At 44.1% G+C, this 72,089-nt stretch overlaps 2 protein-coding genes across 3 annotated transcripts; one reads left to right on the top strand and one right to left on the bottom strand.

Annotated features, from left to right (window-relative positions):
- The first annotated feature begins 19,758 nt into the window (after nt 1-19,758).
- LOC127328596 (uncharacterized) lies at nt 19,759-22,382 on the top strand. Its single transcript, XM_051355189.1, has 6 exons — nt 19,759-20,548; nt 20,644-20,767; nt 20,892-21,079; nt 21,162-21,520; nt 21,627-21,848; nt 22,000-22,382. The coding sequence occupies exons 1-6, from the start codon at nt 19,759-19,761 to the stop codon at nt 22,003-22,005; spliced, it is 1,689 nt and encodes a 562-aa protein (XP_051211149.1). The 3' UTR covers nt 22,006-22,382.
- A 9,581-nt stretch (nt 22,383-31,963) lies between these two features.
- On the bottom strand, nt 31,964-36,595 carry LOC127342818 (uncharacterized). 2 transcript variants are annotated; one of them, XM_051368840.2, is made up of 7 exons: nt 36,574-36,595; nt 34,399-34,508; nt 33,560-33,599; nt 33,335-33,430; nt 33,015-33,217; nt 32,812-32,901; nt 31,964-32,716 (listed from the first exon to the last, which is right to left on the bottom strand). In XM_051368840.2, exons 2-7 carry the CDS (start codon nt 34,503-34,505, stop codon nt 32,218-32,220), a joined length of 1,035 nt encoding a protein of 344 aa, XP_051224800.1. In that variant the 5' UTR covers nt 34,506-34,508; nt 36,574-36,595; the 3' UTR covers nt 31,964-32,217. The 2 variants fall into 2 exon arrangements, with proteins under 2 accessions (XP_051224800.1, XP_051224793.1); XM_051368833.1 differs by lacking the exon at nt 36,574-36,595 and adding an exon at nt 33,700-33,802 and having other exon boundaries at nt 34,399-34,514.
- Between the last annotated feature and the right edge of the window lie 35,494 nt (nt 36,596-72,089).

Below are 72,089 nucleotides of genomic sequence, written 5' to 3'. Positions count from 1 at the left end.
ACTATGGGTCCATAGCAGTAGCTAGATGGTCGTCTTCTCCCCATTGTGCTTCATTGTCGGATCTTGTGAGCTGCCTAACATGATCAAGATCATCTATATGTAATGCTATATGTTGTGTTTGTTGGGATCCGATGGATAGAGAATACTATGTTATGTTGATTATCAATCTATTACCTATGTGTTGTTTATGATCTTGCATGCTCTCCGTTATTAGTAGAGGCTCTGGCCAAGTTTTTACTCTTAACTCCAAGAGGGAGTATTTATGCTCGATAGTGGGTTCATGCCTCCATTAAATCTGGGACGATGTGAAAGTTCTAAGGTTGTGGATGTGTTGTTGCCACTAGGGATAAAACATTGATGCTATGTCCGAGGATGTAGTTATTGATTACATTACGCACCATACTTAATGCAATTGTCTGTTGTTTGCAACTTAATACTGGAAGGGGTTCGGATGATAACCTGAAAGTGGACTTTTTAGGCATAGATGCATGCTGGATAGCGGTCTATGTACTTTGTCGTAATGCCCAATTAAATCTCATAATACTCATCATGTCATGTATGTGCATTGTCATGCCCTCTCTATTTGTCAATTGCCCAACTGTAATTTGTTCACCCAACATGCTATTTATCTTATGGGAGAGACACCTCTAGTGAACTGTGGACCCCGGTCCATTCTTTTACATCGAATACAATCTACTGCAATACTTGTTTTACTGTTCTCTGCAAACAATCATCATCCACACTATACATCTAATCCTTTGTTACAGCAAACCGGTGAGATTGACAACCTCACTGTTTCGTTGGGGCAAAGTACTTTGGTTGTGTTGTGCAGGTTCCACGTTGGCGCCGGAATCCCTGGTGTTGCGCCGCACTACATCTCGCCGCCATCAACCTTCAACGTGCTTCTTGGCTCCTACTGGTTCGATAAACCTTGGTTTCTTACTGAGGGAAAACTTGCTGCTGTACACATCATACCTTCCTCTTGGGTTCCCAACATCACAAGGAAGCTACTACGCCCACATCAACTGTGCGCAAGCAGGGAGCACAAAGGGGAAGAGGTAGCTGCCCAAGGAGGAAGAAAAGACCCCCTCCCATCGAAATATGACCGTTTGGGTCAGCTCAGGCCGAATTTTCCGGGCCGGATATTTGCAAAACATCCAGGCCCTGAAAATCGGCTAAGGACTTGAGAAAACTGCTCGCTGTAAGGGGGCCGGACATTTGGCCGGATTTTCCCAAAAACCGGATTTTTCGGGGGGGGGGGGGGGGATTATCCGCCCCAAACTTGGGCCGGAATATCCGCCCCCCTGAAAACTAGCAGAAACATCAAACTGAAACGGGCATAACTTTAGCATCCGGACTCCGATTTTGATGATCTTGGGCTTGTTTTAAAGCTAGGAACAAGCTCTACAAGATCATGCAGGAAAACATCATAGTACAACAATGGAGGATAGAAACAAATGATGAAAGGTTTGACCTATCTAAAAAAGACATACCGGTGAAACCTCCAATCTTGAAAATGCAACAAGTTGCCCATGCAAAAACCATTTACGATGAACTAGAGCTTGTCATGAGAGTAAGCACAAGCTCTAAAACATAACGTGGATAAGATCCAAATAAAACCAAGAAAGATGATGAACCAAACTCGAAAACGGAACAAGTGATCTATGCGAAATCCGTTTTCGATGAACTAGAGCTTGTAATGAGAATGAGCACAAGCTCTAAAACATCACATGGATAAGGTCCAAATAACAACCAAGAAAGATGATGCAAGGATGCAAAGGTTTGAGCTCTCTCCGAACGATACGATCGAGTTACTCACTCGAGAGCCCTCTTGATAGTACGGCAACTAAACTATAAACCGGTCTCCAACTACACTATGAGACCGGTGAGAAAGAAACCCTATCAAGAGCAAACCTTATACTTGCGCATTCCACTTGAGCTCGATGAAGACGATCTTGACCTCAACAAGATGGAACGCCTTTCTTGCTTGTGCTTTCTTGACGAAGTCTTGTGGATTGCTCCCCCATAATCCACCATGGGAGAGCTTCTTCTTCGGCGCATCTTCACATAACCATGACCACCATGTGGATTGCTCCCCCATAATCCACCATGGGAGAGCTTCTTCTTCGGCGCATCTTCACGTATCCATGATCACCATATGGATGGCAAGACTCAAGCAAAGGATCTCTTCGAGATGGCTCATCTTGAACTTGCACTTCATTTCTCCATGGCAAGCTTCAAGCTTATGAACTCTTCGAGTTGGCTCATCTTGAACTTGCACTTCATTTCTTCATTCTTCATCATGTTGATGTCTTGAAGTAACTTGAGGGCTCGCTTCATCTTCATCTTCAAGACATACTTGACACTTGATATCCTTCATCAATTTCTTCTTATTGCAACCTAATACAAACATGTTGATGTCTTAAAGTAACTTGATGGCTCACTTCATCTTCATCTTCAAGACATACTTGACACTTGATATCCTTCATCAAATTCTTCTTATTGCAACCTTGAAGCCAACATATGGTTCAAGAATTGCCTATGGACAACTCCTACAAATATAACTCAATGCAAACATTAGTCCATAGGGATTGTCATTAATTACCAAAACCACACATGGGGGCTCCATGCACTTTCAGCTAGTCCGTGGAATACTAGATAGGTATAGAAACTTCAATTGGATGAAGTGAGTATCGCGGAGTTGGAATCTTCACCGGATGAAATAGTCAAAGAGTTTTTGATTTCATCAAGAAACGATGAAGATGCTTGCATTTGCAAGACATTAAGTGGGAGCGCTGAGACATTGTTATAATATTATATTTGAATGACATATCATTCATTATAAATGATGTAATTATATACTTGATTAAAAAGGTTTCATTGAGAATTAACTTCAATAAAAGGATATGAACTGAAACATATTTAGTGTCAAGATCTATGAAGATAGATTGAAACACATAATAAGTTTAAGTTATAGTACATAGAATGAATATTGAAGTAGTTCAATTTATAAATATTAAGAAGGTGTTCTTTTCATGTGAAGGTTTAACAAGACTTGAGTGTATCTGACACTCAATGAGTAAAAACACATGAGTGATTTTAGATCACGTATAATATGTACAAAATTAGATGTCCTGTGCTCTAAAGTGTTAAAAGCATATACCATAATGATTCATGTAATGATCATTGGACAACAGTAAGAATATTCCTGAGTTCTTTAGAAGAACCAATGATATATATATATATATATATATAGTTTTGTATGGGTAATGACAAACAAATCGCTGTAAGGTGTTGCACGGATATTAGTTTGGTCACATATAAAAATAAAATTTCAATCTCAACTAGGCTAAGTGTTGTTTTAAAGGTAGCACAATGAGCTGGAAGAAGTCTATGCTAGATTTAGATGAGTTCTAAATATTGTGACGGATTCTACAAACGAAGGCAGAGTATGTCATTGTTTTGACAATGACTGAGGATATTTAAGTCGGGAAGTTCTTTGAGAACTTGGTGTAGTTCCGATAGTGTCAGAATTTTGAAGCTATATTGTGTGTGAAAATATTAGTGACATATTTTAGACCGCGGAATTAAGTTTCCACCAGAATACTGAACATATATGATTAATGCCGACTCATTTGGAAAATGAGTGATGCGTTGAGACGCAAATGAATTGCAAAATACATACGTTTTCTGAGACTGTCAGATCTGTTGACTGAAACCTCTCCCGTGAGCAAAACATGATAATTACCAGAAGGCCAAGGTGTTATATCTTTACATATGTAAACTAGATTATTGACTCTAGTGCAAGTGGGAGACTGTTGGAGTTATGCCCAAGAGGCAATAATAAAGTGGTTATTATATATCTTTGTGTTTATGATAAATGTTTGCATACCATGCTATAATTGTATTAACCGAAACATTGATACATGTGTGTTATGTAAACAACAAGGAGTCCCTAGTAAGCCTCTTGTATAACTAGCTTGATCATGAACATTGGATGTTATTAATAACAAGGTTATGTCATTGGATGAATGATATAATGGACACACACCCATTTAAGCGTAGCATAAGATCACGTCATTAAGTTCAATTTGCTATTAGCTTCCGATACATAGTTACCTAGTCCTTCGACCATGAGATCGTGTAAATCACTTATACCGGAAGGGTACTTTGATTACATCAAACGCCACTGCGTAAATGGGTGGTTATAAAGATGGGATTAAGTATTCGGAAAGTATGAGTTGAGGTATATGGATCAAGAGTGGGATTTGTCCATCCCGATGACGGATAGATATACCCTGGGCCCTCTCGGTGGAATGTCGTCTGATTAGCTTGCAAGCATGTGAATAGTTCACAAGAGATGATATACCACGTTACGAGTAAAGAGTACTTGTCGGTGACGAGGTTGAACAAGGTATGGAGATACCGATGATCAAACCTCGGATAAGTAAAATATCGCATGACAAAGGGAATCGGTATCGTATGTAAATGGTTCAATCGATCACTAAGTTATCGTTGAATATGTGGGAGCCATTATGGATCTCCAGATCCCGCTATTGGTTATTGGTCGGAGAGGAGTCTCGACCATGTCTACATAGTTCACGAACCGTAGGGTGACACACTTAAGGTTTGATGTTGTTTTAAGTAGATATGGAATATGGAATGGAGTTCAAATATTTGTTCGGAGTCTCAGATGGGATCCAGGACATCACGAGGAGGTCCGGAATGGTCCGGAGAATAAGATTCATATATAGGAAGTCACTTTCCAAGTTTGGAAATGATCCGGTGCATTTATGGAAGGCGCTAGAATGTTCTAGAACTTTCCGGAAGAAATCACCATGGAAGGTGGAGTCCCGGTTGGACTCCACCAACCCTAACCAGCCAACCAAGTGGGAGGGTGGAGTCCATGGTGGACTCCACCTCCTTGGCCGGCCAAGCAAGGGGGGAAGGGGAGAGTCCCTGACCCCCTAGGTTTCGTCCATATGGCAGTTTTTGAATTGGGGTCTTATTCAGATCTTTGGGCAAACCCTTAGGGATTCCACCAATATAATGAGGAGGAGAGGGAGGGGGCAGCCCTACACCTAGCCGCACCACCTAGGCCCCCCAAGGCCGGCGCCCAAGAGAGCCCCCTCTCCCCAAACCCTAGCCTCTCCTCTCCTCCATCTTCTCCCATGGTGCTTAGGCGAAGCCCTGCCGGAGATCTCCACCACCACCGACACCACACCGTCGTGCTGTCGGGATTCCGAGGAGGATCTAATACTTCCGCTGCCCGCTGGAACAGGGAGAAGGACGTCGTCATCAACACCGAACGTGTGACCGAGTACGGAGGTGCTGCTCGACTGTGGCACCGTCAAGATCTTCTACGCGCTTTTGAAAGCGGAAAGTGATCGACTACAGCAACAACGAGATCTAATCTCGTAGGCTTTGGAAATCTTCGAGGGTTAGTCTCATGATCTTCTCGTTGCTACCATCTACTAGATTGGATCTTGGCTTGTTATTCGTTCTTGCGGTAGGAAATTTTTTGTTTTCTATGCTACGAATCCCATCAATATATTGAGGCGAAACCCTTGTTTTGCAGGCACCCATCCATTGTGACAAAAATCCTCCTCCTTGGCAGCCGCCAAGGAGGGGGAAACCTCCTCCACACCAACACCAAGTCCGAATAAGAAGAAGAAGGGGTAAGGGGCCGCTGCCCCCAAGGGCAGCCACCTACCTCCAAGCGGCGCGTCGCCGGACGCCGCTGCCTCCTGTGGCCACCGCCACGGGGATCTTCACCGTCATCTCCTCCGGTGAAGGCATCAGCACTATCTTCATCATCATCTACATCAACACCGTCTTCATCTACCCATTGTAATCTCTTGGCAAATGTGATGTGTGTGAGGCAATATATCATTTTTCCATGATATATTGTACATCTCTATATTTGTTTGAGTATTGACCTGTTCATGGAAATTTTAAAATACTTTGTGATGGTTGCATATAAGTATTTTTTATGTTCTATGACGATCTTTTTTACTGATATATGAGTGCACACATATGTCGGGAGATGCATAAGGTTGTCACTGTTGCATGTTGATAGGGAGAGGGACAGTAGGAGCTGACAAAAACCTTGTCCTAATTCGTAGATGCATGTTGAGTTAATCATGATTAATCAAAAAGGGGTTTTCATTATGGGGACTTTTAAACTTACAGCGGTGGTTGGACTTTATGTCTTAATAATTCTCTTATTTGCTCTTAACTAGCCTTGGGATCAATCACTAGGGGTGTATTTGCGCATATCCATGTCTACACCTATTTATGGCTCCTCTTTAGAAGAAACAATAAAAAAACTATCCTTGTGCTTCACTAATTATGACAACCATACAAATGAAGTAGAAATTTTCTAGAACACTTACTCCCTTGAGTTACTACACTTCACTCCAATTCATCTCATTTTACTTTATTGCACTTTATATGTCTTGCATTTTACTCTTTGCATTTTAATTTCAGCACTTGTAGTTTCATAGTAAAAACCTCTTCTCACACACACACACCCCATATCTCCTAGCTTTGCATATAAATCCATATAAGTGGGTTATAGGGCTTTAGAGAATAGTTAGTTTACCTCCAGCTCCTCATGGGTTCGGTATTCAAATACTTATCGAACTGGACTTCGGTGATCCCCTACACTTGGGGGCTATCAGGCGCATAATAAGGCTAAGTCAAAGTACACACAGAAGAAATGTTGAAGGAGTTCAATATGAAATGTCAAGAAAGTGTTCTTGTCTTGTGGAGTTTTAACAAGACTTGTGTGTGTTTGATGCTCAATGACTAAAAACATGTGAGTGATTTTAAATTATGAACGCCATGATATGTATACAATCAGATGGCATGTGCTCTAAAGTGTTACTAGCATATACCAGAGTGATTCATGTAATGATCATTGGACAAAAGTAAGAATATTCCTAATTTCTTTAGAAGAATTGAGGATATAGTTTTGTATGCGGTAGTGACAAACAAATCATTGTAATGTGTTACACTAATACTATTTTAATCACATATACAAATGAATTTCAATCTCAATTAGGCTAATTGTTTATTGAAAGGTGGTACAATGGGCTAGAAGAAGTTTATGATGTGTTAGATGAGTTCTAAACATTGTGACGGATTCTTCAAATGAAAGTTGAGTATATTATTGTTTTGACAATGAATAAGGAGGGTGTTGGCGTCAAGGAGTTCTTTTCGAACTTGGTGTAGTTCCAAGAGTGTCAGAAATGCTATATTGTGTGTGACAATAATGGTAATATATTTCAGACCAATTAAATAAGGTTTCGCCAGAAGACCAAACATATATAATGCTGGTTCATTTGAAATGAGTGATGCGAGGAGGTGCAAATGAATTGCAAAGTACATATCGTTCACAGTGTGCTAGATCCGTTGGCTAAAAATTCATCCATAAGCAAAACCTGGTAAGCACCAGAAGGCCACGATGTTAGATCTTTACAAATGTGAAATAAATTATTGACTGTGGTGCAAGTTGGAGAATGTTGGAAATATTTTCTGGAGGAAATAATAATATAGTTATTACCATATTTCCTTTTTCATGATAATTTTTATACTTCATGCTAGAATTATATTAAGCGGAAACATTAATAATTGTGTGGTTTGTAGATAACACCATGTCCATAGTAAGCCTCTACTACACTAGTCCACTGGTTAATGATGGTTAAGGTTTCCTAACCATAGACATGTGTTTTCAATTAACAATGGTGCCATATCATTAGTAGAATGAGATGATGGACAAGACCTAACTAAGCAAAGCAGTACGATCATGTCAATTTTTAATTGTTGTTGCTTTCCAATGTCAAATATACCAATCCTTAGACCATGAGATTCCTTTCTACCGGAAGAATACTTTAAAGGCTTCAAATGTGACTTCACAATTGGGTGATCATGAAGGTGTATCTGGGTATGTCAAAAAGTACTTGGTGGGTGCTATGTATCAAGAGTGGAATTTGTCCATCCGTGTAGCGGACATATATACTCAAGGTCCATTCAGGTAATATACATGCTATATCGCTTGCAAGCATGTGACTAATGAGTTAGCCACAAGTGAATGATGTGTTACAATAGGAGTAAAGAGTACTTCCTAGTAACAAGACTGAACTAGGTATGATGATACTGATGATTGAATCTCAGGAAAGTAAAATATTGCGAGACAAAGGGAATGGAATATGGGACTGTCTGAATCCTTATCATCGTGGCTCAAGCGATAAAGATCTTCATTGAATGTGTGGGAACCATTATGGAAATCCAGGCCCCACTATTGATCACTGAATGGAGAAGTGTCTCGATCATGTCCGCATATTCTCGAACCCGTAGGTTCACACACTTAACGCTTGATGACGCTAGATTACAAACGACATATTAATGATGGTGAAACCGAAGGATTATTCGGAGTTCCGTATGGGATCCAGGACATCACGATTAACTTCTGAATGGTCTAGAGTTGAATAAAAACATATGAGAAAGTACTTTTATGGTTACTGAAAAAGTTTAGGATTTTTTAGTATTGTACCGGAGGTTCTAGAAGGTTCCGAAGGGTACTATAGTGGGACCCACCTATCCTGGACAACCCACGTGGATCGAAGGGGGTCACACATTCCCACATGGGCCATGCACAACAGCCCCCCAAGGCCCATTTGGCTGGATCAAGTGGATAGGATCAAATCCCTTCAAAATAGGGGGTTAACTTGGGGGAAAGTTTTCCCCCTTTTTGGCCGACCCTAGCGCTTGGAGATGGGGCCAAGGCAGCCCCCTCCCCATTCCTATACAAGAGGGAGGGGTGTTGGAGATATGCCCAAGAGGCAATAATAAAAGTGGTTATTATATATCTTTATGTTTATGATAAATGTTTATATACCATGCTATAATTGTATTAACTGAAACATTGATACATGTGTGATATGTAAACAACAAAGAGTCCCTAGTATGCCTCTTAACTAGCTTGTTGATTAATGGATGATTAGTTTCATAATCATGAACATTGGATGTTATTAATAACAAGGTTATATCATTGTATGAATGATGTAATGGACACACCCAATTAAGCGTAGCATAAGATCTCGTCATTAAGTTATTTGCTATAAGCTTTTGATACATAGTTACCTAGTCCTTATGACCATGAGATCATGTAAATCACTTATACCGGAAAGGTACTTTGATTACATCAAACGCCACTGCGTAAATGGGTGGTTATAAAGGTGGGATTAAGTATCCGGAAAGTATGAGTTGAGGCATATGGATCAACAGTGGGATTTGTCCATCCCGATGACGGATAGATATACTCTGGGCCCTCTCGGTGGAATGTCGTCTAATGTCTTGCAAGCATATGAATAATTTCATAAGAGACCACATACCACGGTACGAGTAAAGAGTACTTGTCAGGAGACGAGGTTGAACAAGGTATAGAGTGATACCGAAGATCAAACCTCGGACAAGTAAAATATCGCGTGACAAAGGGAATTGGTATCGTATGTGAATGGTTCATTCGATCACTAAAGTCATCGTTGAATATGTGGGAGCCATTATGGATCTCCAGATCCCGCTATTGGTTATTGGTCGGAGTGAGTACTCAACCATGTCCGCATAGTTCGCGAACCGTAGGGTGACACACTTAAAGTTGGATGTTGAAATGGTAGAACTTGAATATGGAATGGAGTTCGAATATTTGTTCGGAGTCCCGGATGAGATCCCGGACATCACGAGGAGTTCCGGAATGGTCCGGAGAATAAGATTCATATATAGGATGTCATTTTATGTGAATTAAATTGACGCGGAAGGTTCTATGGAAGGTTCTAGAAGGTTCTAGAAAAGTCCGGAAGAAACCACCAAGGAAGGTGGAGTCCACATGGGACTCCACCTCCATGGCCGGCCAACCCTAGTGGGGGAGGAGTCCCAAGTGGACTCCCCCTTAGGGGGCCGGCCACCCCCCATATGGGAGGTGGAACTCCCACCTCTAGTGGGAGTCCTAGCTTGGCTAGGTTTCCCCACCATATGGAAGGTTTTTGGTTCGGGTCTTATTCGAAGACTTGGAGACCAACTCTTGGGGCTTCCACCTATATAATGAGGGGCCAAGGGGAGGGGGCCGGCCACCCCAAAGACCACAGCCTGGCCGACCCCCTTGAGTGGCCGGCCACCCCCTCCCAAACCCTAGCCGCCCCGCTCCTCCACTTCCCGCACGCTTAGCGAAGCTCCGCCGGATTTCTCCACCACCACCAACACCACGCCGTCGTGCTGTCGGATTCAAAAGGAGCTACTACTTCCGCTGCCCGCTGGAACGGGGAGGTGGACGTCGTCTTCATCAACAACCGAACGTGTGACCGAGTACGGAGGTGCTGCCCGTTCGTGGCGCCGGAACCGATCGTGATCAAGATCTTCTACGCGCTTTTGCAAGCGGCAAGTGAACATCTACCGCAGCAACAAGAGCCTCATCTTGTAGGCTTTGGAATCTCTTCAAGGGTGAGACTCGATAATCCCCTCGTTGCTACCGTCTTCTAGATTGCATCTTGGCTTGGATTTCGTGTTCGCGGTAGGAAAATTTTTGTTTTCTATGCAACGTTATCCTACAGTGGTATCAGAGCCGTGTCTATGCATAGATGGTTGCACGAGTAGAACACAATGGTTTGTGGGCGTTGATGCTCTTGTTATCTTTAGTTTGAGTACTTTGCATCTTTGTGGCATAGTGGGATGAAGCGGCTCGGACTAACTTTACATGACCGCGTTCATGAGACTTGTTCCTCGTTCGACATGCAACTTGTATTGCATAAGAGGCTTTGCGGGTGTCTGTCTCTCCTACTATAGTGAAGATTCAATTTACTCTTCTATTGACAACATTAGTATCAACGTTGTGGTTCATGTTCGTAGGTAGATTAGATCTCTCTCGAAAACCCTAAACCACGTAAAATATGCAAACCAAATTAGAGACGTCTAACTTGTTTTTGCAGGGTTTGGTGATGTGATATGGCCATAATATGATGATGAATATGTATGAGATGATCATTATTGTATTGTGGCAACCGGCAGGAGCCTTATGGTTGTCTTTAAATTTCATGTTGAGTAGTATTTCAAAGTAGTTGTAATAGTTGCTACATGGAGAACAATCATGAAGACGGCGCCATTGACCTTGACGCTACGCCGACGATGATGGAGATCATGCCCGAAGATGATGGAGATCATGTTCGTGCTTTGGAGATGAAGATCAAAGGCGCAAAGACAAAATGGCCATATCATATCACATATGAACTGCATGTGATGTTAATCCTTTTATGCATCTTATTTTGCTTAGATCGCGACGGTAGCATTATAAGATGATCCCTCACTAAAATCTCAAGATAATAAAGTGTTCATCCTTAGTAGCACCGTTGCCAAGACTTGTCGTTTCGAAGCATCTCGTGATGATCGGGTGTGATAGAATCAACAAGTGCATACAACGGGTGCAAGACAGTTTTGCACATGCGGATACTAAGGTGGCCTTGACGAGCCTAGCATGTACAGACATGGTCTCGGAACACGTGATACCGAAAGGTAGTGCATGAATCATATGGATGATATGATGAACACTTTGAGTGTTCGCCATTGAAATCACACCTTGTCTCGTGATGATCGGGCTTAGGTGCGGTGGATTTGGTTCGTGTGATCACTAAGACAATGCGAGGGATATTGTTTTGAGTGGGAGTTCACCTAGATTTTTAATTATGTTGAATTAAAATTTGAACTCAATTTGTCATAAACTTAGTCTAAACTATTGCAAATATATGTTGTAGATATGGCGTCCCCAATCAATTTTAACCAGTTCCTAGAGAAAGAAAAGCTTAAGAGCAACGGTAGCAACTTCACCGACTGGTTCCGTCATGTGAGGATCTTCCTCTCTGGTGGAAATCTGCAATATGTGCTTGATGCACCGCTAGGTGACCCTCCAGCAGAAACAGAAACCGATGAAGTAAAGAATGTTTACGCGACTCGGAAAACTCGGTACTCTCAAGTTCGGTGTGCCATCCTATGCGATCACTGGAATCCGATCTTCAAAAACGTTTTGAGCACCACGATCCTCATGAGTTGATGAAAGAGTTAAAGACTATTTTTGAAACTCATGCGGCCGTGGAATTCTATGAAGCATCGAAACAATTTTTCAGCTGCATGATGGAAGAAGGTAGCTCCGTTAGTGAGCACATGCTCGCCATGACCGGGCATGCGAAGAAACTCAGTGACTTGGAAATAGTTATTCCTAACAGACTGGGGATTAATCGTATCCTTCAATCACTGCCACCTAGTTACAAGAACTTTGTGATGAACTACAATATGCGAGAACATGAACAAAGAGTTACAGAACTCTTCGCCATGCTTAAAGCTGCTAAGATTGAGATCAAGAAAGAGCACCAAGTGTTGATGGTCAACAAGACCACCGGTTTCAAGAAAGCAGGGGCAAGTCTAAGGAAAATTCAAGAAGGGTGGCAAGAAAGCTGCCACACCTCCTATGAAACCTAAGAACGGCCCTAAGCACGATCTTGAGTGCTATTACTACAAGGAGAAGGGACAACTGGAAGCGTAATTGCTCCAAGTATTTGGCGGATCTGAAGAAGCGGCCTTGTCAAGAAGAAGAAAGAAGGTATATCTGATATACATGTTATAGATGTTTATCTCACTGGTTCTCGTACTAGTACACAGGTATTTGATCTTTGGTTCGGTTGCTCATATTTGTAACTCGAAACAGGAACTAAAGAATAAACGAAGACTACTGAAAGATGAAGTGACGATGCGCGTTGGAAATGGATCCAAAGTCGATGTGATCGCTGTCGGCACACTTCCTCTACATCTACCTTCGGGATTAGTTTTAAGCCTAAATAATTGTTATTTTGTACCCGCGTTGAGCATGAACATTATATCTGGATCTTGTTTAATGCAAGACGGTTATTCATTCAAGTCTGAGAATAATGGTTGTTCTATTTTTATGAATAATATCTTTTATGGTCGAGCACCTGAAAAGAATGGCTTATTTCTGTTAGATCTCGATAGTAGTGATACACATATACATAACATTGATGCTAAGCGAATTAAATTGAATGATAATTCTACTTATATGTGGCACTGTCGTCTTGGTCATATTGGAGTGAAACGCATGAAGAAACTCCATACTGATGGATTACTTGAATCACTTGACTTTTTGAGTCACTTGATAGATGCGAAGCATGTCTAATGGGAAAAATGACTAAGACTCCATTTTCTGGTATGATGGAGCGAGCTACTGACTTATTGGAAATCATACATACCGATGTGTGCGGACCAATGAGCGTAGCATCGCGCGGTGGTTATCGTTATGTTCTAACCTTCACAGATGATCTGAGTAGATATGGGTATATCTATTTCATGAAACATAAATCCGAAACTTTCGAGAAGTTTAAGGAATTCCAAAGTGAAGTAGAAAATCAACGTAACAAGAAGATCAAATTTCTACGATCTGATCGCGGAGGTGAATATCTGAGTTATGAGTTTGGCATGCATTTAAAGAAATGCGGAATACTTTCACAATTGACTCCGCCGGGAACACCACAACGAAACGGTGTGTCCGAACGTCGTAATCGAACTCTCTTAGATATGGTTCGTTCTATGATGTCTCTTACTGATTTGCCGTTAGCAATTTGGAGTTATGCATTAGAGACAGCCGCATTCACTTTAAATAGAGCACCATCAAAATCCGTTGAAACGACACCGTATGAATTATGGTTTAATAAGAAACCTAAGTTGTCGTTCCTTAAAGTTTGGGGTTGCGAAGCCTATGTAAAGAAGTTACAACCGGACAAGCTAGAACCCAAAGCGGAGAAATGCGTCTTCATAGGATACCCTAAGGAAACTATAGGGTACACTTTCTATCACAGATCCGAAGGCAAAATCTTTGTTGCTAAGAACGGAACCTTTCTTGAGAAAGAATTTCTCACTAAAGAAGTGACTGGAAGAAAAGTAGAACTCGATGAGATTGATAAATCTATACTCGTTGCTCAGAGTAGCGCGATCTGGGAAGTTGTACCTGTACCGCCTACACCGACAGCAAGAGGAAGCTAATGATAATGATCATGAAACTTCGAACGAGGAAACTACTGAACCTCGCAGATCGACAAGGGAACGTGCCACTCCTGATTGGTATGATCCTTGTCTAAATGTCATGATTGTAGATAACAATGATGAGGACCCTACGACGTATGAAGAAGCGATGATGAGCCCAGATTCCAACAAATGGCAAGAAGCCATGAAATCCGAAATGGGATCCATGTATGATAACAAAGTATGGACTTTGGTAGACTTACCTGATAGCCGAAAGGCTGTCGAGAATAAATGGATCTTCAAGAGAAAAACAGATGCTGATGGTAATATTACTGTCTATAAAGCTCGACTTGTCGCAAAGGGTTTCCGACAAATTCAAGGAGTTGACTACGATGAGACTTTCTCACAGCAAGCGAAGCTAAAGTCTGTGAGGATTTTGTTAGCAATAGCTGCATTTTTCGATTATGAGATTTGGCAGATGGATGTCAAAACAGCGTTCCTTAATGGAGACATTGAGGAAGAGTTGTATATGGTACAACCCAAAGGTTTTGTCGATCCTAAAAATGCTGACAAAGTATGCAAACTTCAGCGTTCAATCTATGGACTGAAGCAAGCATCAAGAAGTTGGAACCGACGTTTTGATAAGGTGATTAAAGACTTCGGGTTTATACAGTGTCATGGAGAGGCCTGTATTTACAAGAAAGTGAGTGGGAGCTCTGTAGCATTCCTGATATTATATGTAGATGACATATTATTGATCGGGAATGATATAGAACTATTAAGCAGTGTTAAAGGTTATTTGAATAATAGTTTTTCAATGAAAGACCTTGGTGAAGCATCGTATATATTAGGCATCAAGATTTATAGAGATAGATCAAGACGCCTAATAGGGCTATCACAGAGTACATACCTGGACAAGATTCTAAAGAAGTTTAGAATGGATGAAAGTAAGAAAGGATTCTTACCTATGTTACCAGGCAAGGTCTTGAGTAAGACTCAAGGTCCGGCTACGGCAGAAGAAAGAGAAAGGATGAGTCAAATCCCCTATGCCTCGGCAGTAGGCTCTATCATGTATGTCATGCTATGTACTAGACCGGATATAGCACATGTTGTTAGTTTAACTAGCAGATATCAAAGTGATCCAGGAATGGAACACTGGACAGCGGTCAAGAATATCCTGAAGTACTTGAAAAGAACTAAGGATATGTTTCTTTGTTATGGAGGTGACCAAGAGCTCGTTGTAACAAGTTACACCGATGCAAGTTGGAACACTGATCCTGATGACTCTAAGTCACGGTGCGTACGTGTTTATATTGAATGGTGCTGCGATGGCTGGGCAAGCTCGAAGCAGTGCACGGTGGCGAAGTCTTCAACAGAATCAGAGTACATAGCGGCTTCAGAGGCTTCATCAGAAGCGGTATGGATGCAGAGGTTCATTGTAGAGCTCGGTGTGGTTCCTAGTGCATTGGACCCATTAATCATTTACTGTGATAACATGGGTGCCATCGCCAATGCACAAGAGCCAAGGGCACACAAGAGGCTGAAGCATATCAAGCTGCGTTACCACTCGATTCGCGAGTACATCGAAGATGGAGAAGTAAAGATTTGCAAAGTACACACTGATCTGAATGTAGCAAATCCGTTGACTAAAGCTCTCCCTAGGGCAAAGCATGACCAACACCAGAATGCCATGGGTGTTAGGTACCTTACAATGTAATCTAGATTATTGACTCTAGTGCAAGTGGGAGACTGTTGGAGATATGCCCAAGAGGCAATAATAAAAGTGGTTATTATATATCTTTATGTTTATGATAAATGTTTATATACCATGCTATAATTGTATTAACTGAAACATTGATACATGTGTGATATGTAAACAACAAAGAGTCCCTAGTATGCCTCTTAACTAGCTTGTTGATTAATGGATGATTAGTTTCATAATCATGAACATTTGATGTTATTAATAACAATGTTATATCATTGTATGAATGATGTAATGGACACACCCAATTAAGCGTAGCATAAGATCTCGTCATTAAGTTATTTGCTATAAGCTTTTGATACATAGTTACCTAGTCCTTATGACCATGAGATCATGTAAATCACTTATACCGGAAAGGTACTTTGATTACATCAAACGCCACTGCGTAAATGGGTGGTTATAAATGTGGGATTAAGTATCCGGAAAGTATGAGTTGAGGCATATGGATCAACAGTGGGATTTGTCCATCCCGATGACGGATAGATATACTCTGGGCCCTCTCGGTGGAATGTCGTCTAATGTCTTGCAAGCATATGAATAAGTTCATAAGAGACCACATACCACGGTACGAGTAAAGAGTACTTGTCAGGAGACGAGGTTGAACAAGGTATAGAGTGATACCGAAGATCAAACCTCGGACAAGTAAAATATCGCGTGACAAAGGGAATTGGTATCGTATGTGAATGGTTCATTCGATCACTAAAGTCATCGTTGAATATGTGGGAGCCATTATGGATCTCCAGATCCCGCTATTGGTTATTGGTCGGAGTGAGTACTCAACCATGTCCGCATAGTTTGCGAACCGTAGGGTGACACACTTAAAGTTGGATGTTGAAATGGTAGAACTTGAAATGGAATGGAGTTCGAATATTTGTTCGGAGTCCCGGATGAGATCCCGGACATCACGAGGAGTTCCGGAATGGTCCGGAGAATAAGATTCATATATAGGATGTCATTTTATGTGAATTAAATTGATGCGGAAGGTTCTATGGAAGGTTCTAGAAGGTTCTAGAAAAGTCCGGAAGAAACCACCAAGGAAGGTGGAGTCCACATGGGACTCCACCTCCATGGACGGCCAACCCTAGTGGGGGAGGAGTCCCAAGTGGACTCCCCCTTAGGGGGCCGGCCACCCCCCCATATGGGAGGTGGAACTCCCACCTCTAGTGGGAGTCCTAGCTTGGCTAGGTTTCCCCACCATATGGAAGGTTTTTGGTTCGGGTCTTATTCGAAGACTTGGAGACCAACTCTTGGGGCTTCCACCTATATAATGAGGGGCCAAGGGGAGGGGGCCGGCCACCCCAAAGACCACAGCCTGGCCGACCCCCTTGAGTGGCCGGCCCCCCCTCCCAAACCCTAGCCGCCCCGCTCCTCCACTTCCCGCACGCTTAGCGAAGCTCCGCCGGATTTCTCCACCACCACCAACACCACGCCGTCGTGCTGTCGGATTCAAGAGGAGCTACTACTTCCGCTGCTCGCTGGAACGGGGAGGTGGACGTCGTCTTCATCAACAACCGAACGTGTGACCGAGTACGGAGGTGCTGCCCGTTCGTGGCGCCGGAACCGATCGTGATCAAGATCTTCTACGCGCTTTTGCAAGCGGCAAGTGAACATCTACCGCAGCAACAAGAGCCACATCTTGTAGGCTTTGGAATCTCTTCAAGGGTGAGACTCGATAATCCCCTCGTTGCTACCGTCTTCTAGATTGCATCTTGGCTTGGATTTCGTGTTCGCGGTAGGAAAATTTTTGTTTTCTATGCAACGTTATCCTACAAGGGGAGGGCTGGGCCGCAACATATCATCCATGGTCGCTTCCTCCCTCCTCCTCTCCATAGACGCTTAGCGAAGCTCTGCTAAAATTTCCCCATACCTCCATCACCACCACGCCATCGTGCTGCCGGATTTGATCTCATATATCTACTCCCTCTCCCTTTCGATATCAAGGAGAAGGAGTCTTCATCAAGATGTACGTGTGCAAAACTTGGAGGCACTGCTCATTGCGGTGCTGATCAGATTGGATCCCAAAGAGAACGACTACATCAACCACGTTGTAAAACGCTTCCCCCTAGCAATATTGATCTCTTTCTATTTGCTTGCATCTTCTTAGATTTGATCTTGTACCATGGATCTTCCTAGATTGAATCTTGGTTTTGCTCGCATCTCGTAGGAATTTTTTCTATGTTGTGAATCCCATCAGAGGTGGTCGTCGTCGCCAGAGGTTGTCACCGTCGCCGGAGAGGAGGTGGTTGTCGTCACTGGAGAGGAGGTGGCTACCATAGCTGGAGGTGGTGGTCACCGAAGGGATAAGCTCGGGGTCCCGAGAGGGAGGTAGAGGGTCGGCACCGGAGGGTGGGAGAGATTGGGGTGCCGGAGGGAGGGAGAAGGTGAAGAAATGGAAGAATGGAGAATAAGAGGAGAGGAGAAGGCAGAGAGGAGAATGAGGGGAAACTGAGAGAGGAAGGGCACGGGTTTGTTTATATAAGACTAGGTTAGGTCGGCGCACCAGCCTCTTCATACGATGGGGGGATGTGCAATTTTTTCATTTTTTTTTCCTAAAACCTTAGAAAACTACTATTACCTTTTTGCTTTTTAGGAATCCAAAAATTCGTTAAATGGCCATAGGTCGTTGAAATCGGATGTAACTTTTTCTATCAATTCATGCTCATACGAAAAACTTTTTCATCGGACGTCGTATGTGAATTCCAGAGCCGTTTTACCAAAACATGTGGCCATTTCGCAAATTTTGTCCAAATTCATGTTTGTTATTTTTTCTAAAAACTAGAACAAATAAGACATGGACATCTCGAAGCATTTTAATATTTGAATTTTCTATAATTTTCTTCGAAAACAGAAAAGGTGATCCACGAGGAAGGCATGGTTTTCGGAACTCGGACCTTTTTTAGGGTGAAAACATAAGATCTTTGATTGGGAAAAGATAACTCTTTTGCATTGTTATCTTCTTGGAGGTTTTGCTTTTGGAGAATCTCTTTTGTAGGTCGGATATTGTCTTTCATGGTGGTTAGGTTGTTGTTGTTCCAAGTGATTGGCCATCGTGGCATTTTTTTTCTTGCTATGTGCATCCTTGATATCTTTCAGCATCTTGTTGGTGCAGATGATGGATGTGTAATATATTGGTATATTCGTGATATTAATATTCCATTTACCGTTGAAAAAGAACTCACCAAGGCATAATTAATTGTGAGGTAAGAATTATCGACCCATTTCTCTCATTAACAAACAAGAAAATCTTCAACCCTGGAGATGTTCTGAAGCCATTGATTGAACCATAGAATTGCGATTTATACTCCTTGTTTCCAAAAGAAAAAAAATAGGATGCCCGCGCATGTGGAAGAGCGTGATGAGCCTGGTCTAAAGATGCGAGTGCAACGCTATAATTTTTTGTCAAAGCTGTTTTTTTAATGTTTGATCAAATATATGTAAATGTTGACACTAGTTGATCAATTTGAAATACCCGAAAAAAACTATAGGCATTTTATTTTCTAAAGGAAGGAGTGGTACAACTTAGCATGTATATAGTACAGTATCAGAATCTCCAATTCCAGCATGAAATTCGAATCTGGCATGCTCGATAAATCGAGCCGCCGGAAGCAAAACGAGGCCGAGCCAAACGTGCTAACTTTTTCGCGCCCCGCGCCTCAAAATCAACCACCAACGTATGTGATAGAATTGGAAAGAAACATTTTGCGGTACCCGTGCGCGGCAACCGCTCGAACGGTCGGGACGCGCTTCACTCCCGCCCCTTCGCCACATATATGAACCCTCTCCCACCGTCGCAGTTGCCACCACTCACCACTACCCTTCATCTTTTTTTTTTTTGCGAATACCACTACCCTTCATCTACTCTACTGCTTGCTTGTCTTTTCTTGGACGTACGCGCGCGTGAACTCCACCTGCGAGTCGCCATGGCCGGAGAGGACTTCGACGTCGACTGTTTCCTCAACCTCGACGCCATGGACGAAGAGATCTCTGTGGAAGCTCTGCTGGAGGCCGCGGACGCGAACGCCCAACTGCAACTGGATCCGGCGACTCTCGGCCAGCCACTTACGGTGCCCAACGCTCAGGTATTTCCCGATGTCCAGGCCACGGCTTCTCTGATTACGCTGCTGCTTTATTCTCAGGTCCCGGCGTCGCCGCCCGTCCATCACCAGCAAGCCCTGCCAGAGTCGTTGTCGGCTTACGGCTTTGACGAGCAGATAATGATGCAGGCACCTATCACCCACGTTAATCACCCCGATGTCCAACAGCATCTCCAGCACCCTCAGGCCCCCGTCCAACACCATCAAATGCTGGTTGGATCGGGCTTTCACGATCAGATGCACATGCCGGCGCCGATCCCTCATTTTAAGACAAATATCCAGGCGGCGGCCTCAGATCAGGTGCCGGAGACGGACGTAATACTCCAAAAGTTTCTTGACGAGTCGACATTGGCGTTAGACTTCCACGGCTTCGACGAGGAAATGTTGATGACGGCCTCGGAAGATGAGGAAGAGTTCCCAGACCTTCCGTCTCCTGACAGCTTCCCCATGTATGATATCGACGAGGCGTTCATCAGCGACGAAGTAAACCAAGCCGACGCCAATGTTATCCCATACCATGGCCCCATGGAGGACGAGGAAAGGTTCGTGCCGCTTGCGCCAGGACGACTGCAGTGCGGCGACTGCCGTGTCGTCAGGCAGATCAGGGTCCAAACTGGTAAGCATGTATTATTTCTACCGCTCTTAATATATTACAAGACTGGCCGCAACATTTGTTCATTCCTTGACAATTTTCTACATGTAATTTGGCAGACACGGAAGAAGGGCTCATCCGTCTACACGGTGCCACCAATGGAAGGTTTGAACATGCGATCCTTGATCGCAGATACATTGGCAATGACACTGAGGCTCCTAGGGCCGAACGGCTGTATGTGGAGTAAGTGTCTCACACACATTCATGGTTTACAATTTACTCGTGAACTAATTGTGTCCCTGAGATGGCATACGTACGCACATCAGCAACTCCAATCTCGTATCGTTAATTCGTTATATGTTTTCAGTTTCAGTCGGCGCACAGGCGAGTGGGTGCTCAACTTCATTGCAAACATTATTTGGTCGCTGAAGAACGAGACGGTAGGGGTAGTGGAGGACTCCGACGAACCAGTTAACACGCCTCCAATAGTTAATGACGCATACCAACTAATGGAAATTGCAATGCTGAAGATCATAGACTCCACTCCAGAATATGGTTAGTACATATATCCGTGTATATATTTGGAGCACACGACCCATTTGTAAACCAACATTTCTAATTGTTGCATGTGCCGCAGCTCAAATGCCTGGTGCGCTATCTCTGCCTCGGGCTGCGCAGCCAGCGCCGATGCCACCACCACCACCTCTCACCAATCAGCCTGCACCGGCCATGGAAGCCGCATCAGATGCCAATGTCTCGCATAAAAAAATAAAGCCTGATATTTTTGAGTCTCGTCCATTTGTTAGAATAGAACAGTCCAATGACAGTGCTAGGGTTCACTCAACTAGGCAGCAAGAGAGAAGAGAGGAGCAGGAGACACGACAGTACCTGCATGACCTGAAGGAGAAGGCTCAGATGGATTTGGATGTGCAAAAGAAAGCTCTCGCGGTCAAGAGGTTTTGTCGTAAGAAGCAATGGACATATAGGTTGAACCTGGTAAGTACATACATGCAGTTCCTCCGCATATCATATCTTATATATTACTACATTAGTAGTATGACAACATATAAATTCCTTATCTATCATTTGGTTTTTTCTGCAGATTAAGAGGATCAACAAAAAAATCATTAAAATGGAGAAGAGAGCACTTACATACCCGCTGAGTAGGCTGCTGAAAATTAGAGATACCTTCGACAAATTAGTCGTTGAGAAAGAAAACCTTGTTGCTCACATCACTATGGCTATGAATAACGAAAGGGGGAACAAAGGAAGCTATCGTGTCGGCAAAAATGATGACGAAGCTGGTCCCTCTAGCACCAAAAAGGTTGTGTGTTATAATATAATAATATATGATCACTGTAATTCAAGTACACAGTCCTTAGTCCGATAACTATAAATCTTTCAAAAGTATGATTGAAGGTATTTTCATATGTCGTCCCCCTAATGTTATTAATAAACTTGTTGTCTTTTTGCAGCTTTGAAGATATTGAGCAAAAGGTAGGACAAGGACTCAAAACTCTTCCATCATTGACAAGCTTATGGGCAAGGCTGCTGCTATCAGCTCTAAAGATACCAATAGTTGATCATATGTTGCTCTCTTTTGGGGTTTGTCCGCTGGATCACCTCGGAATGGCTGTGGGGTCACTTCTCTTTCGCTACTTCCCGGTCTTTGGTCCCTTGGCGCTATATGAATGAAGCCAGGTTCTCAAGCCTTTTATCTAAAAAAATCATTCAAATATATGGATGATAAGTAAACTTGTATATAGCTCTCTTGTTAAAGATGTAATATTGTAAGCCATTTATACCACTATATCACTATATGAACTTTTACAATGGCCCAAAACAATTGTATGAGCAATTGTCCTCAAGTCTATTATTATGAAATGCCACTCAAGGACACACAAAACAAGTAGAGTGCACTACAACGCTAGAATATCTTCATAATCTGGTTTATATCTTACTCAACTGTCATGCTTACTGGCTGAGTTTGAAAACATTCTTGGAAGTTGAAACCAACGGCGTTGACCCTATGTGGCGGCAGGTTAAGATGGCATGCATCTTGTATCTACTGCCTTTGAAAGTTCCATGTTAATCTTAGAAAAATTGTTTTAATGATTGTCTACATAATATATCAAATCATTTTTGGCGCATCACATTTAATAACAATATTTGGTAGAGGTGTTTATCGCAACAAACCAAAATGAATGGCCTTCTACCAGTAGAACAATTTTGCTTGTATGTATGTCTAATATCTATACCAATCCATGAAAAATGTACAAATAATTAGATTCTTCCAAAGATATGCTAATATTGTACAAATTTTACGATGAGACCAACAAATACAACATCAATAAAGTGACATCTTTTTCGTTACTTACATTACATATTCTAGTTCATCCTTGACAATGACACAACTAGAATATAATGTGTATCTTTACTATTAAATTGCAATAGGTGACTGGCTGGCATCACAAACGGGCCAAGTTTTTTTTTTTCCTAGGCCCGACGTTTCCTGAAAATCCTAGGCCTAATATCTCTGAATATGGATCTAATGTGTCGCACCTTACCTAATAAATATTTCATCCGTCCATCTATGCGTGTTCCTAAGTTGCCGCTTCCTCCGTTGTCGCTAGAGAGTTTATTTCCTCCGTGTCAGGTCTGGTCTCCGTTTTTGTTCCCTGGAGAAAAACAGTTCAGGTCGACTTACCATACGGTAGTCAGTTGTTCCCTACCGTAACAATTCCTGGACTTTGTTCCCGACTGTACTTTTTAAAGGTTCTTGAGCGTCATCACCTCCCTGTCTCCTCCCCTCTCGAGCCAGAAACAACGCGCCTCACCATGTTGTCAGGCCAGGGCAGGACGGAGAGATGATCGATCTGAAGAACGGATGGAAGCTTACAGAGAAGCGCATTGACAAATACGATCCGCGAGGGCAAGCCATGGCCTGACCATGAGCACCACGTGCTCCTCCATGGAAGACGACTTCTTGCGCAGCTCTAGCTCGGTGGCGCCAACGGGTTTTCCATGAACACCGGCGGCGGTTTCTAATCTTTAGGGCAGGCTCGTGCCAGCGTGGGATGGTGGTGTCGGGGCGTTTATAGGGATGGATCGACCTTAACGGCCTTGATCTCACCTGCTGAGTCAATTTTTTGTCGTCGTCAGTCCAGGTACTTCGCGTCTGCTTCGTTCCCTGATCGATCGATCGGTGTGTGCCACCTACTTCGTGTCGCCGTCCGATTCGTTTTCCCCGATCGGTGGGCTCATCCAGTCAAGAGCCATCGACCGTGTCCTACTCAAATCATCCAAGATCCATCCCCAAGATGGTCACACGCGACCTCCGTGTGGTGTCCAGGCAGCAAAGAGAAGTGCCCAAGATGCGTGCTCAAGACTGGTCGTGAATCCTATTCAATTGGTACAATCAAGAGAGAAAAGGGCAATTGATTAATTGTGCACACATGGCCGAAGAGAGAATTACCAATCAGACTCGAGGTAAAATAGTTAATTTTTGTTGGCGCTTCTATGAGTGCCAATTTCCTTGCATGTATTCATGTTTGTGATTTGAGGAATACCTAAAGATTATAACACTAGTTCTCATATTTTGATGTTGAATCTTAATTTCGTTACCTTTCCACTGGCATCGTCAAGGCCAGCTAACACACAAAGTAAACTTTTGATCTTTATGATTGGAGCTTCAGTAAAGCTAAAATATTGTTCCTGATCCATCTCAGGTAACTGACATATATCTTCAATTGTATTACATTCTTTGTTCTTTTTGTCAAATCTCATAAAACTTTCTTATTAACGAAGGGTGACAATTTATGGTATTTCAGCAATGTTGCTAGAGCAATTTTTCAATTTTCAATTTTGAATGTTAACATATTTTGCTCCTACGCAGCAACGCGCGGGCATTGTCCTAGTATATGTATAGGTCTAAAATATTGGAAAAACTCAAAAGCGTACATATCTTCCCTAACTAAAGATATTGCATGTCTAACACTACAATAAGTTTGTCCCTATCTTCAGATTTTTACAAACTTTCGTATGTACTACGAATGAAAATCACTAGATGCACAGATTTAATGACATGCAATACGGTTTAAATCAAAATATTGTGGTCTGCATCCATCATGACATTTACACTTGATATGTTGTCGCGTTGTGACGTACATGAGGGGAACTAACTCTTAGCGTGTGATATAAAAATAGTCGTGGTTGAGCTGGGCGTCCTTGCGTCAGGACTCAGGAGGCATAGACAAGACGTAGAAAGAGCCAACACCACCACCTCCACTCGCCGCTCAACCTGCACCAGCCATGGAGGCTACAGAAAATGCCGACGTCTCCGCAAAGCCTGATATTTTTGAGTCTCGTATGTTTGACATTGGTAGGGTTCACTCAACTAGGCAGCAAGAGAGAAGGGAGGAGGAGGATGAGACGCGGAAGTATCAACATCAACTAAAGGAGAATGCTCAAAGGGAATTAGAAGTGCAAAAGCAAGCCCTCGTGATCAGGAAGTTTTGCCGTAAGAAGCAATGGCCATATAGGTTGAACTTGGTAAGTACATGCGTGCAGTTTCTCCGTTGATTATAGCTTATATATTACTACAATAGTAGTATAACAACATATAAATTTTATCTGTCATTTTGTTTTCTCTGCAGATTAAGAGGATCAACAAAAACATTAAAATGGAGAAGAGGGCATTAACATACCCGCTGAGTAGAATGTTGAACACTAGAGATACCTTCGACAGATTTGCTGTTGAGAAAGAAAAGCTTGTTACTCACATCACTACGGCTATGGAGAATGAAGGGTGGAGAAATGGAAACTATCTTGTCAGTAAAAATGATGACGAAGTTGGTCCCTCTAGCACCAAAAAGGTTGGTGCACTATAATATATGATCATTGTAACACAGTTGAATTATCTCCATGGCTTAAAGCAGACTTCTCGCGCATGGTACCAACGGTTTGCTGCCTACCTCGCCACGTTGGGTTTCCACACCTCTATCACGGATACTTCACTGTTTGTTCTCCAATCTTGACACAACATGGCCTACCTACTCCTCTACGTGAACGACATCATTGTCACCGCCTCCTCCACTGAGTTCCTGCAACAGCTTCTTGACAGGTATCATAGTGAGTTCGCCATGACAGACCTTGGAGATCTTCATTTCTTTCTTGGGATTGCTGTCACTCGTTCCACTTCTGGGCTCTTTCTCTCGCAGCGATAGTATGTTTCTGATGTTCTTCAACGTGCTGGTATGGGTGAGTGCCATTCTACAACAACACCGATCGACACTCGGGCCAAGCTGTCCGACACCAAGGGTGAGCTCCTATCCGACGCCACTGAGTATCGGAGTCTCCCTAGTGCTCTCCAGTACCTCACTCTTACATGCCCGGTTATTTCTTATGTCGTGCAGCAGACTGTTTACACATGCACGCTCCTCATACCCCGCATCTTACGCTTGTGAAGAGTGTTCTCCGTTACATCTGCGGCACCCTAGAATAAGGCTTTCAGCTTCATGCTTCTTCCTCAACCACATTGACGGCTTACTCTAATGCGGATTGGGCTGGCTGCCCCGATTCTCATCGCACAACGCCAGGATATTGTGTCTACTATGGCGATAGTCTCATCTCCTGGCCGTCCAAACGTCAGACCACTGTATCACGCTCGAGTGCGGAAGCTAGGTATCATGTTGTGGCCCACGCTATAACTGAATGATGATGGCTGCGGCAACTCCTCCAGGAGCTACATCGACCTCTTGGATCCGCTACACTTGTCTACTGTGACAACGTGTCCTCCATCTACATGTCATCCAATCCCGTGCAACATCGTCGCACAAGCACATTGAGATCGACATTCACTTTGTCTGCGAGAAGGTGTCTCTTCGCGAAGTCCGGGTTATTCACGTTCCACCTTAATTCGCTCCAGTCTCTGCATTTGGAAACCTCCCGCTGTAACTAAGGGGGGTGTTAGTGTGTACTATTATATATAACTATGTGTATGCAACCCGTTGAGCCATATATAAAACCCTAAAACCCCGTGTCATTAATCGTGCGAGGGCTTCTCCCAAAACCCTCTCTCTCTCTCTTGCGTTCTACACATACCTATCACTTAAACCGAGCTAGAACCATAGTAACCGGATTCGCGGTGGTCCATCCCCCGTACCGGATTTGATGAACCGGAAACAGATTCGGAAACGCCCCGCGATTCGGTCAAAATCGCAGCGGATTCGCGTTTCCTCTGCTCGGGATCATCCTAGATTCGACGACTTGGAGAAAAACGGTGAGACGGAAGTTTTCCTTCCCCAAATCGTATTAACTAATGAGCCAGAGTCCCGAACAGTTGTATCTTTTCATCTCCCATTGGACTACTCGTTTTTCTTCCCCATCTTCAATTCTTCATTAATGGAGGCAGCAGAAATCCCATGTTTCCTTCGATTTCTTCTTCCATCCTCTATAAATACTCCCATCGCCTGGATTTCTTGGAGCATAGCCACAGAGAAGTTGAAGGAAAAGCTACAGCCTGGTAGGTAAGAATCCAATAGAAAGATCTAATGTTCCATGGATTTGATGATTTGATCTTAATCTTTCCCGTACCACTAACCGTACCGGGTTCACTGTACCGAAATGACTTGATTCGCATCCCTGATATATAAGATTCGATCTAGAGATATGTACCCCTACAGTTTCTTATTTTTTCCCTCATCCGATTCCCGTTTCCGCCTCCGGTACCCTACGTGCCAAAAACATGGCAACTATGACTAGAACATCAACTCCCGCGCTCGTCATGCCGGCCAGGAAGCCTCGCTCAACTCATCCCATATTTGGGCCTGGCCCAACCAGCGTGAGGTGTAGCAGTCATTCCTTTTGCGGGCTCGCAAGAAACCGGCCGATTGGATTGATCTGATTCTGCTCCCGTAGAAACTATATTACGTAGCCAGCCAGTTCCTAAAAAAAGAGCGATCAACTCAGTGCATGCACATACACAACAAACATAATTTTTTTTTCCTTCTTGCACTTATTTCACATTTAATTAATTTAACTTTTTATCGAATATATACATTTTAAAAGCACGAACTTCATAAAAAAAAAGTTGACCATTTTGAAAATTAAAAAATAGTTCACTGTCACCGAGTAAAATGGTTCCGAATTGAAAATATGGTTTCAAAAATACAAATTGAAAAAATACTTCACCAGGTAAAAATGGTTCCAAATAAAAATGACCATAATTTAGAAATGATTCAAATTCGTGCGTTAAAATAGTTCAAATTCAAAATAGTTCAAAATTCAAAAAAGAGCTCACCAGCTAAAAATGGTTCCAAATTCAATAAAGCTAGTTCAGATTCAAAAAAAATTGTTCATGATTTAAAAATAGTTCAGATTTAAAAATAATAATTCACTAGGGAAAAATGATAGAAATCTTATGCCTCATGATGCCATCACGGTGAGACCACAACATGAGGCAGCCATCCTGCAACCAGTGCCGGAGCTAAGCCATCAACCATGTGTAGTCACTTTAAGGTTGTGTATTCAAATACACGTATTTATAATTTTATATAAATTTTAAATTATTATTATTTTGCACAATTGCAACTTGGATTGCAAAAAACAGTATAGTCAATTCACTACTCAAGTCGCTGCCATCCTGCTACATGCATAACCCAGTTGCCTTCCTCCAGCCAGGCCAAGGCCTTCTTCTTCCTCTTGCGTCGGCCTTCTAGCTAGTTCTGGATGCTGGATTCTCCCTTATCACCGCCAGGTGGGGCCAGGTCGCTGACGTGAATTTACCCTGATAAAGAGGGCCCATCTTTCAAACAAAATCACATTGACAGTATAAAGAAGTCTACGCTCACAAGGGGGACAACTCCAAGTTTAAAGTGGGACAATTCGGGGAGTGATGTTTTGGCGTATCAGAGCGTATGCTCCCTTTATTTTAAAATGTATGTTAGATACATTTTCAAATATTAAAAAAGTTGAAACAAAAATTTCGCATGCACATGTTCATGTGCTACGCGCTTATAAAGTCGTTTCATAAAAAATCGATTTATCGTATAAAGTGTGTAAAAAAGATAAAATTCGGTGCTAAAACAAATACTTCTTACAAGATAAATTTTCTTTTTTTCACATAGACTACAAAAATTATCGTTTTTTCGTGAAACTTGACGGACACACACATATTATGGAGATATTTCTGTAAAAAATTATTTAATTTTTTTTTATCTTTCGAAATATGTTTTTATGGTAGAGGGAACATACGCATCTAGGAGCCAAATTGAGTTTGGCCATGTATATGCCGTAGTAAGTTTTTTTTTGGAGCAACCGGCAGGAGCTCTGCCTTTTCATTAAGGAGAGGGAAATTTGCCCAGTTTATAAGGGAAACTGGCCGAAAACCGATACAAACACAACACCGTGTCCAGTTTATAAGAAAAACCAGACAAGAGAAAACAACACACGGCACAGTTTTTCTGGGAAAACCGGCGAAAACCCGCACACCTGGCCACACGACCTGGATAAACCAGGTCTGGAGCGCCGCCGAATGGCACCAGCACGACGACAACAGCGAGCGCCGCGACTGCCCGGTCCACGTCCCTGGAAAGGAAGTCAGAGCCGAAAGAGAGGGCTAGGCCTTTCAAGCTTCGAGGGGTGAGGCAGGCCGCAAAGCAAGCCAGCGGCACTCGCGCACCGACGGAACACGAAAACGTCAACCCAAGCAGCAGTCAGGCATTGCCGGAGGTGGCTCCCAAACATTCCATAAAATGACGCCTCCAAGGAGGTCACGACGTCCAGAGACGCCGCCGTCATTCAATCCAGCGCAGCAGGATTTGGGTTTTCACCCCGGAATGATAGGCGGAGGTGTGTGAGGACTCCCCGGCCAACGCCTCCAAGGAGGAGAACGGCGCCCTCGAGCGTCGTCGTTGCCGGCACCGACCGAGTCGGGCAAGACTTTCGTCCGGAGACCTACAACACCGCCACTGTCAAAGACAGCCCAAACCCCGGACGAGCACAAACCACCGCAACAGGGGCGCCGCCCACGCCACGGAGACATGCCCTGCCGCCCACACAGCCAGGGCATATCATCAACACGCCTTGTTCCCGGAGCCGCCACTCCGGCCTCCACGCACGGTAGGCCAGCTCCTCGTGCCAACTTACCGCCGTCCCCGGGACGTTGCGGAACCAACGCCCGGTCCACCAAAACGCCGCGCCGCCGCGCCGCCATCCATGCGCCATGGCTCACCTCTGCCATGGGCTTGCAGGTGCCAACAACGGCAGCCTGCCACACGCAGTGGCCCACCACGGCCACCGGGACACCGACGAAGCTGGGAGCAGCCTCCACACGACCGTCGCGCCGAGACACCCCGAGATCCGCCGTCCTCCGCGCAACCTCCGTGCCGAGGCAAAGCCGGCCGCCCCAACCCCTCCACCACCGCGTCCCCGGGGCCGCCGCCCCGGCTTGCCAGCGCCGGCGAGCACCAGCTCCGAGCAGGCCCAGATCGGGCCCTCCCAGGCCCAGATCCAGCCCCGACCCGCCAACGAAGCTCCTCGCCGCCGCCCATGCCGCACGTCGCCGCGCCGGCCATGTCCCACGCTAGTGCAAGGCCCGGATCGAGCCCTCCAAGCCCAGATCGGCCCGCACGGATGAGCGCGAGCACTGCCGGCGTCGCTCCGGCCGTGGCACTGCCCGCACAGCCACCACGGCCGCCGAACCTGCCGAAGATGTCCGGGGCCGCCGCCCGCGCCTTGCTCCGCCGCCGGCAGCCCGCCGTCCAGGGCGTCGCGCCGCTCCAGCCGGAGACCCCCGCGCACGAGGGAGGAGGGCCCGCCGCCGCCGGCTACCAGACGGGCTTTGCCCGCTGGCTGCGCCTGGCGGCGACGAGGGGAGCAGACGGAGGAGGTAGACGGCTCGGGTGCTGAGGTTGGTCGCCCGTGTCGCATCCCTGGGAGCGACGCGGACGTGAGCAGCGAACTGTTTTAGGATATTTGGAAAGCTCATATGCCGTAGTAAGTTACTCGTAGATACCCACTTCTTCTAACCCATTTCAGTAAAAGAAATACTTTTCGTTCCACTTCAGAAAATCAGAATATTCAAACAAGTAGCATGAAGTATTTGAATTCATTCTCGCTGGTTCCATTCTTTTTACAGAAATTTTAACTACATTACACATGAGTTTTGCAAATGTCTGAACATTTCCAGAACTTGGTCGACATTCACAAGGTTTCATAGACGCCCCTCAACCATGACGTTACTTTGTTACACACGAGCTTCTCATCAGGACTCGAGTGAATATTAAGCCCACTATGAAGCTTTGCAGGCAACTTTCTATACATATCTGGTTTAGAGCAACTCTAACAGAGCCCGTAAATCCCGCCGGAACCGAACTTTTCCGGCGGATTTACGGGTTCGGGCCGAATCTGGCGCAGAACAGCGCCCGAAAAAGTGGGCCGGCCCGAATACGGAGTTCAGGGCCCGAACTTTTCCCCGCACGGCCCCTATTAAAAGGGATCGCGGAGGGGAGTTCGGTTCGCAAACCCTACTCCCCTCCGCCGTCTCCTCTCCCTCCGCCGCCGCCCGGTCCCCGCTCCGACGAGCGATTCCGGCCGCTCCGAGGCCGCGTCGCCGCTTCGGCCAGCTCCCCTCCGTCCGGAATGACGCGTGGGTAGGGGAGGTGGCCAAGCCGGCGCCGGAAGGTGCACTCGGCGTCCGCCGGGTTCACGGGCGTCGCCGGAGCTCGACAGCGTCGGCGCTCCCTCGGCGCATGGAGGAGGGCCGGCCGGAAGTGGCCGGAGATGATGGCGTACCTCGCTGCGCGCGCGGAGGAGGCGGCGGAAGCAAAAACCCGAGGCGCCCCCCATTGCCGCGGCGTGCAGCCCTCCTCTGCCGGCGCTGCCCCCGCACGGCGACGACGACGACGACGCCGCCGGGAAGCCTCAAGCGTGCGGGAGCACCTCCGAGGCACCGGTCGTCGAAGTGGCGGCGGTCGTACTCGCCTAGGAAGACCGGCGAGCAAAAACCCTCCGCCGGCGACATTAGCTCCCCGGTGACAGTATAGTCACCCCGGGGACTAATTCTAGTTGAATTTAGGTGCTTAGATCGTAATGTACGTGCAATATGCATGTATTTTGCCTAGTATTGTACAAATTATGAACGAATTTAGCTTCAATCGTGTGCTATCGCAAATTTTGGTTTCGCGCGACGTTTGATTATTTCTTCGAGTTCGGTTCCCCTTTTCGGTTTCTGTTCTGCGCCATCGCTAAATCCCCCTTTCCGGTTTCTGTTCTGCGCCATCGCTAAATCGGGAGACTGAACTCGATTTCAGTTCCGATAAATAGGGGCTCTGTTAGAGTTGCTCTTACGTTAATCCTATTAAGTTCAAGTGACTGCACCTTAGGTGATCTAGGGCCAGCACAGGTTTCGCTAACCTCGAAGCAACCGATGAAGAAAGGTTGGGACAAACTAAATATCTTATACATATCATTCGAGCAATTATCAATCCATTACACAGAGCATAACCAGAAAGTAACAAATCCTTCTGAAGCGTCTAATATTAAAGTAACATGTTCAGAGCAAACCCTAATATCAAAGTAACATGTTCAGAGCAAATATATATGAAATACGATGCAGCGTCTTAAACTGGAAGTGACACAACAATAGTCAAATTAATATGTAGCAAGCAGGAACTGGACAATGGTTCCAGACTTCAGGGGGACAGGCTTCCTCTGGGTGAGCCAGCACCATCACCGTTGCCCCTGGGACTAGGGCTGCCTCCATCACCATTGCCCCTGGGACTAGGGCTACCATTGTTGCCCCTCGGACTTGGGCTGCCCCTAGCAGGACTGGGACTGCCCTCCCTAGTAGGACTGGGACTGCCCTCCTTAGTAGGACTCCTGCCATCTTTACCCCTGGGACTCGGACTGCGCCCATTGGCCACAGGGCTACGGTAGCCATCAGAAGGGCTCCTGCTCCTGCTCCTGCTCATCCCCCTGCCCCTAGGGCTGTCACCTTTATCATTCACTTCTGGGGAGAGAGATCGCCTAGGGCTCCGACTGCCACCAGGTGTGGGGCTGCGGTCCATTTCCTTTGCTTCTGGGGAAAGTGATCTCCTTGGGCTCCTGCTGTAGCTAAGGCTCCTTGATCTTGCATCACGCTCCCGGCGACGCCCTCTGGGAGATTCAGACAAGGACCTGGACCTTGATCGGCTAATTACAAGGAAAAGAATGTTACAAGAAAGTTGGATGAGGAAAACAGGGTAACAAACAGAACAATAACAGATAAACAGCTCATGAGTACACACCTATAACTACGGCTTCTGCTTCTGCTGTAGCTCCTACTGCGGGCCCGTCCACGGCGTGGAGATGGTGACCGTGAATAACTTCTCTCACGCCTAATAGAACAGACGCATTAACGTAATAATATCAAATAAGTACACGCACCAAGATAGAGCAAAACATCGATTCCATTTGGAACATTGCAATAGAGGTGAACAAAAATTAACACCTGAAACTCCTGGGACTATTCTGGCAGTTTCTTTCTATATGGCCCCTTTCTCCGCACCGGTAACATTTGTTCTTCCAGTCACCAGCCTTGCAGTCTCTGGCCCAGTGACCATCAATACCACAGTTAAAACAACGCCCTGTTCCTGGAGCAGGACCTCTTCCCACATATTCACGTTCACGTGAACCACCTGATCCACGAGGAATCTGAAACACAAAACAAGTTTCAAGAGACGGCACAGCAAAGTTTTTCATACAGAAAGACGAAGATAGATAATCATCATCATTAGGCTCATAAAGTGTACCACCGATTTTGTAACTTACCCCTTTAGCAAACTCAACAATAATTCGGCTCCCATCAACATCCCTTCCATCCAGATTGTATCGTGCATCATCAGCATCACGAGGATCACTGTATTCCTGTTAGTAATTCCCAAGGAGGGACAAAAAACAGGAGATCTCATGTGAACAAAACAGATCTCATGTATAAATAGCATGATATCAAATTCAACGAGCATGATAAGATTGACGGAAGAGAAATTCACATACGATAAAAGCATAGTCCCGCTTCAACTCCACTTCACGTATTCTGCGCAAACGGTAACCACAAACAGTGAGCCATCATAACTTAATTACTCAAATACATCGGCATCTTGCAGCTTCCACTAAAACAAGCAATAACATTACACCTAGCACCAAGGGCACCCTTCACCAAAGTCCTCCATAAACTTTGGAACGATGGCCACCAATTCCACCAAGGGCACCCTTCCACCACATACCTTCTGGATTGAGCTAAAAACCGAAAAAACATTCAACAAGATCATCATTCAAGTTAAGCACACGAGACCTGAGAGTCAAACATCTACACTGTAGAGATTAAATAACAGAAACACCAACTAGTTCGACAAGACTCGTAGTGAACCCAACAGCTGCTATGAACCTAAACTTCCAGCCAAACCATACAAATTAAACTCGCATGACCTCAGAATAAAGCTTTGACAACATACATGCAGAATTAGCAGAAATCACCGAACTATAGCTTGACAAGACTCATAGTGCACCCAACGACTTGTATAGGACACCTAAGACCAAGGGTAGGAAAGAGAGCAATTTGCTCTACCTAGCATAAGACCACACAGTAAAGGTTACATTTCAAGAAACAAACAACTTAACTCACTCAATCAAACTTTGCTACACTAATTATTAATAATGTCAATAGTCCATAATAAGCAGTAGTCCAATAATGGTGATTCACAACATTCACAAAAAAGAAAACGTATTTTGTATTTATGCATAGCCATATTCAAAACTTCAAAGCTTGTCAAAAATATCTGTTACATCAAAATTCTTTTGATAAAACTCTTCAATGTTCAGAGTATTGTATTTACCTTCCATATCTGCTGAAAAGATATTCTAGATCACGCGAACGAGTGCGCGAGGCCAATCTACCAACATACAAGCGTGTGTTTCCATAACGATCATCGTAACGAGGCATCTCCTGCAAGTAAGAGAACATTCCATCAGTCCTTCCACAATGTGCATAACATAACATGCATAAACTAAGAACGCACGAACAACATGGAAAAGGCTACTGAGAAATAATATTTCGACCATGCTGATACGATAAAAGAAACTGTATCACAGTACATGTGGTGCTGCTTGAATATACTATGAAACAGACGGGTTATCCTTGAATTCAACAAAGAACGGCCAAAATAATAGGAACATCCAGATAGGTGCAGTTAAATCAATTTAAAGGGAGCTGAAGGTAGTCACTGTGAAGACTCTGATCAGTTTTAAACAAGATAAGCAAATATACCATATCTTTTATAACTACAATAAGACAGCAAATAATAACTTGTACCAACTCTCCCGTACACATGTGAAGGGAATTGATAACAATTGTTCTACAATGACACAAACAACATCTACATATATCTTCAAGTAAAACTGGGAAATGTCATCCCATATGGGAAAAGCAGTGCAGCCCTTGCAACACCCGGTGGAACAGTTACTATGCTAGTGATCGTTTATGTCTGTTACATTTGATTGGTCATGTGTAACAGATTAAGGGGCTTGACTGTTATGGATCATACATGTATTTCATGGGTTAGCAGTAGTTACGAGTGCATTTTAATGTAGATATAAACTCAAAGATATCTGCATACTTTTTAGCACCAACTACGAACTCGATATACAGCACGAGTAGAAAACATTTACATAGCTAAGATTAATATGAGCAGTACATCTTTTTGTACTTGATCCTTTTACCTGACTCCCTTTTACAAATTTATCGGGCCGTCTTAAGTAGTAGGCCCTAACGACAGCCGTTGAAGTAAGGAAATGAAACGACACCAACCAGAGTGTTTTTTTTTATTCCCCTCGTAGATCATCTTTAATGATAGGTTTTGAGAAAAAAAAAAAATTCACGCCGTCCTTCCCCCGCTCTTGTCTCACGCAACTTAAACAGAAGCGCAATGAATCAAACGCAAAGCTAACATGTATGTATGAAGACTATAAAGCTTGGAGCACTCCTGATACACACCATCTGTGAAATCTAGAAAACAAATTACGTTTGCAGTTTCTATAGCAGTTTTGAGTGCATTTTCATGGGTTTGCGGTTCTATAGCAGTTCTGAGTGCATTTTTCATGGGTTTGCAGTTTCTATAGCAGTTTTGAGTGCATTTTTCATGGGTTTGCAGTTCTATAGCAGTTTTGAGTGCATTTTCCTGTAGATATAAACTCAAAGATATCTGCATAACAAAGATTACATAAGACCATCCATACTTTTTAGCACCAACTACCAAGTCGATATACAGCACGAGTAGAAAATATTTACATAGCTAAGATTAATACGACCAGTACATCTTTTGTACTTAATCCTTTCCCAGACTCCCTTCTACAAATTTACTATCGGGCCATCTTAAGTAGTAGGCCCAAACGATCCAGCCGTTGAAGTAAGGAAATCTAGAAAACCAATTACGACACGAGCACTTGACTATCTTCATACAGACCAATCCATGGATTTCGGCGCGACCGACTCATCAACGTAGGAGGTTACTGGTTAGGACTTGGCAGCAGAAACAAAAAGTTCCCCGTTAGCGGGTTGCAAGTAAAATCGCTCCCAGCAATACTGCGAACTGTCGGATCCCTATCAGCCCTCCTGGATTTCAGAGGTCCGTCCATCCCAGATTCACAATCACGAACTAACCAGCACAAATAAAATTCCAAACTCGCGCTAGCAAACCCTCCCTGTCCTATCCTCGAAACAGGGCATCTCACCCGCGAGGACGGCGGAGAGCCGTACGCGAATCACCAATTCGCCCAGAAACCACCGCACAACGCACCAAAACGACCGATTTCGTTCCCTCGGGGACGTGATCCGACTAGATCCGACCGAAATTCGAACAGACCCCGAGCGAAATACGAAAAAAATTGGTCTCGGATCGGCGCGCGGAACCTACAGAGCCCGCCCGCCAGGCAACGCACGGAAACGCCGAGACGATCGCGCGCGCGGGGTGAAGCGAGGTTGGGAGGGGGAGGAGGATTGGGGGATCTCGAACCTGGGAGGTGGAGGAGCAGCGGCAGCCGGCGTAGAACCCTAGGTTGGACGGAGTGGCTGGAAGGGAGATAAGAGGGGGACAGTGGAGGAGAGAGTTCGAGAAACCCGTGGAAGAGAGATTTAAGCGGCGTCGCGTCACGGGCGTAGGTGGACGGACGGGATCTGTCCACGTGTTGTCCCTCTCGAACGCGGCCTTACTGGATTACGTATCCGTTGTGGACTCACGAACTGGTGTTGGTGGGTTCGTGACGCTCTACGCTACAGACTACGGGAGGATACATTTTTTTCCACCAGCCTCTCACACACTACATGTCAAAAAAAAAAAACTTCTCACACCCTATATACGGAGTATATAACAAACTAAAAAAAGAGATGGGGCTCGGGGCATGGACGCAAAGGTTCGTCCGCAGCCATCCTCTCCACCGACACACCAAATCCTACACCATCCGATCTGGTAAGGCGCTGTTGACGTGGGCATTACCATTCGGGTAACCGACATTACCCTATCCTGTATTATCTAGTTGGAGGCCCATGAAGGCACTTTGAGGCAAGACAGGCCACCTGGATGGCGCACCAGAAGATTCCTTGGCGGGCAAGACAAGGAAGCAGCCGAACAAGGAAAGAATAGATTTAAAACTACTGTAAACCTAGTCGTACTCGGTTAGACCTCTTGAGACCTGGCCCCTTATATAAATGCCAGAAGAGGGGCTGCCGAGGGACACAATCAATCTTAGCAATCTTAGCCACCAAAAATCTAGAGCTAGGTCACCGTAGCGCTTAGCCTCTCGACGAAATCTCAGCCGAACTATTCGGCACCCCATTGTAACCCAGTACCTTCATAATCAAGATCGGACAGGCAGGACGTAAGAGTTTACCTCATCGAGAGCCCCGAACCTGGGTAAATCGCGCTCCCCGCTTGTCTGTGAACCGATGTCTCGTGTCAGCTTGCAGGATTCCATCAACCCTAAGCCCCAATCGGAGGGCATTGCCGAGGAGTACCCTCGACAGTTGGCACCGTCTGTGGGAACCCTGTCGGCACAAGATCGGACATCGGCAGAGCCAGTCATGTCATCAGCAGCTTCATCAACACCGTCATCGCAAAATCTGGGAAGCCCGATTCGCTTCGGCTCCTACGAATTCACCCCGCACAGCGACTCGTCTCGCTCGACCTTTTCCGATCTACAAGGAAACATGGAGATGACCTTCGGGAGCGTCCACTACAAAGTCAACTCGGAAGGAATCCTTCGGTTGCTGGAATCACCCACTTCCAGATCGACGAGTCCAAGCGCGTCGTCATCACTCGACCTTTCGGCTGGTCTGACAGGCTCAACGAGTTCGCCCGCGCCATCGACTCCTCGTTCAGCGTCTTCCATGTCGGTTGGATCCGACAATCCCACATCTTCGGAGTTAACCTCGTACTACTGCTTGAACTGCGACACCAGGCACGGGCTAGGATAAAGCGACACACCGTTCATCTGCAATGCCCAGTATTCATCGGGAGAGGACAGTGTCGACAGCATCGTCCGAGGTGTCACCCGAGGAACAGCGCACCACCAGGTTTATGTTGCCAACAACACGAGGAACAGGGGAGACGGAGATCGCACCCCCCGTTCCAGCAGGCGAGCAAGTTTTGAGAACAGCGCCAGCAACAACAACAGCGATCACACCATCGCAGAGGAGGAGTGGGCAGCAGCCAAGGCAGCCGTGCTTAACAACACGCCGCTCCCGGCAGGAACCACGGTTGGCACCCTCAACACTTACCGCTCCATATTGGAGAAAAACCGGGAACGATTATCCAAAGAACAAGCCACCCTCGAGAGACGCCTATCCGCGGCAGACCGATCCAGTGAACGACGAATAGGCTCGCAAGGAAGCGCCTCTCGAACTACTCAAGGGGCAGGCAAGCACCGATCAAGACTATCCAGGCTCTCGGAAGACGACGCCAGAGAAATAACGTCGAATCTGACTGTAATATCCCAGGTACTGGGGTTACAAAAATAGAGGAAACAGATGTGTGCATTGCATTCATGCATAGAAAATCTGGGGAATTTTCGCGCTTTAAAGTAAAACAGTCACAGTAACTGAAGTTTCACTTGACCTTGGTGGAACTGAAGTAGCTCCTCAAGTCAAGCGCTATAAACCTCAATGTGACTTTGTTAAAACCTTGTTTTGGGTAGAGATGATTTGATCTAAGGGGTTAGATCAAATGGAACTAATAATCAACACAACAACACTTTACTCAATGATCAATTGCTTGATCCTATAAAAGATTATAATATGGTAATCCTTGTCATAACATATGAACACATATTCAATTACAAATCAAGTAACAATAAAATGGTGAAACTATTCTTGAAATATCTTTTCCATGTATTAAACCAATCCATGATCCTACCATGAACCTCATGGTATTCATTTTACTTCATTCTTGGAAACATGACAAGGAGATCAACTCTAGAAATATATATTCTTCTCTATTCCAAATAGTTTTACATCAACCCTAGAGAGGTGAGAGTTCTATTATAATTATTAGAGAAGCAATAACAAACCTTGAGTTAAACCTTGGATATACATCCAAGTATTCAAATCATCATCTTTAAGAGGAACCCTAGGATATTATTCAAGACAATTCCTAGAGAGAGAATCCATTTATGTTAACCATAGATATTGGTGACCACAGCATTACCTTTGGAGAATAACCTTAGGTTAGCATTGAAGTCCTTCCCAAATGAGAGAGACCATTCATACCAATTCTAGATTTACCTATTTAAGAACCAAGAACAAATCTTGAACTAAAGTATTAGGTTGTAAACCATTTCACCTTGGAGGGGTGAGATAACCTAATAACAAATGGAACAAGACTATATCCATGAATAGGTGAAGTAAAGTAGAGACTAATTCAACTAAGCCATCTAGGTAGAGACTTAACCCTTTACTATCTAATGAGATCTTGTGAGTACACCATAAACCCTAGAATAACCACTCCTATAAGAGAGAACTCAAGCTATGGTGTTACACTCAAATTAATTGAGGCAACACTTGGATTTGAGGGAGAGAACTATCCATATATCCAGATGATCATATCATCATTCTATGTAAAGAACTCTAAGTGGATATCTCAGACATTTTCCTGGGATATAAAACTGGTGAGACAACCATGACCATGTCAATCCTAGAAAGTAAAATAGAAGTGCTATACCTAAACTGATCAAGACAATGCTTGATCATGGAAGTAAGAATTCCATTAAATGAGAGATCCTTAGGAAGCCAAACCTTGATCATTATAAATTGTGTAATGATCATGAACCCTAAGAATTTGAGGTAAAGTTATTAAGAACAAGTTGATCATGCTTAATCCATGATCATGCTCTTTAGATATGTGAGGATAAGTTAAAACCTAATAGGATAACTAGACATCATTCACCACATGAAATTATAGGGAGGTAACTAGTAAGCAAACCTAGGCTAAAACCCTAACCTTAACGTGTGGACCACATGGTGATCATAAGTAGAGTTCTACCACATCTGCATTCCACTTATCCTTCACCTAAGAAACATAACAAAACCTTAGAGTAAAACTCCATACTTAATATGGTGAGAAATCATCCATTCATATGACCAAAGTTAACTATAAAAAGAACCATAACCACTTTAATTACTTTCTTAATAGATTAAGGATTCTAATAGAAGTCCAATGGAATAAGATAGAGTCCATTCTCAAAACCTTAGTAATTAGAGAAGCACATGAAATATTAAGCAAGTAACCACCTTATCATGGTTAGGGGAGATTAAACCCTAGCACATGCAAAATGGTGTCATCCCATATCTACAACCTAGAATTGTAACTTAACCTAGTTTGTATATCACTTGGGTGATTACAATTATAAAACCAAACCATAATTTAGATTTGAACCAAGTACCATTAGGTGAATATAATTAGAACCCTAGAATTGCTCATTAGCTAAATTCTATGCTTCACTAATTAAACCCAAGAAACATCTAGTACTTAAACTCATAATTAAATCCATGTGTAAGTGACCAACATTCTCAAATGAGAGATCAAGTATTTAGAAATATTTTAGCACATGAAATCATGCCACTTAGTCACTTACTTAATAGGACTCCATAAACAAGCCTTACTTAGTGACTTGTTTCTTACAAAGTAATACTCAATAAAACCCTACATATCATCAAATAAGTACAATATCATTTGGAAACTACTTTGAGTCCTTCCAAGATGATATTCAAATTCATGTCATATGGATGTTTAATTCAAAGTCAAATAGTAACTAATAGACCAATGTTTCAATGCCCATATTAAAGTGTATAATACACAACAATAATTTTTATAGAATATTGATTGAATTACACAAGGATTCAAACAATAAAAATGTACAAAACATGATTGAATTCCAATAGAATTTGAATCAATGAAATAGAAAACAGAAAATAAATAAACAGAAAATAAAAGGAAAGGAGCCTTACCTGGACTCACCTGCCGTGGAGTAGCCCACCAGCAGCCTAACCGCACCAGGCCAACGCAGCCCAACAGAAGCCCACGAACCAGCCCACCAGCAGCCCAACCCACTTACCCGTTCGCTTATCCACCCACGAGGAAGACGTCGTCGTCTTCGTCTCGTTCGTTCCCTGGCACGCTCGCTGCTCGCCACCGCGACGCCGGCGAGCCACGTCCCGGCCGCCAACGTGGACCAGACGACCATCGACGACCGACGACGAGCCTATAAATACCCCGCCGCATTTCCCTTTGTTCGTGTTCGTCATTTTGCCCAATTTTGCAAACCCTAGCTCGCCGGCCATCTTCCCCACCGCCGGTAGGAACCTCCCCAAGCCCCACCGTGGACGCCATCGCCACCGCCATGCTCTACTTGCTCTACCGGCGCAAGGAATTGAGCCATAGCGTCCCGCAGCGACCTCACCGAGCTCGTCTTCCCCGCAGACGTTCGAGCACCGCCGTGACCGTCGCCTCTCCGTCCGACCACCTCTGCACCAACGGAGCCCACCGTCGCGCTCCTGGTAAGCTGGGGGTTCTCCTGAGCTTCCTATTGCATCCAATCGACGACCATAGCCTCCTAGCATCGTATGCTGAAATCCGCCGCCACGATACCTCGCCGGCGAGCTCGCTCCGGCGACCTTTTCGGGGAGGCGCCGCCACCCGTAGGTTCAGCATAGCGTGGCGAATCCAACCCGCACCTCAGCCCTGGCGCGGGAGCCCGAATCGCCGTCGACGGCAGCAGTTGGCCGTCGGCCAGAAGCTCCCCTGGCCTCGTGACCAATTTTGACCGGTCAAGGCCACGGTGGCAGCCGACGTGGACCAAGGCCCACTGGTCAGTGACCAGGTGGGTAGCCTAACCCGGTACATTTAGTAGTTTCAGCCATTTTCGTTTAATTTCATTTCAATAATTACTGCAACTTTACAAATTTATATAAAATAAATAATAACTCAGGAAAATGAAAATAAGATATCAAAATTCTTAGAAAAGAAAACCCTATCCAATAAAAATATAAAATGAAATTTTTATTTTTAATAAAAATTCACTTATTTAATACTTGTTAATTAAACCTTTAATTTTAATTCCAAATTCAATTAAAATTCAATAATTAAGAAAAACTTCTAAAATGAATAAAAACCAGTAAGCAAATCAGAAAAATATTAAAACTAATTTTACTTTGCTTATAATCTATTAAATCCGTAATAGGAGGATTTAAACCCTAATTAATAATTACCTAATTATTAATTATTGAAAATTAATAAAATACCAACTCCAATATTATTATTTCAAAGTTACTAATATCTCCAAGTTTATTAATGAAGTTATTAATCCAAGATCTAATTGTCATTTAGGAAAACTTAAGTTCCATATTGAATTAAGAACACAAACCCATAATTTTATGTGGGATCCTAAAACCCTAATTTGCTTCTAACCTAAAACCAAGGTTAGAACAGGTGATCATGGTGTTCTAATTTTCATACATAGAACCATAATAGCAATTACATACTTGCCATGCCACATAAAATTGTAGGAGCCCTATTATCAATAATTTGGTAGTCCATGTAGGCATACCTATCCAACCTAGATGATCAAATAGGACCAACCCTAGTTCCTATACTTAGAGGCAACAACTTTAAATATCCATATTTATCATCACACCAATGTGATGAACCTTAGGAGCAATCATACCAAATCTTGAGCATTCCATAACCATACTCCACTAAACCTTATTAGTATTGGATACTTATCCACCATCCTATTTAGGAGCCAAATGTTCCTTAGTTAATAGAACCAATAGTAAAACCTAAACCACCTCAACCCTAATTGATATACTTCTTATTGCTTAAGAAGTATGTTCTTCAAAAGTTATTCTTTTGAAGAAAATAAGGAATCATCATCAACCCTGCTTATAAGAACCTATCAACCCTAGCTAGCTATCACCAACAAGATGAAACCACCATGATAACAACCATGTATAATTAATTACTTAAGTTGCTTATGCTCAAATAAAACCAATCAAGCCTAGTTGCTGATAAATCCAACCATGTTGTGATCCATTTTATACTTACTCCAGGAACTACTTGGAAACCAGAATAAACTATAGCAAACCACAAACCCAATTGTCATACTTGTTCTTTATCAAAGAACATGTTCTTCAAAAGTTATTCTTTTGAATTATATGATAATTAATCATTAACCATGCCATATAGTGTTAAAACTAACCACTGTTCTTTACTTGTTAACATTATGCCAATTATCATTCTCTGTGTGCTCAATTGATTACTATGCCTTAATATCTACCTGTTTATAATACCAAGTAATCACACCTGAATAAGAACCTTGTTGTGAATCACTCTAAAAGTGCAACACACCCTAAACCAATCACTACCACTCACTAATCCTAAATCATCGGGGTTAGGACACGCTTAGAACAATTGCATCTCATACTTATGCATTATTGCATCCTTGCCAATCTTTTAAACATCGTCCTTACCGGACGATGATGCTATTTCAGAATTTGGAGTTATTGCGTATTGAAGACCTTGCCTGCATAATCTTGCAGTCAAGAAAGGCAAGTTCATCACTTGCTCATGTCATTTGAGTATTTCTATCAAATTACTTGCAAAGTACTATGATTATCACTATTGCATAAAAACCAAAACCACTATTTTCATAACTATGAATATGACTATGTGGTGGGTAATGGAACCATGGATTGTGTTGATATGGTGGAGGTTCCATTGCAAGGGTTTATATCCATCTAGGATTAAACAACAAATGTCGCCAGTGATTCTTGTGCCGTAATACCCGTGTTAACCATAAGATCCGGAGTGGGACGGAGTAGTCAAAAGTGTTTCCACCTCTCGTTCATCAACGGATGCGCTTTACCGTAGACACTTGTATCTGTCGGTGGCAAGCGGTAGGCTGGGGAAGCCTTAAGTCCCCACGGCATAGTCCGTAGACACTTGTCGCTCGAAGAACAAGCGGTAGGCTGGGGAAGCCTTAAGTCCCCACGGTATTGCGGTCTATGATGGGTTGCAGCTACCGGCGTAGGAGTGTATGGTAGAGCCCAGCACTGTCGTCGTGGTCGGGGTCCACCCTGAAATCTACGGGAATAATGGGACCGGCGTGGACCCAGGGTCGGGGCATGCAACAACGGGTGGGTGTTCGAGGTAGCGGAGGAACATGATTGGCTAGACCTTATACCGGGCCTCACACCAAAGGAAGTGTGGACGGGTCGCCCCCGGTTGGCACCAAGGTTAAGATCTCTTATGGGTAAAGCAACACACCTCTGCAGAGTGTAATGAACCGTGACCTGTCACTCCCTGTTCCGGGATATGGAACTGCGAACGCGGCCGGAAAGGAGCTCCATGAAGTTCTAGTAAACCGGTGAAGGCTGACGGACATAGTTCTTCTGAATAAAAGTAACCTTTTGAAGAAATGATTATGAAAACCTGCATTGGTATTAGACTTTCTGGTCTAATGCCGTAGCTAGTGCATTAAACACCTCTTTCCTATAATGAACTTGTTGAGTACGCTCGTACTCATCCCACTCTTAAATCCCCTGCTTAGATATGGAGGCATCAAAGGAGGATCTACAGTGCAACTCGAAGGCCGAGGAGTCAACATCTACTTCAAGAGACAGGACCCTGTCAGAGGAGTCAGATACACAGCCAACAAGGAGAAAACCTAGTTTAGCCATAGAAGGGAACTAGCTTCCTAAACCTAGCTCCTATTTAGCTAGAATCTATTCATAGCCTCTATAGCTAGTCAAATACTCTACAAATAGAGTTCGTGATAGGATTAGACTACGACTCGTTCTTCTGGAGTTATCTGCAGTTTTACCTCATTGTAAAGTAGGAGGCTGTGATGATCTTATGTAACAGAGTCTGTGTGTAATTCTATAGACATGCCTTGGACCCGCATATGTTTCTGTTGTACCACTCTGAGCGATATAATATTAGTGGAACGGTGTTTCATTGGTGTTATATCAGACTTGCATACTACACCATGCAGTGGTATGCCGGGTCACCACAGTTGTAATGTCCCAGGTTTAGAGACGATCGAGGGGTAGATTTTAGAAAGGGATGTGCATTGCATTGTAATTTACGGGGAAATTTCGCGCTTTTAAACAAAAACTGCATCGAAGGGGGACAAGTTTCTCTCTCGACACCTTACAGGGTTAGGGTTTCGAGAGTGCGACAAACCTATTCCTTATTCAACTAAACTAGGGTTTTGAGAAGAGAGTGGAGAGTTTGCATCACAAACTTAAGTTGCATGATTGAATTCTAAACTAAGTTGTATGATTGAATTCAATCCAAATTTGAATTTGAAATTCAAATTCAAACATCAAATGATTATCACATAATTCAAACTTGAGATAATTTCATAAATAATTATCAATAATCAAGACTATAAGTAATACAACAATTATGTAAAGCTCATTAAGGAAAATGGGAGCTTTATTGATAATCACACATTATACATTGTCAATTACAATATTCAGAATTGAAATAAATGAATTATTACAACACATTACAGAAATTTGGATAAATAGAAAAAGAAGATAAAAGAAAAGTACAAGTATGAATCTGTCCTAAATACTACAATGTGAATATCATCTAATCTTGAGCTTGAAGATCATCATGTTCATTTGATCATCATTTTGAACCTGCACATAAACACAACAAACACAAGTTATGCCAAGTGGATAGCCACTTGGCAGGTTAGAAATAAAATGAAATTGGAGAGGATATGACCAAAGCTGCCGAGCTGATCCTCTCACAGCCAAGTGCAAAGTATCAGGAACACACACACACACCCGGGCGGCTCACACCTTGCATGTGTGCATGCTCACCAAAGACACTCACACAGGAGAGTCACCACACACCACACCTTGCTGTCGACCAAGGAGAAGAGCACCAGGGGTATATAAACTTTTCAGTCACCAAACCCTAGATGCTCATCGACACAAGCATCTGGGTAAGAACAGTAAGAACACATCAAGAACAGCAAGAACAGGTGAACAGCCAGAGCTGCTCAACCTAATCCAGCAAACCACTGAAATTAACCAAGCAGCACCAGCTAGCAAGGAGGAGTAGGACAAGCACAAGCACGTCCTAGAAGCAATCCTCTACACCAACAATTAATTCTAGGAGCTGGAGTGAGGTATACTCAAATCCATGAGCAAACATCAGTTTTGCTCATAACACAAGCATGTGCATAACACATACACAAGCACAGGGTATGATTACCCTATGTGCATCATCATTTGGTGTAAACCATCTGATGCTGGCAAAATAGGGATTTAAGCCAGAAGAAACTAACCCTAGGGAAGAATTGGTCAAGCCAAGTGATTTCTCACTAAGGCAAACCAAAGAATCCAGCAAGGGATTGATTCACAGCTAGCCTAATCCCAACTCACCTAGCACCACATGATCACATTTATCAAATAAATCTTGCTAAGCTACACAGATAAATGATTTATATAAGTAATCAAGACACCAGAGCCTTGCAGTGGATCCAATGGATCACTGCAAGCAACAACAATTGCTTAAGCCAACAACAGCACACACCAACACTTATCTGTAACCACACACAACTCAAATTGAGCACCAGTAAGGCACAAGATGGAGCATCACAGCTTTTAACAAGCAACTGATGAACACAGGATCATCAACAGCTTGCTAGAGCATGCCAGGGTATGCTAGGGCATCACTGGCATCACACAGGAATCATATAAATTAAACAGCCACAGTAAGCAACAATTGAGTCACAAACAAGTACATAAATCACTTTTATGATTGTATCCAGAAGCATATCATTAAGGAATTGATGTATATGAACAACAATTAAGCAAGGCCAAGCCTACCATGAGCCAGAACCAATAACCATCACACAAACAACACTGTCTCTTGCTAAAAGCAAGGACTACTCACAGTAATCAAGCCTGAGGCAAGAACCAAGGCTACACATGGTTATCCAGTAACAGCAACAACAGTTGGAGCAACATGGCAAGCCATGAGCAAGTATAGAGGAGGCACAGAAGAAGAACTCGCATGAATATGAGCATAGGCTTAGCAGCACACGCATAAGCAGTAGAGCAGAATAGCAACAACATGCGCATGTCAGCACAATCACAGCAGTAATGGCGTAAGGCCGCAGGAGCATAGCCGCAGCAGTACATCTACATGGCAAGCATCTCCACAGGGAGAGCAGGCCAGCGGCGGAGCTAGTCGAACAGGAGTAGATGGAGCAGAGTGAGAGAGAGAGAGAAGAGGCGTAGAGCACTCACAGGTGAGGGGGGCCAGTGAACACGGCCGTGGCGGCCACAGCGGCACACGCCGGGCGAGCGGCGGCGCCAGCCAGGCCAGGCCGCGGCGGAGAAGCAGCACCAGCACCACCACGGCGAGGCTCGCGGTGGCGACACAACGCTAGAGGCGCCAGGAAGAAGCCCACGGCTTCTCCAGCGCACGACGGCGATGAACGCCGAAGAGCCTGGCGCACTTGAGGGTCGAGGTCGAGCGAACGGGGACGCAAGCGTCAGATCGACGCGGACCACCGTGTCCGCCGTTGAGAGGCGGTGCAGATCCACCTAACCTCACCGGCGGCGACGGCCGGAGTTGGCCGGGAAAATTCGGTGAAGGAGGCGGCGACGCGGGGATCGCCAGAGCCGTGAGGGCTAGGGTTCGTGCGCGAGTGGAGGAGAAGGGGTCGGTGCGACCGACCGAGCCACGAGTGGCTCGGGTTAGGGTTAACCCACCGGGGCCGCAGCCGGGTGGGCCCGAGGCAATTCAGTCATTTCATAATTCCAATAAATACAGAAACTTTGAAATTATATAAAAAATGTTAAATAGCTCTAAAAAATAATTAAAAATATGAAAATCAATCAGCATAAAATTCTCTATCCAAATAAAATATCAAAGAGAATTTTTGAAGATAATTAAGAATAAGTCTTAATTTGATGAATTAAATAATGATTTAAATCACACATATTATTTTCAATAAAGAAAATAAGTCCATTAATGTAATTGGACTATAAAACACACCTTGACAATATTTCAAGGTTGTATTTACCCTAAATTAAGTGTCTCCAAATTATTCTTAGTATTAACCTCTCACATAAAATAACAACGATATCGGAAGGGGGGGAATCAAACCCTAAAACTGGAATCATGCATAATTGCTTCTTTAACCATTGCCCTTATCGGACAATGATGCTATTTTTCAGAGACAGAGGACAAGGGTCAGTCCACACCATCCAACTGCAAAACTTTGCAGTGTTCAGGCAAGTTCATCACTTGCTCATGTCATTTGAGTATTTCTATCAAATTACTTGCAAAGTATTATGGTTATCACTATTGCATAAAAATCAAAACCACTACTTTCATAACTATGAATATGACTATGTGGTGGGCAATGGAACCATGGATTGTGTTGATATGGTGGAGGTTCCATTGCAAAGGTTATATCCATCTAGGATTATACAACAAATGTCGCCAGTGATTCTTGTGGCGTAATACCCGTGTTAACCATAAGAACCGGAGTGGGACGGAGTAGTCAAAAGTGTTTCCACCTCTCGTTCATCAACGGATGCGCTTTACCGTAGACACTTGTTTCTGTCAGGGCAAGCGGTAGGCTGGGGAAGCCTTAAGTCCCCACGGCATAGTCCGTAGACACTTGTCGCTCGAAGTGCAAGCGGTTGGCTGGGGAAGCCTTAAGTCCCCACGGTATTGCGGTCTATGATGGGTTGCAGCTACCGGCGAAGGAGTTTGGTTCGATCCCAAACTGTCGTCGTGGTCGGGGTCCACCCGTGAGTGGGAATAATGGGACCGGCGAGGACCCAGGGTCGGGGCATGCAACAAAGGGTGGGTGTTCGAGGTAGCGGAGGAACATGATTGGCTAGACCTTATACCGGGCCTCACACCGAAGGAAGTGTGGACGGGAAAGCTGCTCGGTTGGCACCAAGGTTAAGATCTCTTATGGGTAAAGCAACACACCTCTGCAGAGTGTAAGAAGCTGTGACTGTCACTCCTGTTCCGGGATAAGGAGCTATGACAACGATCGGAAAGGTGCTCCATGAAGTTCTAGTAAACCGGTGAAGGCTGACGGACATAGCTCTTTGGAATAAAAGCAATCTCTTGAAGAAATGTTTACCAAAACTTGCATTGGTATTAGACTTTCTGGTCTAATATCGTAGCTAGTGCATTAAACACCTCTTATCTATAATGAACTTGTTGAGTACGCTCGTACTCATACCACTCTTAAATCCCATGCTTAGATTGTCCAGATCGTGCGGAGGAGGACTACGACAACAATGAAGGAGCCGAGATCATCGGCTATGAAGAACAGACCTCTCTGGAGGCATCGAAGGCGTAGACTATCTCATCGTCTACGGATCCGGGGAGGCTTAGGAGGAGATCAAGCCTAGAGATATCCAGTAGTAGTAGTAACCGAGCAGCCCGAACTCTTAGTATTTAGCTGCTCGAGGAAATAAATGTATAACTTAATGAGACTCTTATATTGTAAGCTAAGTTGGGTTCACCTCGAACCCAGGAGTATTCCTCTTACGACCCAAGAGGAGCTCCGAGACGACATGTGTATGATATTTGTAATAATAAATGAATGAGTTATGGACCTGCTATGTTCTGTTGTACTACTCTGAGGGATGTAATATTTGCGGAATGGTACTTCGTGAATGTTATATCAACGACTGGCATACTACAACATGCAGTGGTATGCAGGGTCACCACAGTTGGTATCAGAGCAAAAGCTTTGACCTTAGGTTGGAACCTAGTAAATGGGACCAAACGTTAGGAGTCAAATAGGATTAGTAAAGAATTCTCTAAAAATATGGTGTATATTCAATTGAGAATACAACAATCATATCTTTTAGTGCGATAATTCTTTATTATCTCTATTATGATGCATTATTACTAATCTTATAATCTTTCTATTTCTACAGCCAACATGGCAAGTTCACGTCCCGGACGAAACGTGAAAGTGATGGATTCCACACTGAGTGAATACGAAGGAGGACTTGCAGATATTCTACGAGCCATGTTACTTGAATTTGGGTGTGATCCCCAGATCCAAGTAAAGAAATACATGTACTATGATGGTACTGTATTGGCCAAGTGTAGGGTAGGACTGCGACTTCCCGAATCTCAGGGAATGAGCGTAGTCATGCCAGCAGGGGAAGCCAGGACTATCAACACAGCCTACCATATAGCTGTTATGAGAGCCATAACCGACATTCGGGAACATAAGACGAAAGAGCTTATGGGTTCCGAATTCTCCCATATTCCTCATAATCAGGAGGAAGAAGATCCCATGCTTAACCACTACAAATATGCAAAACGCAAACCCATAGCAGCTGCAAAATACATGGATAATAGCCGCAACTTCATATCATTACTCTTTCAGTTGAACCATCATCGACGGAGCAATTGATACGATGCTAGAGGAGTTCTTGAACCCAAGGAGGAGATTAGGGGGAAAGAACCTATGGAGAATGTGGTGCACACACCAGTTTACTCAGCTGGTGACTACATTAGTATTGATCCTCTTGAGCGTGAAACTACACCTGTTACACCTGGGAACTATCTGGGAAGTTCCTATGGGGGATATGAGGGCGGAGAGGAATCCGGAAACAATCAGCGTTCCGAGACTCCTATAGAAAATTCCACGGGTTGGCGTTGGGGATCTGATACTGGAACTCATAGTACTTCTGTGTATTATGATGGGGAGATGAATGATGACGCCACAACCCAGAACCAGAGTTATCCTAGTAATGAAGGAGTTGATGGAGGGTATCCGACACAGGTTGAGTCGGGTACGAGTGTTGGAAACACCTATGGTGGAGCTACAGGGGAGTACACCCGATGGGTGGACTATGATGCACTTAACGATCAGTTTGTGAAGACTGATTTCTCCCTAGGATCATCATCTGATTCGGATTACCAGCCAACGGGGAGACCTTATGTTCCAGGGTCTATCAGGAGGACGACACGTTCGACCGGATGGAAGCCTGGGATGTACCGGGAGTGAAGATCGACTAGATTCCACCAAGGGAGGCGAGGCTATAATACACAAGTACCACGTGTATTATAGTATGTAATATTTGTATAAATTTGTACATATACTTTAATAAGTGAGTTTGCATACTCACATCGACTTGAGTATTGTAATAAGACCACTTAAGTATGTATATACATGGTATATGTTTTGTATGATTTGGATTTGCTTCTTGATTTCCATTGCGTGACTAGTTCTGTGCACAAAGTTGAGCTCAGAAAACTTGCGCATGGAGTAATTATGAGTATCATCTTGTGTTGCAGAACTAGGGGGTTATGTCGGGAGCGTTAGGAGAGGAGACCGAAGCGCAGCGCATGGAGCGTGAAGCAAAACAAAAGGAAGAGGCTGAGGGAGCAGCCAGAGATCAGTTTCCACCACCACCACCACCCATGACGCAGCAAAGTTTCGTCCAGTACATGCAGCTGGTAGAGGAAAGACAACGGATAACGTTGGAGCAGCAGAACAAATTCTTCCAAGAATTGCTGCAACAGAACAGGGTGGAAAGACCCGAGAATCCGGGAGTCACATTAGCAGACTTCCAGAACACCAAGCCTATATCTTTCGCATACGCGCCCGAGCCAATGGACGCGGAAGATTGGCTTATGGATACCGAGCGAAAGCTCAATACCGTTGGATGTAACGACCAAGAGAAGGTTCGTTATGCTACTCATCTGCTGTGTGGACCTACCGCATCATGGTGGGACAATATCGTAGCTGTTTATCCGGCTGGAAAGGTATTTACCTGGGAGGAGTTCACGAGGAAGTTCAGGGAATCCAATGTCCCTGAAAGTATTGTGGAGCTGAAGCGTCAAGAATTTGAAAGTCTCGAGCAGAAGGACAAGGCAATCCTGACTTATGTCAGGGAATTCTCAAAGCTGTCCTGGTATGCGGTTGAAGAAGTTAACACCGAGGACAAGAAGAAGAAGAGGTTTCTGAGGGGGTTAAGTCCCCAGTTCAAGGTACAGCTCCGTATGATGAGAGCAACGGAGTTTCAAGAGTTGGTGGATGCTGCCATCACTCTGGAAGATGATTTTAAACAACTGCAGGAGGAGAAAAGGAAAAAGGCCAAGTTTGAGCCTAAGAGGTTTGTTAGTAACAAGCCCAATACTAGCTTGAGTTTCAAGCCAAGATACAACAACAACAACAACAACAGCAACTACTACAGTAGCAGGAGGAACCAAGCGTTTCAGACTGCTAATCCAATGGTTTGCCGAAGCTGTGGACTTCCAGGGCATTTTGCCAAGGACTGTAGAAAGCCAAGGATAATATGCTTTGGTTGTCGTCAGGAGGGGCACATGCTGAAGGACTGCCCCAAGAAAACTAGTGGAGGAGGTCAGTCAGGAGGAGGTGGAAGTCGAGGAGGAAACACCGGAGGGAACTGGAAGAATAAGAAGCCCTTCGGCAAGCTGAATTGCACCAGTCTGGAGGAGGTGGTCAACTCCGATCAGGCGGTGATAGGTACGCTCCAGATACTCACTCATCTTGGCAAAGTACTTTTTGATACTGGTGCAACTACATCATTCATTTCTCAACAATTCATCATCAAACATGGGATTAGTTGCACTAAGTTAGATACACCCATAACCATACTTTCTGCGGGGGGAACGATAGTAGTAACCCATACCAAACAAAAACAAGTCATCATGATCAATAAGTGCGCGTTTGACGCGGACCTGTTCATTTTACCGATGAAGGACATTGATGTCATTCTTGGTATGAACTGGTTAGAAGCTAATGGAGCATTGATCGACTGTGTGAACAAGACCGTATCTTTGAAAAGCCCCGATGGAAGTAGAATGGTTTACCAAGGCGACAAACATACACAGATTGAAGTGGAGCTACAGCTGAACAGCATGAAGGAGGTGAAATTAGAGGATATACCTGTAGTAAATGAATTCCAGGATGTATTTCCTGCGGAATTACCTGGTATGCCACCAGATAGGGAGATAGAATTCACTATCGACCTAATTCCAAGAACAGCTCCGATTGCTAAGGCACCATACAAGATGGGGCCCAAGGAGTTGAAAGAACTTAAGGAGCAATTGGATGATTTGGAACAGAAAGGTTTTATTCAAGAAAGTGTTTCACCATGGGGATCACCTGTGATCTTCGTGGATAAAAGGGATGGAGGAAGAAGGATGTGCGGAGATTACAGGAATCTGAACAACGTTACAATCAAGAACAAGTATCCACTTCCAAGAATACAAGATCTATTCGATCAAGTTAGAGGCGCAGGAGTATTTTCCAAGATTGATCTAAGATCCGGTTATCACCAGATAAAGATCAAGAAGGAAGACGTTCCGAAAACTGCCTTTGTCTCAAGGTATGGACATCATGAATACCTTGTAGTGCCTTTTGGATTAACCAATGCCCCAGCAATATTCATGAATCTCATGAATAAGATTTTCATGCCATATCTAGACAAGTTTGTCATCGTATTCATCGATGATATCTCGATATATTCCAAGAACAAGGCCGAACATGCTGAACATCTGAGGCTAGTGTTGCAAACACTAAGGGAACATCAACTCTATGCCAAATTCAGCAAGTGTGAATTTTGGCTAGATCAAGTGGAATTTCTTGGTCATGTCATTAGCAAAGATGGAATTGCTGTTAACCCGAGCAAGGTAGCAGCAGTTTTAGAATGGGAAGCACCCAAGACTGTCAAGGAAATCCGAGGATTCCTAGGAATGGCAGGATATTATCGGAGATTCATTGAAGGATTCTCCAAGATAGCAGGACCAATGACAAAGCTGTTAAGGAAGAACACACCTTTCGTGTGGTCAGAGGAGTGTGAGAAGAGTTTTCAAACTCTAAAAGAGAAACTCACCACAGCACCGGTGTTAGCAGTTCCGGAAGTTGGCAAGGATTACACCGTGTATTGTGACGCATCCAAGCATGGATTGGGTTGCGTACTCATGCAAGATCGGAAAGTGATATCTTATGGATCAAGGCAACTCAGACCTCATGAAGTAAATTATCCAACACATGACTTGGAATTAGCAGCAGTTGTATTTGCACTCAAAACTTGGAGACATTTTCTTTATGGAGCCAAGTGTGAGCTCTATACGGATCATAAGAGTCTCAAATACTTCTTCACTCAGAAGGAACTCAATATGAGACAGAAAAGATGGCTTGAACTGATTAAGGACTATGATTTGACCATCAATTACACTCCAGGAAAGGCCAATGTTGTAGCAGATGCCCTGAGCAGGAAGAGCACCAGCGGAGTGGAACAAGAAATCTCACCGGAGTTGAGGAAGGAAATAAGCCAAGCCCAAATACAACTTTGGGAGAAGGAAGCCCATGAAGGATTATCGGCGTTGCAAGTAGCCGATGAGCTAAATGTTAACCTGAAGAATGAGATCATGATGGGTCAGCTGGACGATCCATTCATCGTTGAGGAGATGAGAAGAATAGATGAAGGAAGACCATCAGAATTTCACCGCGGAGAATCTGGATCATTATGGTTCCAGAAGAGAATTTGTGTTCCGGATATTGCTGAAATTAAGGAAGTAATACTCCGGGAAGCCCATCAAACACCATACTCCATTCATCCGGGTAGTACAAAGATGTACATGGACCTAAAGGAGTTATTCTGGTGGAATAATATGAAGAGAGAGATAGCACAATATGTGGCGGAATGCCATACCTGCCAGAGAGTGAAGGCTGAACACCAGAGTCCGGCAGGAAAGTTACAACCTTTACCTATTCCAGAGTGGAAATGGGAGGAAATAGGGATGGATTTCATCACCGGACTACCCATGACTAATAAAAAGAAGGACATGATATGGGTAATCGTGGACCGGTTGACGAAGAGTGCACACTTCCTAGCGGTAAATCAGCAGGACAAAGTAGAGAAACTCATCGATCTTTACATCAAAGAGATCGTGAGTAAGCATGGAGTGCCCAAGAAGATCGTGTCGGATCGAGGATCTGTGTTCACATCAGCATTCTGGAAGCAACTACACGAAGCTTTAGGATCTAAGTTGGACTATAGTACCGCTTATCATCCCCAGACAGGTGGACAAACCGAGAGAACCAACCAAATCTTAGAGGATATGCTTAGGGCTTGTGCCCTAGACTTCGGAGGATCATGGGAGGAGCACTTACCACTAGCAGAGTTTTCATATAATAATAGCTATCAAAGCAGCATCAAGATGGCACCGTTTGAAGCTCTGTATGGAAGGAAGTGTAGATCACCGATATGTTGGTATGAAGCTGGAGCAAGCAAGGAGTTTAATCCTGACTATGTCAAGGAAAAACAACAAATCATTGACATTATCAGAGATAGGCTCAAGATAGCCCAAAGTCGACAAAAGAGTTATGCCGATCAGAAGAGGGGAACATGGGAGCCACGAGTTGGAGACATGGTATATCTTAAGGTAAGCCCGATGAAAGGACTCCAGAGGTTTGGAGTAAAAGGAAAGCTCAGTCCTAGATACATCGGACCTTTCAAGATTTTGAGTCAAAACCGAGGATTAGCCTTTGAATTGGAATTACCGGGAAGGTTATCTCAGGTTCACAATGTATTCCATGTGTCGCAACTCCGGAAGTGTCTGAAGACCCCCGATGAACCAGTATCACATGAAGAGCTCGAGTTACAACCAGACTTGACTTACATCGAGAAGCCAGCCAAGATTCTCGAGGAGAGCTGGAAACAACTCAGAAATAAAGCTATCAAATACTGCAAGATACAATGGAAGCATCACCCCGAGAGGGAAGCTACCTGGGAAAAGGAGGAAGACCTGAGGAAAACATACCCCGAACTCTTCAGGTATTACAACCACAACTTCGGGACGAAGTTTTCTTTAAGGGGGAAAGGCTGTAATGTCCCAGGTTTAGAGACGATCGAGGGGTAGATTTTAGAAAGGGATGTGCATTGCATTGTAATTTACGGTGAAATTTCGCGCTTTTAAACAAAAACTGCATCGAAGGGGGACAAGTTTCTCTCTCGACACCTTACAGGGTTAGGGTTTCGAGAGTGCGACAAACCTGTTCCTTATTCAACTAAACTAGGGTTTTGAGAAGAGAGTGGAGAGTTTGCATCACAAACTTAAGTTGCATGATTGAATTCTAAACTAAGTTGTATGATTGAATTCAATCCAAATTTGAATTTGAAATTCAAATTCAAACATCAAATGATTATCACATAATTCAAACTTGAGATAATTTCATAAATAATTATCAATAATCAAGACTATAAGTAATACAACAATTATGTAAAGCTCATTAAGGAAAATGGGAGCTTTATTGATAATCACACATTATACATTGTCAATTACAATATTCAGAATTGAAATAAATGAATTATTACAACACATTACACAAATTTGGATAAATAGAAAAAGAAGATAAAAGAAAAGTACAAGTATGAATCTGTCCTAAATACTACAATGTGAATATCATCTAATCTTGAGCTTGAAGATCATCATGTTCATTTGATCATCATTTTGAACCTGCACATAAACACAACAAACACAAGTTATGCCAAGTGGCATAGCCACTTGGCAGGTTAGAAATAAAATGAAATTGGAGAGGATATGACCAAAGCTGCCGAGCTGATCCTCTCACAGCCAAGTGCAAAGTATCAGGAACACACACACACACACAGGCAGCTCACACTGCATGTGTGCATGCTCACCAGCACACTCACACAGGGAGAGTCACCACACACCACACCTTGCTGTCGACCAAGGAGAAGAGCACCAGGGGTATATTAACTTTTCAGTCACCAAACCCTAGATGCTCATCGACACAAGCATCTGGGTAAGAACAGTAAGAACACATCAAGAACAGCAAGAACAGGTGAACAGCCAGAGCTGCTCAACCTAATCCAGCAAACCACTGAAATTAACCAAGCAGCACCAGCTAGCAAGGAGGAGCAGGACAAGCACAAGCACGTCCTAGAAGCAATCCTCTACACCAACAATTAATTCTAGGAGCTGGAGTGAGGTATACTCAAATCCATGAGCAAACATCAGTTTTGCTCATAACACAAGCATGTGCATAACACATACACAAGCCTGGGGGTATGATTACCCTATGTGCATCATCATTTGGTGTAAACCATCTGATGCTGGCAAAATAGGGATTTAAGCCAGAAGAAACTAACCCTAGGGAAGAATTGGTCAAGCCAAGTGATTTCTCACTAAGGCAAACCAAAGAATCCAGCAAGGGATTGATTCACAGCTAGCCTAATCCCAACTCACCTAGCACCACATGATCACTAAACCATCAGATATATAGACAAATCATTGTCTATTTGATTTCAACAGCAAAAGCTACTGGCAATCCAACAAAAGGATCACCCAGAAAGCATCTAGTAAGCCACAACAAAGCCAACAAGGGTGGGAGCTACCTTAACAGCAAAGAAATGTTGTCAGGGTCACCTCAACCACTGAATCAAACCAAACCACCAAACCCAGCACTTGTATCATCACCCAGAAGGGTTCAAAGTGGAGCTAGGGTACCCAACCAGTGGTTGGCATCCCTCTAGCTCAAGTCAATCAAGTTAAAGAATCATAACTGCAGAAACAGTTCATCTCATTTATCAAATAAATCTTGCTAAGCTACACAGATAAATGATTTATATAAGTAATCAAGACACCAGAGCCTTGCAGTGGATCCAATGGATCACTGCAAGCAACAGCAATTGCTTAAGCCAACAACAGCACACACCAACACTTATCTGTAACCACACACAACTCAAATTGAGCACCAGTAAGGCACAAGATGGAGCATCACAGCTTTTAACAAGCAACTGATGAACACAGGATCATCAGCAGCTTGCTAGAGCATGCCAGGGTATGCTAGGGCATCACTGGCATCACACAGGAATCATATAAATTAAACAGCCACAGTAAGCAACAATTGAGTCACAAACAAGTACATAAATCACTTTTATGATTGTATCCAGAAGCATATCATCAAGGAATTGATGTATATGAACAACAATTAAGCAAGGCCAAGCCTACCATGAGCCAGAACCAATAACCATCACACAAACAACACTGTCTCTTGCTAAAAGCAAGGACTACTCACAGTAATCAAGCCTGAGGCAAGAACCAAGGCTACACATGGTTATCCAGTAACAGCAACAACAGTTGGAGCAACATGGCAAGCCATGAGCAAGTATAGAGGAGGCACAGAAGAAGAACTCGCATGAATATGAGCATAGGCTTAGCAGCACACGCATAAGCAGTAGAGCAGAATAGCAACAACATGCGCATGTCAGCACAATCACAACAGTAATGGCGTAAGGCCGCAGGAGCATAGCCGCAGCAGTACATCTACATGGCAAGCATCTCCACAGGGAGAGCAGGCCAGTGGCGGAGCTAGTCGAACAGGAGTAGATGGAGCAGAGTGAGAGAGAGAGAGAAGAGGCGTAGAGCACTCACAGGTGAGGGGGGCCAGTGAACACGGTCGTGGCGGCCACAGCAGCACACGCCGGGCGAGCGGCGGCGCCAGCCAGGCCAGGCCGCGGCGGAGAAGCAGCACCAGCACCACCACGGCGAGGCTCGCGGTGGCGACACAGCGCTAGAGGCGCCAGGAAGAAGCCCACGGCTTCTCCAGCGCACGACGGCGATGAACGCCGAAGAGCCTGGCGCACTTGAGGGTCGAGGTCGAGCGAACGGGGACGCAAGCGTCAGATCGACGCGGACCACCGTGTCCGCCGTCGAGAGGCGGTGCAGATCCACCTAACCTCACCGGCGGCGACGGCCGGAGTTGGCCGGGAAAATTCGGTGAAGGAGGCGGCGACGCGGGGATCGCCAGAGCCGTGAGGGATAGGGTTCGTGCGCGAGTGGAGGAGAAGGGGTCGGTGCGACCGACCGAGCCACGAGTGGCTCGGGTTAGGGTTAACCCACTGGGCCGCACTGACAGGTGGGCCCAGGGGCAATTCAGTCATTTCATAATTCCAATAAATACAGAAACTTTGAAATTATATAAAAAATGTTAAATAGCTCTAAAAAAATAATTAAAAATATGAAAATCAATCAGCATAAAATTCTCTATCCAAATAAAATATCAAAGAGAATTTTTGAAGATAATGAAGAATAAGTCTTAATTTGATGAATTAAATAATGATTTAAATCACACATATTATTTTCAATAAAGAAAATAAGTCCATTAATGTAATTGGACTATAAAACACACCTTGACAATATTTAAAGGTTGCATTTACCCTAAATTAAGTGTCTCCAAATTATTCTTAGTATTAACCTCTCACATAAAATAACAACGACATCGGAAGGGGTGGAATCAAACCCTAAAACTGGAATCATGCATAATTGCTTCTTTAACCATTGCCCTTATCGGACAATGATGCTATTTTTCAGAGACAGAGGACAAGGGTCAATCCACACCATCCAACTGCAAAACTTTGCAGTGTTCAGGCAAGTTCATCACTTGCTCATGTCATTTGAGTATTTCTATCAAATTACTTGCAAAGTATTATGGTTATCACTATTGCATAAAAATCAAAACCACTACTTTCATAACTATGAATATGACTATGTGGTGGGCAATGGAACCATGGATTGTGTTGATATGGTGGAGGTTCCATTGCAAAGGTTATATCCATCTAGGATTATACAACAAATGTCGCCAGTGATTCTTGTGCCGTAATACCCGTGTTAACCATAAGATCCGGAGTGGGACGGAGTAGTCAAAAGTGTTTCCACCTCTCGTTCATCAACGGATGCGCTTTACCGTAGACACTTGTTTCTGTCAGGGCAAGCGGTTGGCTGGGGAAGCCTTAAGTCCCCACGGCATAGTCCGTAGACACTTGTCGCTCGAAGTGCAAGCGGTTGGCTGGGGAAGCCTTAAGTCCCCACGGTATTGCGGTCTATGATGGGTTGCAGCTACCGGCGAAGGAGTTTGGTTCGATCCCAAACTGTCGTCGTGGTCGGGGTCCACCCGTGAGTGGGAATAATGGGACCGGCGAGGACCCAGGGTCGGGGCATGCAACAAAGGGTGGGTGTTCGAGGTAGCGGAGGAACATGATTGGCTAGACCTTATACCGGGCCTCACACCGAAGGAAGTGTGGACAGGAAAGCTGCCCGGTTGGCACCAAGGTTAAGATCTCTTATGGGTAAAGCAACACACCTCTGCAGAGTGTAAAGAACTGTGACCTGTCACTCCCTGTTCCGGGATAAGGATCTGCGAACGCGGCCGGAAAGGAGCTCCATGAAGTTCTAGTAAACCGGTGAAGGCTGACGGACATAGCTCTTTGGAATAAAAGCAATCTCTTGAAGAAATGTTTACCAAAACTTGCATTGGTATTAGACTTTCTGGTCTAATATCGTAGCTAGTGCATTAAACACCTCTTATCTATAATGAACTTGTTGAGTACGCTCGTACTCATACCACTCTTAAATCCCATGCTTAGATTGTCTGAATCATCTGGAGGAGGACTACGACAACAATGAAGGAGCCGAGATCATCGGCTATGAAGAACCAGACCTCTCTGGAGGCATCGAAGGCGTAGACTATCTCATCGTCTACGGATCCGGGGAGGCTTCCGGAGGAGATCAAGCCTAGAGATATCCAGTAGTAGTAGTAACCGAGCAGCCCGAACTCTTAGTATTTAGCTGCTCGAGGAAATAAATGTATAACTTAATGAGACTCTTATATTGTAAGCTAAGTTGGGTTCACCTCGAACCCAGGAGTATTCCTCTTACGACCCAAGAGGAGCTCCGAGACGACATGTGTATGATATTTGTAATAATAAATGAATGAGTTATGGACCTGCTATGTTCTGTTGTACTACTCTGAGGGATGTAATATTTGCGGAATGGTACTTCGTGAATGTTATATCAACGACTGGCATACTACAACATGCAGTGGTATGCAGGGTCACCACAGTAAGTCCTTTATGACCACGGACACCGCGGGCATGCCACGGCCAAAAACCGTCGCGGGAGCGACCACCAACCTCGCTGCATACCTCATCAATCAGCGCCCTGAAGGCTCCATGGCTCAAGCCCACCGAGGTGCCCTAGAAAGTCTCGCAATATTGGGAGACAATCAGGTCCCGCGGAAGGAAAAGACCACGTTGCAGGCTAGTGGTTCAAAACATCATGCGAGAGATGCTCGGGATGAAATCACCCAGAGCAGAATCGACAAAGCAAGGCGACGACGCGCCGCTAGGGAAGAATATGACAGCGATTCTTCGGATGAGAGTTAGGAGAACGATGGCGAACTAAGGGGAGCCGATTGTTTGAGCTACAAAATTCGTGAGGCGATGCCACCCAGAAAGTTCAAACCCACTCCTACTGATGCTGCCAAATACGATGGGCAGCAAGAGCCAAGGTCCTGGATAGATGATTATCTGCAGACTGTGATTCTGCATAAGGGGAATCAGATAGCAGCAATGCAATGCTTGCAGCTTTACCTAAAGGATTCAGCGCGAGCCTGGCTAAGGGGTCTGCCGAAGGGTTCCATCAAATCATGGGACGACCTAGTAGACGCTTTCGTTGCCAATTACCAAGCAACGTACAAAAGGCCCGTCGAGATTGAAGAGTTACGGCATTGCCAGCAAAAGCAGAAGGAATCGATGCGCGCATACATTGGGAGATTCACCAAGCTTCTAAACGCTGCCGAAGATGTATCTGTCGACAGAGCAATCGACGCCTTCAGCGATGGCATCCGACGTGAAAGCTACATAGAAGAACTCGGACGCAAAAAGCCAAAAACCATAACCAAGTTAATGGAAATCGCCAACAGCTGGGCTGATGGCGAGGACAACGTACGAAAGTCGCGACAGCGCAGTGACGACGAAGACGACGACCAGCCGAAGCACGACTCGGGTGGACGAAGGGATCGCCTCAAGAGAAGGAAGAACCGCAGCTATGACGATAGTAATCTGGTAGCCGCAGGGTACTCTGATCGGTAGGTCGATCGGTATGACGACAGACGAGACGATCGGCAGGACGGTAATCGGAACAACTCTGGGAACCGTGGCAATTACAAACCACGACAACAGAGGACTCCCGAACTACCCTACGCTGAGCAGATCAACGCTCCCTGTTACTTGCACTCGTATGTTGATTCTAAGGACGGCAAAACGAAGTCAAGCCACTTGCTCAGGGATTGTCGGCAGTTCATTGACATGCAGAAGCTCATCCAGCAGTCAGGTCAGCAACCGCCACCACCCCCACCACCACCTCCACCACAGCATCAGGTCCAGCAGGCTCAACCTCATCAACCCAACGAGGCATTTCCACCACCACGTGGGTAGATGAGCATGATCCACAGGACAGGTGTTTCTAGAAGAGAAATGAAGAAGCTCACTCGAGAAATCAACCTGGCAGAAAGCATCATGGCGAACATCCCTGAATATGTCAAGTGGTCATCTCAGAATATTACATTCAACCGAGCAGATCACCCGATGACCATACCGAAACCAGGGCACGCTGCCTTAGTAGTTGAGGCGCAGGTCGGGGGATTCAAGATGAGCAAAGTCTTCATGGATGGTGGAAGTGGACTAAACCTGATATTTCTCGACACAATCAAGAGCATGGGGATCACCATGAGAATGCTAGAAGAAACGGAGACCCGTTTTCATGGGATTCTCCCCACTTCACCGGCGTACTCTCTTGGCAAAGTTTACCTGAACGTCATCTTTGGCAAACCCGACAACTTCAGGAAGGAAAAGATCGAGTTCGAAGTCGTGAACTGGGAGTCGCAGTATCACGCTATACTCGGGAGGCCAGCTTATGCCAAGTTCATGGCTGTGCCGCACTACGCATACCTCAAGCTGAAAATGCTTGGGAGCTGATATGTCTCAAACGTATCTATAATTTCTTATGTTCCATCCTACTTTATTGATGATACTCACATGTTTTATACATACTTTATGTCATATTTATGCATTTTCCGGCACTAACCTATTAACAAGATGCCGAAGAGCCAGTTGTTGTTTTCTGCTGTTTTTGGTTTCAGAAATCCTAGTAAGGAAATATTCTCGGAATTGGACGAAATCAACGCCCAGGGGCTTATTTTTCCACGAAGCTTCCAGAAGACCGAAAGGGAACCGAAGTGGGGCGACGAGGCGACGCCACGCTAGGGCGGAGCGGCCCTAGCGTGTGGCCCCCTCGTCAGCCCTCCGACTCCACCCTTCCGCCTACTTAAAGTCTTCATCGCGAATACCCCAGTACCGAGAACCACGATACGGAAAACCTTCCAGAGACGCCGCCGCCAATCCCATCTCGGGGGATTCAGGAGATCGCCTCCGGCACCCTGCCGGAGAGGAGAATCATCTCCCGAAGGACTCTTCACCGCCATGGTCGCCTCCGGAGTGATGTGTGAGTAGTTCACCCCTAGACTATGGGTCCATAGCAGTAGCTAGATGGTTGTCTTCTCCTCATTGTGCTATCATTGTCGGATCTTGTGAGCTACCTAACATGATCAAGATCATCTATTTGTAATGCTACATGTTGCGTTTGTTGGGATCCGATGAATAATGAATGCTATGTTATGTTGATTATCAATCTATCATCTATGTGTTGTTTATGATCTTGCATGATCTCCGTTATTAGTAGAGGCTCTGGCCAAGTCGTTACTTGTAACTCCAAGAGGGAGTATTTATGCTCGATAGTGGGTTCATGCCTCCATTAAATCTGGGACAGTGACAGAAAGTTCTAAGGTTGTGGATGTGCTGTTGCCACTAGGGATAAAACATCAATGCTATATCTAAGGATGTATTTGTTGATTACATTACGCACCATACTTAATGCAATTGTCTGTTGTTTGCAACTTAATACTGGAAGGGGTTCGGATGATAACCTTAAGGTGGACTTTTTAGGCATAGATGCATGTTGGATAGCGGTCTATGTACTTTGTCATAATGCCCAATTGAATCTCACACTACTCATCATAACATGTATGTGCATTGTCATGCTATCTTTATTTGTCAATTGCCCAACTGTAATTTGTTCACCCAACATGCTATTTATCTTATGGGAGAGACACCACTAGTGAACTGTGGACCCCGGTCCATTCTTTTACATCGAATACAATCTACTGCAATACTCGTTCTACTGTTTTCTGCAAACATCATCATCCACACTATACATCTAATCCTTTGTTACAGCAAGCCGGTGAGATTGACAACCTCACTGTTAAGTTCGGGCAAAGTATCTTGGTTGTGTTGTGCAGGTTCCACGTTGGCGCCGGAATCCCTGGTGTTGCGCCGCACTACACTCCGCCGCCATCAACCTTCAACGTGCTTCTTGACTCCTACTGAGGGAAAAACTTGCCGTTGTGCGCATCATACCTTCCTCTTGGGGTTCCCAACGGACGTGTGCTTTACCGTCACAAGCAGCAAAGCTTTTTCTGGCGCCGTTGCCGGGGAGATCAAGACACGCTGCAAGGGGAGTCTCCACTTCCAATCTCTTTACTTTGTTTTTGTCTTGCTTTATTTTTATTTACTTCTTTGTTTGCTGCACTAAAACAAAACACACAAAAAATAGTTGCTAGGTTTACTTTATTTACTATCTTGTTTGCGTTCTCTATATTAAAAACACAAAAAAATTAGTTACTTGCATTTACTTTATCTAGTTTGCTTTATTTACTGTTGCTAAAATGGGTACTCTTGAAAATACTAAGTTGTGTGACTTCACAAACACAAATAATAATGATTTCTTATGCACACCTATTGCTCCACCTGCTACTACAGCAGAATTCTTTGAAATTAAACCCGCTTTACTGAATCTTGTTATGAGAGAGCAATTTTCTGGTGTTAGTTCTGATGATGCTGCTGCCCATCTTAATAATTTTATTGAACTATGTGAGATGCAAAAGTATAAGGACGTAGATGGTGACATTATAAAATTAAAATTGTTTCCTTTCTCTTTAAGAGGAAGAGCTAAAGATTGGTTGCTATCTTTGCCTAAGAATAGTATTGATTCATAGACTAAATGTAAGGATGCTTTCATTGGTAGATATTATCCTCCTGCTAAAATTATATCTTTGAGAAGTAGTATAATGAATTTTAAGCAATTGGATAATGAGCATGTTGCCCAATGTAACATCCCAAAAATTTCAAAACAAAACAAATGAATTTCCCTAGTTCCAAATTTTGGAACCAACAAAAACTTTTATTAAATTAAGTTTGATACATAGTGATCTTGCTTAATTCTTGTTCTATGCCTTTAAAACTTGACCAAATGATGTGAAACCACCTCTAAACCTAATCTAATACTAAATTGACCCTAACCCATGCCCAAGTAAAGCAAGAGGAACAATTTACAAGAATAATGAGATATGACACATCACCTCTTATGTGTTATGGCCATTTTTGCAAATCTTTGAGCTAGACCTCTTGAAATGGTTTCAATGGTTTGGAAATGTTTCTAAACTAATAAGAATCACATTAGAGTCAAGAAAAGTCAAATCAAATGGAGAGAAATCAAATATTGAGAAAATCCCAATTTCACTCACATACACATAAGGCCAATTTTGCAAATCATCACCAAAGGCCACCATTGCTTGATCTATTGTTTGTAGAATACTTATATATGATAAACAAACACAAATGCATCAAAGAAACCAGAATCAAATCCAAGAAAATCTCAAAACCAACATACATGTGATAATGGTCAAAATTGAGTTTTATAAAATGTTCCTCACTTTACCCCCCTGGTTTTGACTTTTCTTCAACCAACATTGGTCAACTATTGCCATGTCATCCAAGACCTTGTCAAGGTGAACAACTTTCATGTTGACCACCTATGCTAACTTTGACTAGGTTGACCAGAATAGATTTGACAAGAGAGGACTTTGAAATAAAGAGAAGATAACCCCAAATTTGAATTCTCACAAATCTTCACCAAAATGAACACCACCACCACCATTCCATCACATTAATTATATAATTGAGCTCCACCAAAAAGAATTGCAAAATTCCAACATTTTCTTCATGCGGCCATTTCAGCAAACACATTGTGTGCACAAATCTGGAAAGTTGATACATGCTATTAACCTCTGGATTTTTGCCTAAATCCCTTTTTATCTTTGATCATTGTTGCTACGGGTACCATCCCTGCATCATCCTATGCCCTGCAGCCCTGAGGAAAGTGAAGCCATGATCATTTTTCATCCATGCCATGTACCATGCCGGCCACCCTCACTCACTTTCCCTCTGGCCCCTTTCTCACACGTTCACCTTGTCCTGGAGATGCTCCTACACTTGTTGATCATGACCATGCACGGTTGGAGCACGAGCAAGCCCGCCATTGGCCAGAACACGCGCGCCCAGTACCACACCACGGCATGCCAGCGCACGCGGTGAGCGCGCCTAGACAACGTCCTGGACGCGCCAGAGCGCACGCTGTGTCATCGCCTCAGTCCTCCCCTGCAGCCCTCCCTCTGCAACAAGCTTCGCCATCATCTCCTCTACCTCCTAGACATCCTCACTAGCCCGCGGAGGAACCATCACCGTCGCCATGATCAAAAGATTGGCCGCCAGTACCGTCCTCGTCGCAAAAGCAATCCGAGCGACCCCATCATCCCCTGGACGCGCCAGCTACTCCTTGAGCATCGCCTAGACGTCGCCTACACAACGCGCCCCCCTATCTTGCCCTTTCGCAGCCCGTAGTGTCATTGTCGTCATCGACCCCTTCGCCGCATCCACGGCCCTCTCACCATCCTATAAATAGAGGAGCTCTGAGCTCCATTTCCTCACACCATCTGCTCCGCTCTCATCCCTGCCTCTTCTCCACCCATCAATTTGACACCACCACGCTGGAGCAGCTCCAATTGCAAGCTCGTTGCCGCCGGAGCCCGCAGATCATCTACGTCGACTGGAGCCTCGCCAAGCTCCGCCGCTGTACCAGGAGCTTCTACACCCTCGCCAATGTCGCCTCGTACCTCTCCCTCGATCGCCGGCGGCCTGGAACGCTCTTCGACCCCCTACCTCCGCCGCCAGTACGCCCTCCTCTCGCCGAAGAAGAAGATCAACCTCAGCCGTGCGATCGTCCTCTGATCTGACGGTCGGCGTTGCGTACCGTTTCGGTAAGGAAATAACTCACTGACGCGTGGGACCCCATGTCAGCAGGCCCGAATCATTACTGGGCTGCTTCTCTGTTTAAACCCTATTCGGCCCACTAGTTTCCCGCGCGGCCCAACAATTTAAACTTTGTATTAATTCGTTTCAGTAATTATTCAATTCTGGTCTGTGCTATAAATTGAATAGTTTTAAATCTACAAATCCAAATCTTGTTATTCAAAATGTTCTGGAAAGCTTATGAATTTATCTAGCCAACCCCACTGGATTCAACCACATAGCTTGTGTAGAATTTGAATAACAAAAATAACAAAACAGAGACTTTTCAGTATTCAAATAAATCTTAAAAATCAACCAATTTGAATTTTGAAGTGAATCCAATTGCAATAATTCACATTTATCCAACTCTAATTTATTATGTAAAAATATGATATAGGTTCTGTACATGATCATGGGATAGAAGCAAAATATTGGCTATGTAGTCAATACTAGTCCATTTAAACTAATTCAAATTTTAGAAATTTAAATCTATGAGGTGTAGCACCTCATTTAAATCATTTTCTCAAGTGTCGTGAAGTAATGTGATGAACTCTTTGCTTAGGCTCATTTTGCTCACTTGTAGAATTTAAATCAATATAGTGTTTAAATTGCAATGGTTATTTAAATCACATGAGATGATGAATCTCATTTAAATCATTTTTCTCAAATGATAAGTGTGCAGTGTTGACCTTGGTCAACATGTGATCATCCCTGGTTATTTCAGAAGATTAAATCTTAAGAAGATTCAATAAGAGGAAATTATTTCTCCAAACCAAAGAGAAACCCTAACTCCAATTTTCAATTAGAGGAAATTATTCTCCTAATATTAAATAAGGAAACCCTAGCATAATTTGTGAATAAATGTTAAGTAGTGATGCTAGATCAGTTGTGTGAGCCAATAAGGCTAATTAAGACTACTTAAGTGTTGTTTGGTGATTGTATCCTCGTATTCGTTTATAGACGCTAGTACCGGAGACTATCAAGAGGAAGAGGTTTTCTACCAAGAGGAAGAGCAAGAGAACTTTGATCACATCACCAATCAAGGCAAGCTATTACCAATGCAAGCTAGACTAATGCAAACTATTTTGGTTGCAAGTTTATATTCTTGCCAAGTGCAAAGCTCTACAAGAGCAAGGCACCATTACATTTTACTTTATGAACCTATCCCAAGTTTTTACTTTACAAGCTTTATTGGATTTTATTTATCAAAGTTACTTTTTGATTTATGATTCACTTGGTTTAGTTATAAATTAGTACAAGAGCATCACACTTAGATTAGCAAGCTCCAAGATACTTAGTACCCCCTCATAACTAGTTGCTAGTGCTCAATATTAAAAAGTGACTATTCTAGTTGGGAACTTGTGAATTGAAATGACTTGGAAAACCTTGGAATGATGAGTCATTCTATTGAGAGATTTTGAAGGTGAATATGACTGGTGAATGACTTGGTGAATTTTACAAAAACACTGATGGTTGGGTTCGGATGCGATACCATTCCAATTTTACAAGTACCCCCACAATACCTGAATCTAGGTAAGGCTTAGCTGGAAACTTATGTATTTTAGTATGGGTTCCCTCTGAACAAGCGTCATAGGGGTTATGCCGAGGCTGCCTCCATTGAATGTGAAATGACGCGAAATGAGGTGAATGTACTACCCAAGCCCTGTGCAGTTCCCGGGTTGACGGTTTGTTTTCACCGGGAGGCCAAGCTCATGGGGAGAGGTGCCTATACTAGAGTATGTAAATGAAAGGTTAGGATTGGTAGTTCGCGTACTGCGTACGATAAATCAGGGCCAGTTACCCCTGACGAACTATTGCAATTGTTGTGGCACAAGTGTACCACCTCTGCAGAGCTTAACCTATTCGAATAGCCGCGTCCGCGGTTATGGACAGTTGGAAAGGCCATACTGTTCCGTCATCAGAATTTTTCTAAAAATATGAATGGTGACTTGTGAATTGAATTGAAAGGTGACTTTGACTTTGAATCACAACTGAGTTGTGGGAATGACACTAATGTTCCCACTTGAGTTAGTTAATTGAAGAGGCTTTGATTATTAAAAGTGCTTATGAAATAAAACTGGCTTTCTGCAAATGAAACTAGAGCTTAGAACCCCCTTACTATAGTTGATAGTGTTTACCTTAGTATTAGTTTGCGAGTACTTTAAAGTACTCATGGCTGTGTCCCTGGCTATTCAAATGGCCAGACTATGAAGACGAGTACCAGAACCCGGAAGAAGGACGTCTACGACAACTAGGATCACTCCTGACGTCAACAGTTGCCTGTGGAATAGATGGACTACTACTATGCTATTTCGCTTCCGCTATGTGTTATGTAATGGATCATTAGAACTTCTATTATTGTAATGAGACTGGATCATGTGATCCTTTATTTGTAAGACGATTATGTGTTGTAATGAATGATGTGTTGTGATATCAATCTATTATGTCTCGCAAAAACAATATTCCTGGGATTGCGAGGAATGGCATAATAGGCATCTGGACTTAAAAATCCGGGTGTTGACAAGTTGGTATCAGAGCCATTGTTGACCTGAGGAGACCCTAGTTAGAATGGACGTCTGGAAATTTTAGTTTCAAAACAAATGAAGTGACTATTTAAGAAAACTCATTCTCCCTCTTATCATTGAGATCTTTTTCAGAGTAAGAAAGTTATGCTCTATTCTTCTTATACTATTACGTAAAATTTTGACACACTTCTCTAACTTACTCATCATAATTCTTCACAGATGGAGTACACCTGCAAGTCTTATCAGCTTGGCCACGGAGGAAACCTCATGTTCGAGAAGGATTTGAAACAACTGGTTGATTATCTAGGACGCCCGTATCCCGAGTTCTTCGGAATACCCCTCAACAATCCATCAGGAGGACAACCTCGGTGGGAAGTTACTACAGATCTGAGAGGAAAGCTTGGAGCCCCAATATGGGAAACCATCTGGTTTTCTGTAACGGGAAGCACTTGGAAGGAAGGACTAGTCAGAGCGATGCAAGAAGCAATTGCCCGTCTGTGTGGACAGAATATCAACAACCTCAAGAATACCCGCTTCATTTACTACCCAGGACATGACACCATGGGAAGACCAATAATCATGCCCCCGCACCCGGAGATGAACCACTATGTTGCCTACCTCGACTACATGCTGTAGAAGACCCGCAAGGAGTTGGACAACGCCCTCGCCTTTCGCCAAGCACATTACCCGTGAAGACGAAGAATTCCCCCCCGAAGAGTAATATCATTAAAGCACTTTCGTAGGTGTGAGTTGTATCAAGATTTCCCCTTGTATCGTAGAGCGATGAATGGTTCTTCAAACCAACGGTGTGTTAGCCTTGTAATATGTGATGCTTGGTATGAATGAAAAAGTGTTGTTGGTTTTACCCCCGCAACACTACTCAAATTTTCAAGTTATAAACTTTTTAAACTTTAACCAAACAAACCATAGAAATTTCCCTCTTATCTTATCATCTACCTCAATGTTCAGATGGCCCCACCAACCCGCAACACCACCCAGGAAGCCATGATGCAACTGCTGCAGACGATGATGGCAGACCGAGAAGCCGAAAGAGCTGAACGCCAAGCAAACATTGCTGCACTGCAACAGATAGCTCAGAACAATCAAGGCCACGGAAACCACGATCACCCTGGATCAAAGCTGAAGAACTTTCAGGACACCAACCCACCGATGTTCAACAAGAATGAAGAGCCCCTCGATGCTGATGACTGGCTCCAGACCATGGAGAACAACCTCGAAGTTGCGGGAGTTGAAGCCGCAGAAAAAGTATTGTTCGCCACCCACTATCTGTCAGGACCTGCCAGAGCCTGGTGGACAAGTGCCCGTGCAATGAATGCGGGACAGATGATGACCTGGGAAGACTTCAAGCTGAAGTTTAGCAAATACCATGTGCCCCAAGGACTGATCAAGAAGATGAGAGACGAGTTCCGTGAACGCAAGCAAGGAAGAATGTCCGTGGTGGAATACCGCGACAGGTTTCTCACTCTGTCAAGGTACGCCCCGGATGAGACCGACACAAACGACAAAAGGAAGGAGAGATTTCTGAACGGACTGCACAACGAGATGCAAACTGTGTTGGTGAACATTCCGTTCGCTGACTTAGAAGCCCTAGTGGACTCAGCCATACAGATGGAAGGAAAGCTGCATCAGGCCAATGAGAACCGCAAGCGCAGAATGATGAACCAGAATGGACCCCACCATACCCAGAAGTACCGCAACAACTCCTCTGGAGGATTCACCCCAAGATACAACAAGCCCCCTGCCCAGAATTATCGCCCCAACTACACCAACAACAACGGAGGACCCCCGAAGCCCGGAGGCAACAACAACAACAGCCACAACAACAACAACCACCACAACAGCAATAACAACAATGGAAACAACAACAACACCAATACTGCCCCAAGGACTGGAAGCAATGCTACCCCCATCATCCCCAAAGACAAGGCAACAATCAACTGCTATGAATGTGGAGTTGTGGGTCACTACTCCAACGAGTGCCCCAAGAAGCTTGCCAAGATTGCCACCAATACCGCTGCACCTGCTCAGCAACAGCGTCGCTTCGCAGGTAGAAGGAACCAGAACAACAACAACGGCCATCTCTACCACATGACCGCCACTGAAGCTCAGGAAGCACCCCAGACCATGCCAAGTATGTCTTCCTGTAAATCAAATGCTCAATCTCTCTTAGGAACCTAACTTTTCTTAAAATCTCGGGACGAGATTTGTTTAAGGGGGAAGGGTTTGTAACATCCCAAAAATTTCAAAACAAAACAAATGAATTTCCCTAGTTCCAAATTTTGGAACCAACAAAAACTTTTATTAAATTAAGTTTGATACATAGTGATCTTGCTTA

This window comes from Lolium perenne, chromosome 1 (assembly GCF_019359855.2).
Source record: "Lolium perenne isolate Kyuss_39 chromosome 1, Kyuss_2.0, whole genome shotgun sequence".
NCBI classification, from domain to species: Eukaryota; Viridiplantae; Streptophyta; class Magnoliopsida; order Poales; family Poaceae; genus Lolium; species Lolium perenne.
The sequence above is the reverse complement of the archived record's forward strand: the minus strand, read 5'-3'. Positions and strand labels throughout refer to the sequence as shown.

Excerpts from the sequence above, each read along its gene's own strand:
- LOC127328596 (XM_051355189.1), top strand. The coding sequence starts at position 19,759 with ATGGCCGGAGAGGACTTCGACGTCGACTGTTTCCTCAACCTCGACGCC. Across the intron at positions 20,549-20,643 it reads GCAGATCAGGGTCCAAACTG|ACACGGAAGAAGGGCTCATC; the intron begins GTAAGCATGTAT and ends GTAATTTGGCAG. Across the intron at positions 21,521-21,626 it reads GGACATATAGGTTGAACCTG|ATTAAGAGGATCAACAAAAA; the intron begins GTAAGTACATAC and ends TTTTTTCTGCAG.
- LOC127342818 (XM_051368833.1), bottom strand. Across the intron at positions 33,600-33,699 it reads AAGGGTGCCCTTGGTGCTAG|AATACGTGAAGTGGAGTTGA; the intron begins GTGTAATGTTAT and ends CCGTTTGCGCAG. Across the intron at positions 32,902-33,014 it reads AATAGTCCCAGGAGTTTCAG|GCGTGAGAGAAGTTATTCAC; the intron begins GTGTTAATTTTT and ends CTGTTCTATTAG.